Genomic DNA, 68,703 nt, shown 5'->3' on the forward strand with positions numbered 1-68,703 from the left:
CGACAAGAGAGAAGAAAAAGCACGGTGACCACTGCTTCCCCGGGAGCCGCAGGAGGCAGACCAGAGGCATGACAGGTCCCCAAGCTCAGCCCAGGCACTCTCTGGACTGGCCAAGTGAAGGCCAGGCCTTGGCTCTTTTCCCACAGAGGACAAAAGCCAAGGGAGTGCGTCAGCTGCCTGTGCCTGCCTCCTTCCTCCAGGGTCCATCCAGGCCTGCTCTGCCACGCCCAGGGAGAGCTCCGCCAACACCTTCAGCCGTGACCCTCTCAGGCCGTCAGCGGCAGCCCCCTGGGCACCCACGTCCAGCAAGCCCAAGGCCCTCTGAGATGGCTGTCCTCCTCAGCACCTCCAGACGGGCACCCCATCTGCAGGGCCATCCGGGGGGCTCAGGGCACAGAGCCCCACTTGTCAACTCCTCATGACTGGAAAGACTCAAAGTAGGCATCGGGAAGCTGGGCGGGCCCCGCAGAGTGGACCTGCAGCAGAGGGTTCACCCAGGAGACTCATGCAGCCTTGTCCTGGGGCCTTCTCAGGAAATTTGGAGGGACCAGCTGCTCTGCAGGGTGGACGTGGGACTGCAAATAAAAGCTCCGCCTCCAAAGCTCCCCGGGGGTGGGGGGGGCAGTACTCCTAGACCAGAAGTCCACATGCTCCCTCCTGTAACAGGGGCTCCATGTGCTCAGGTCTCCCACTGCCCACACCACCGTCTCTCTCCCAGAGTCCCTTGCTGACAATGGCCATAGCCCCTTTGTCACTCCTCTTGGTCCCCCAGCCTCACATGGGTCAGAATTCAGCCAGTTTCCTGTTCACAAGCCAAGGGCACAGGGTTTTGTGTGTGCACCGTGTGGGGAGAGGTCTCCCGGGAGCCGAGCTGGCTGGTCCCTCTCACCCCACCCTGTCTGTGCTAGACACCCGGGTGCCTTGAGGCAGGCCAGGCACTATCAGCCCAGGAAGACTGCCCTGTCCCCAGCAGTACCACTGACTTGGAGGGACAAAGCCACGGGTACCGCCTACTTGGAGAGAGAGCTCTTAGCCTTTTTTGAGTCCAGACCTGCTGGGGCTCTCTGGGTCTTGGTCACACACTAGCCAAATGAGCGTCCTGTGAGTGAATGCCGTAGGCTTACCAGGGATGCCCAGTTCCTGCTCGGGGCCCCAGGGAACCCCCAGGACAGCTATGCTGAATGCCATCGAGCTCCCACTCCCAGAAGGATGCCACTGACCACTGTCAGCCCGGGCCGTGAGTCTGCAGCCGAGGTGCACGTTGGCCTTCAGCGCCCACCATTGACCTCACTCAGTGGCACTGATGCAAACTATCCAAGCCCCGGGTGCTGCTGGCAGCAAGCTCAGAGGATTCCCCTGTGCGCCCGAGTGGTCCTGCCACGTGGGTAACAGGGCATCCTGGCAGCTTCCATAGTGGCTCAGGGAGGAGTGGGGCTCCTGTTTTCCCTCCCTTCTCCTCTGCAGGGCTATCTGTTGAGGAGGGATAACAAGATGGGTAAGCAAGCCGTGTTTTCTCAGCCTCCCCTGGACCGCGGAGCTACCGCGGGCCCTAGGGCTGCTGCAGTCAGTTACACACCTGGGCTCCCGCCCTTGCCACACAGCCAGAGGGGACGCCTCCACCCTGAGAGTGACCCAGATTAACCTCTTTGTAGCTCCCAACCAGCCTTGGCCCAGGGACAATGATGTTCCTTCCCTGTGCAGACCCCTCCCCCAGCACAGGTCACATGCAAGGAGGGCTTGGAGCTCCATTCACTGCGGGGCAGACTTGAAGGTGGGGAACCAGGCAGCACAGTGCCCAGCTCGCGTCCTCCTGGGAAAGGCGTGCGAGCCTGGCATGCCTGGGCAGAGAAGTGGCAGAGAAGCTGCACCCTGGTCTCTATGGGCTTAGCGGGGAGTTCAGAGATGCAGAGAAGGCCCAGCTCGTCACAGAGAAGTTTCGGGCACAGAGACGGTTCCAGGAAAGGAGAGGGATGTTGGAGCTTGGACTTTGGCCCCTCAGGACGTGTGGCCTTCCCTGCTGAGCCAGCTTGTTCCCAGGCTGTGTGCCTGCCGGGCAGGTGGCCCTGAGGTCCTGCTGCAGACAAAGGTTCTCTCCTCTGTGATGTAAGTCGCGAGAATGCGTGTCCGGTGCTGAGTGACGCTGGCCTCAGGAAGCGTGCTTGCTCCTTGGCAGCTCACACCCAGGCTGGGAGCCCCGACCTGTCTCCTGCTTTCTTCTCCTTAGTGTCACCTGGGATCAAGGACCCTGGTGGCATCAGGCCCGGTAGGTCCCCAGGGCACACAGGGCACCAGTTCCTGACTCCACTCCAAGAGGTTCAAGGTTAGAGGGTGCCAGCTGGGCTCTCCCTCAGTGCCACCCACAGCAACGCTGACAGAACCAAGCCAGGGTGGCAGTCTTGGGGACACACTAGCAGAAAGAGACAGGGCAGTCGGGCCTGCTGTAGGACTTTCCCCAGGCTAGTTCCTCAGAAAACACAGGATGGCACTTGGACGGTGGGGGAGAATCCCACCCTATGAAGGAGAAGGGCCCTCGAACACAACCATCACCTCCACGTGGGAATCGCCTCAGGTGCAGGACTCACCTCACACACAAGGCTCAGACAAGGGGTGACCCCAGACGTGGAACGTCAGTGCAGAGGTGGAGGCACCTCAGGCGCACAGGGTCCCTGAAGGCCAGGAGACACCTTCAGAATGGGCATCGCTCTGAACCTAGGGTGAGCGTTGTCGGCTCAGAAAGAGGAAAAGTTCACTTTGGCTCAGTTTTAGCGGTCTCGGTCCATAATTGGCGGCCCTTTTAAAAGGTGTTGGGTCTGAGTTGAGGCAGAATTGACGGTGCAGTGGGTCTGCCAACGGGGTCGGCTTCACAGCAGACGCGAGGGAGAGCACGAGCCGGGCGCCCCAATCCCCCTCAGGGGCTCCCCACCCAGGGACCCCAAACCCACCGGCCCCACTTCTTGAAGGTTCCACCTTCTCTGAAGAGCACCACGCTGGGGCCAGCCTTCAACAAGTGGGCATTCAGAGGACATTCCAGATCCAAACGCAGCGGGTGTGACCTTGGACGTGGGGTTGGACATGGAGGTCACCCCAGACACAGGGTCACCTCGGAGTCGGAGCTCATCTAGGATACGGAGCCTTGTTGGCAAGCCCCCCAGAGCAGCCAGAGGAATGGGTGGTTCAGAGACATGGGAAGGGGCTCAAGCTGCCAGAGAGGAGGAAACCCGGGCAGCCAGCCCACAGGTTCTGAGGGAAAGGGTTGGCCTGCAGCTCGCACCAGGCAGGCCAGACACTGTGCCCCATGGCTCCCTCGTCCCCGGCCAAGAGCACAGCTGTCCCTTCAGCCCTTGGCGCCCTGTCTTTCTTTTCTAGGCCTTTTTTATTTATTTTTATGTGGTGCTGAGGAGGACGGACCGCACTCGTGCGAGGCGAGCACTCTACCACTGAGCCACAACCCAGACCCTTTCCCATGGTCTTATGACCAACAAGTTTGAAGTTTTCTCAAGTGACACGGTTAGAGGGTGCCAGCTGGGCTTGAGGAAGGCCAGGCACTGCCAGCCCAGGAAGACTGCTCTGTCCCCAGCTGTACCACTGACCTGGAGGGACAAAGCCACAGGTAGAGTTGTGGTGGGTTTTTGCTTCTATTAAAACCATGCTTTTAATTTGCAAAATTGACAGTAAGAGAGGTTGGTTGGGTACACATTTAATCCTATAGCAATACAAAGCAGATGTACAACATAAAAAAGGCGGAAGCTTGGGGCACTTATGCATTTGTTTATATTTTTGTTTTGATGTACTACAGTGAAGTAAACAAGTCTATCCAGAGTATTGTGTTGCAGAGACAAAGCTATGGGAAGCTGACCACGGTGGCACACGCCTGTAATCCTAGCAGCTAGGGAAGCTGAGGCAGGAGGACCACGAGTTCAAAGCCAGCTTCAGCCAAAGCGAGGCACTAAGCAACTCTGTGAGACCCTGTCTCTAAACAAATACAAAATAGGGCTGGGGATGTGGCTCAGGGGCCCCTGAGTTCAATCCCCAGTACCCCCGCAAAAATAATAAAAATAAAAACTCAGTAGGCAGCCAGCATGATCAAGATACATTCTTTAACTGGGTGTGATGGTGCACACCCAGTTATCCCATGATGTGGGAGGCTGAGGCAGGATGATCATGAGTTCAAGGCCAGCCTCAGTAACTTAGCAAGACCTTAAGCAACTTAGTGAGAACCTATTTCAAAATAAGAAATAAAAGGGACTGGGGTGTAGCTCAGTAGCTAAATGCCCTGAGTTCAATCCCCGGTATATATATAAAAAAATCATACTGGTTCTCAGTCTACCTCATGTCTAGAAAGAAGCATTGCCCCCAAGCCACCTGCCTGGCTCAGGACCTTCCTGACCACTAGGGACAGGTAGACCTTGTCTCACCCTGAACACAGCTGCCCATCCTCTGAGAGCTGGCTAAGGGTCTCCTTGCCAGGAGCTGCTACCATGCCAACCTGGGGTCTGCTGCAGGAAACTGGAGAGCGAGGGTCAGGCATTCCCATCTCCACTGTCCCTAGGACCATGAAGAGGGCTCTGGACTGGAGGACCAGAAAGATCGACAGGTCCCCTCCACCTCAGAGGGGCTTTACTGGCAACCCCCACCTGCATTTGTTGAGATGATCCTTTCCCAGTCTCCTGTGTCCCCAGTTTGTGCCCCAGCTAGTCACCCCTCAAACCACACAATCCCTAAGGAGAAGAGGCAGCAGAGGCACAGAAGCTGGTGTGAGGTAGGCTGGCTGACCAAGCAGGGGAGCCGGAGAGCTGCAGAGGCCCAAGCGCAGAGGCCCTCCAGGCAGGGCACAAGCCTGCATGGGGACGGCTGAGTTGGCAGGAATGGGCCTCTGTGTGGGAAGTGGATGGGTGAAGGCTGAGACCAGAGGCCAGCTTCCTCCACTGACCACGTTCCCCAGCAGCCTGGGACCCCAGCTCATGAACCCTGCCACTTCCACCTGAAGGGCTGCCTTTTCTCCTGGCCAGCCTGCCTCCCCCAGTGCCAATGGCCATTTGGCCATCCATGAGTTCTACACTGGATGGAGGTGACGGGTGATCTGCAAGGACTGGCGGGGAAAGGATTCACTACCCCTGTTCAGTCTAACTGCCCAACACACTCTCACCATTCCCCAATTTCCATCTTGAGTCAGAGAGAAAGGCATCCAGGGACAAGGCCTGGCCCTAAGGGTCTGCACAGGGTGTTCCCCTCTGTTGGAGGATTAGCAGGAACCAAAGTCCCACGGCTCAGCTCCACTATAATTTGAGAAAAAAGGGTTGGTGAAGAAGGTGAGTTTATTGAAAGCTGACCTGAGGAAGACAGAGGGAACCTTTTTTGGTCTCAGATCTCCATGTTCTGAGGGGCTCAGGGATGTGAACAGGTTTTTTTTTCCTTTCTTTTGTTGGTTTTGAGGATTGAACCTGGGGGGGGCACTTTACCATTAAGCTACATCCCCAGCCCACTTTATTAGTTTGAGACAGGGTTTCACTGAATGACCAAGTCTGGCCTTGAACTTGCCATCCACCTGCCTTGCCTCTTGAGTAGTTGGAATTATAAACATGTACCCCTGCACACCTATTTTATAAGAAGACTGGGGGTGCAGTGGGTCACAAAGCAGGAAACATATGTGTGCGGATTTTGCTAGGCTGCAATAGTCAGAAACTGGTCACAGTCTGGTTTGGTGGTGCCCACTGGGGCCAAGGGGCTGCACCTTAGCTTCCATTCTCAGTGAGAGCGAACTCCAGGCAGAGCAGAAAAGCTGTCGTCAGAGAGTTGCTTTTAACTTTAATGGGCTCTGTTTCAAGAACTGGGGTGTTTTCTGCCTGGGATTTATAGCCCATCTTGGACTAACTTGTGTCTGGACCCACCCTGCCCATTGATCCTACCTCACAAACTCCTCACAAGCAGGGTTTCAGTCAGATGTGTTTTTACATGAGCCCAATCCTCAAGTGTCAACAAATATTGTGTGGATGAATGAAAGTTTCCAATAACAAGAAAGGATAAACCATCTGCCAGACACTGAAAACTGAGACCAGAGAGTTCTAGAAACCCATGGCATTTGAGAATTTATAAAAGAATTGATGTCTATGTCTTTCTACCAAATTTATTGGTGGAAATAGAATGCGTTAAATTTAAGAGGGAAGTGTGACATTAGGTTATGGGCTGAATACAGAGTAAGACCAAGGAAAAGCCAAGGAAGAAGGCAGAACCGGAGGTGTGGATGAGTCGTCTGCTCAGTGTTGTTTTCAGACAATGGAGCCACCATTGACGTCAATGTCAGGGAAGAAACAAAAGGGCCTTTGGGTGTGTGCAGGGAGCAGCCGGGGCTGGATTTGCTTGGCATTTGTGTGCCTGTGTCGGGGGAGGGGCAGGAGCATGACAAGAGAAGGGCCAACCTGACACTGCAGAGTCCAAGAAGGGCTTTCCAGGGCTTGGTGGGAAGGATTGCCCAGAGGGACTTGGCATTCGCCTCCTTTCACAACTGAGAAGCTGCATGCACACCTTGCCAGGTAGAGGGAAAGAAGGGACTCACACACAGGAATTCCTAAATGTGGATTAGCTGGCGTCAGCCACTAGCAGCTTAGTTCACCTATAGGTTACAGGTCCATAACTCTTTCTTTCCTGCCCTCCCTGGTCCCCAGGGGAGCACAAAAAAGATGAGGAAGAGTGGAGGGAGATGCCACAGGGCCTAGGTTCTTGGACTGCATCTAGCGCCCCTTGGGCCCTTCCAAGCCAGGCCAGCCTCCCCTCCCCATCATATTGTGCATTTTCAGGGTCTAGGGGCTGTTCACTGCTTGCAGGAAAGTCTCAGGCTCCTAAGCAATCCAATCAGAGGGGAAGTTCTGCTCTCCTTCCTGACACTCTGGACACGAGATTGGGGTTTAACATGCCTCACGCTTACAGGCGCTGTCCCCCACATCCCCCGCCCACGGGCTGGTGTGTCTCTGTGACTTGCACCTTGGGAAAGCTTTCCTCTTCCAGACGCCTCTTTCCTTGTACCCACTCCTGAAGTTCTTCCTCCTCCATGGGGCCTCTGAGAAGGGCTCTGGCCCTGGTTAATCTGTAATCCACCTCACCCAATTTAGTACTTGATTAAGTTCTCTTTTTAGAAAGCAGTCTTTTCTCTTTAACGATGTGCTTGGGAACAAGGACATTATTTATGTCTTTTGTACCTCCTTACAGTAACACTGACCCTATTTCCAAAACCAAAAATTGCGACACATGATTTAAAAAATAAGAAAGGTCTTGGAAACTGACTGTCCTGTCGATAAGAGGCCTGGGTGGACGTGCACCAGGAGCTGGAGCTCCTGCGGCCGACCAGTCTACGTCCCCGGGGCAGCTCCAGCGCCTAGCGATGAATGAACGAGAGAGTGAGTTGATGAATGAATGGAAATGCGTGAAGAAAGGATGTCCGCAAGGAGGTTCCCGCGGCCCGGGAGCGCGCCTCCTGCTGGTCGCCACAAATGACAAGCCCCCCACGGGTCTGGGCTTCCGCGGGGCGCGAGATGCGCAGGAGCCACTCAGGATTCACGCCAGCTCCCCCGCGCCGCAGTGGTACGCGCCACTCCGAGCTCTGCGAGCCGCCGGCTGCGGGACGCCTTGAATGGAAGGTGCCGAGGCCGGAAGTGGAAAGGACCACTCGGGCGGACCAGGGGGTGGCACAAGCGTGACGCGTCTTCATTGAGGAACCGAAGCGATGAACATGGAGTTCCATGTGCGTCTTATGTAAAGTGAGCGACGGGCGCCGCCACCAGTGGGCGTGCGGCGCTCGCAGGCCCGGCCTCCCAGATATGCAGATGAGGCGGCGCCACGGCCAATGGCGGGCGCGAGGGGCGGGCACGGCGCGCGCGGTCACGTTTTCCACTATGTGACAGCAGCGGTCGGCGCGGCGGCGGCGGCGGCGGCGGCGGCGGCGGCGGCGGCGGCGGCGGCGGCGGCGGCGCGGCGGGTACTGGCTGCTCCGGGCGGCGGCGGGCGCGGGCCGGGCAGACGGAACGACGGGCCGACCAGGGGACGACAGATGGCGGACGCGGCGGGGCGGTGAGTGGCGCGGCTGGCCAGGCGGGTGTACGGTCGCGGCAGCGGCTCCTCGATTACGTAACCGCCGCGGCCGGGCGGGGGTCCGGCGGCGCCGGCTCCCAAGGCTTTGGGGGCCGCTTGACGCCCTGGGCCGAGAACGGCCTTGGGAAGGGGTGTGCAGGACATCTTCGGCCTTACTCAAAATGCAGACGGTGACATTAACACGCACCAAAACTCTGCGAGGTAGGTACGAGCATTCCCGTTTTGCAGATTAAGAAACTGAGGTCCAGAGAGGCAACTTGCAACTTGCCTAAAGACCCAACTACTGAGTGACTGCTACACCAGACTGTGGTTCTTTAAATGGTTTCCTTTAGGAACCAACTCTGCCCCCACCCTTGACCCCATAGGGGAGGAAGAAGGAACCCAGAGTCAGTTCAACTGGCCCTGGAGACGACCACCTGGGAAGCTGGCTTCCTGCGCCCAGGCCATGGGTGAGCAGTGGTCCAGGAGTGGTGAGCAGAGACAAGAAAGCCAGGCCTGGGAATCCTGAGGGAGACCCCCTGACCTTTACCCAGTTTGCCTTGCCCTGGGCTACTGTGTATTTATTCCTTCTCCCCAGAATGGATGGGCCCACTTTGAGGTGAAGGAGTCACATCATCCTTGTGGGGAGTGCCTGGGCTGCCAAGTACCGGCATGGAGGGGCGGGCGGTGGCCTGCTCCCTCTCCAGGAAGGCCAGGGTAAAGGATGACAGCTTGGTTGCCAGGGTTTCTGTAACCCACACAGAAGGAACCAGTTTGGAAAGCTGATTCATACTCAGAGAACAAGGGAGGCAGAAGGCTCCCTGGAAATCAGCCAGGGCAACCCCTAGGCTTGACAGAAGAAGAAACTGAGGCACACACGCAAGCCAGGTGCACACCACGGCAGGCCCAGGCCCCTTGGGGTCTTCCTATCACCCTAGGTCAGCGTGCCCTCCAGGGGGGCAAGAGGCCTGAGATTGGGTCCTGGGTCCTGAGAGGGCTGGTGCTTGGGAGGAGAGCTTCAGCTCCCCAAATGTTTAGAGCCCCCAAGAGTCACCATGGCAGGAGCCTCCTGGCACAGCTAGTTCACTGATCTCCCTTATTTGAAGGGGAGTCCCCACCCTAGCCCACCTGGGCTTCCTGGTCCCAGGCTGAGTGTGGCTAAGAAGGACACAGGACTGTCTGAAGGCTGTGACTGGAAGCGGTTTTTAAGCATAGAGCTAATCACTTTTTGTGAGTCTTGGATTATAATGGAACATGGGACTTCTTTTTTTTCCTAAGTGGTAGCTTGTGTCGTGCTGGGTAGGGATGGTGCTGTGGGTGTTCACAGATGTCTGACACTGTCACCTTGATGTGGTTCATTGATACAGAACTAGTGCAGCCCCAGCTTTCTGTCGATACTGGAGCGCGGGCAGAGACCTGTGCCAGCCCTGGCTGCTGCTGGGTGACTGAGTTCTGCCCTTGGCCTAGGTTTCCTCATCTGCTTGGGGAGCCTTGGATCAGGCAGTCTCCAAGGCCCACTTTGACTCCAGGGTCTTGGGTTCTTGTCACCCTAGGGATGATTTTCCCAAGAGAGTTTCTGGCCCACGCCTGCTTTGGGGTCATGGGATGCCCCCGTGAGGCTATCTGCTGTGCTCAGAAGGTGGCAGGAGAGCCTCCTCTCATCTGTGCCGCTTCTCTTGCACTCCGAACTTTCTGGGAGGCAGGCCTGTTGGCAGTGATGGTGCAACTTCAGCAGGCCGCACAGACCGCAGGACTGCAGCTCAGGAAGGTCACTGGGTGGCTGGCAGGGCCTCTTAGCGTGTAGTCAAAGAAAGAGCAGCGTGCCAGACTTTGCTCTTTCTTTGGAAAATCACCATATTCCATGAAGTCAACTGGAAACGCAGCCCCACTGTGTGCAGAAACCTCTGTGCCCTGCCCTTGTGGGAAGCGGCCCACCTGAAGACCCCGGGGAGAACCAGCAGTGCAGACTGGGTTCTGCTGGTCCCCCCTGGGCCCAGGGCGTCCCTCCGGGGACCTGGCCCTCCTTTAAGTTTTTATGCTCATTGTATGCGCGTTCATGACAAAGGAGTCCCTGTGTTCCCAAGCCTAGAGCAGACAGGGAGCAGCAAAGGAGCAGCAGTGCTGGGGACAGGCCAAGACCACAGGGTGACCCAAGCAGCCGGCAGTGCTCTGGCTCCCCTGCATCCTTGAAGGGCTCCACATGCTCTCCCTAGGGGTGACGGAAGAAATCAGGACCTGTTTGCATCAACGCTGGGTAGAATAAGAACAGCTGAGTTACATGAGAAACAAATGCCTAGTCTCCCTAGAACCCACCAACTTGCAGTCCCTGAACACAGAGGCCTGGGGGCCGCTACTTTGCATTATTATGGTTTTAAAAGCGTGCAGGAGAGCCCCAGGGAGGCTCTGTGCCTTCTTCCCCTCCATATTTGGATAGCCCTGGTCACAGTTACTCAGCCATCTCCATGAGAACGCAGCTGTTTATTTATCAGGACAAACATTTTCTCCAGATTACAGCAGTCTGGCCTCAGGGAGTTGGCTTCTACCAGGAAGTAGAAAACATGTTCTAATATTTGGGGTTGTAAATGCCGCAGGGCTTGCAAACGCACAGCACAAGCTGTCTGAGCCTGTTATGTAATGCTGGAAAGCAGGCAGAGTGGGCGGGCTCTGAGAAGCCAGAAGGCTAGTGGGCTTCTGGGATTGGGCTGGGGGCAGGGATGGAGGCGGAGGCTGGTCACAAGGGTGTGTTCAGTTCAGGGACATGCATCCTGTTCTGACCTTACAATGTACATATCTGCACTTCCATCTCAAAGAAGTGATCACATAAGTTGCTGAACTGTTGGCTGAGCTCTGACTTCTGAGTTCCTATCAGGCAGGGACTGACAGGAGAATCCCCCGAGCCACGGGAGGCTGGAGCTGGCCCTGCTTCGGTTCTTTTTGTTTAACTATTTATCCTGGTGGTGGCTGGGAGGAAGAGGTGGCTGCAGGCCTGAGGTCAGGTATGGATGGCTGTGAGAGCTAAAGGGCAGTGCACTGAGCCCAGGAACCCAGCAGCCAGCATCAGCAGCTGCTTCCCCAGGGTCCCCCCTTCCCCTCCCCACCAGATCCTGATCTCATCCCTGACTCTACTTTCTTAATTGCCTCTGTCTGGTCACGGATGTGGCTAGATGACCTGGTAGGGTGCAAGCCCAGCTTCTTAGTCTGACCATTCTTTGGGGGTAGAACCAGTGAGGGTGTGTGTGTAAAGAGGGCATCAAGAACCTCTTGGGCCAGCAGCTAGCCAGCCCATTCTCAGCCAGGCTGGCCTCTACCCCATTGCACCTCCTTAGAGAGCACCCCCACCCGGGTTTGGCAGTGTGGCCTCACTGCCACACATTTGTAAGTCTGCTTGGACCAGCAGGTCGGTTCTGCCAGCTTGGCAAAATGAGGTGGGTCCATTTGAGAGCGAGAATAACAGGCTTCAGCCCCATGGCCTGGTCTGTTGTTCCCACTTTGGCCAGGCTTGCCCGGCCCTCTCTGCAAAAAGATGCATCCTTCCCCTCAGGTGATCTCGTGGCACCAATGAACCCTATTCAGACAGGTTCCCAGGGACTGGAACCTGGGGGCAGCCTGGAGCCCCAGGAGCTCATGCAGAGCCCCGCACAGTGCAGGGTGCTACAGGCAGCTCCGTTGCCTGGGGGGTGGGGTATCCCTGAACTCTTAGTCCTTTAAACCAAGCCAGAGACAGCTCCCTGCCAGTGAACTCTCTCTCTCTCTGTCCTTTAAATCACCTGTGTGGTCCAGCTGTTTCTCTAGTTACTCAGGTACTTTCTTAGGTTTTTTTTTTTTTCCCCCCCTTAATCCCAATCACCTATAAGAGACAGGAACTTTGTTTTAGAACTTTTTTTTTTTTTGGTTCTGGGCATTGAACCCAGACCTCTCTACTACTGAGAACATCCCCAAGCCCTTCTTATTTTGTATTTTGAGACAGGGTCTCCCTAAATTGCTGAGGCTAGCCTTGAACTTGGGATCCTCCTGTCTCAGCCTCCTGAATCTTGGGATTAAAGGTATGGCCACTGTGCCTGACAGGCATGACAACTATCCCCATTTTAGAGATGAGGAAATAAGGCACAGAAAGGGTACACACCCAGGAAGCAGTGAAACCCAGCTGAACCCTGGCCCTCCAGGGCCACTCACTCACCTGCCCTTCCTTCCTCTGCCGCCTTCCTGACCCTCCTTCCCGTCTGGAGGGGGCTGTGGGGACGAGGTGGGGGTCCAGGGTGTTCGGGGGTCGGGAGTGCACAAAGCCCGCAGCACCCCTGGACAGCCCCTTAGCAGCTCCAGGAACCTCAGTGAGGGCCCGAGGAAGACCTCTGCTGGCCCCTCATGCCACCCTGCAGTCCCCCTGAGTGTCAGGCAGACCTGGTGCTTGGGACCCTCCAACAGGGCCCATCTCACTCAGAGTAAAGCCCCCGCAGGTTGCTGCATCACCTGCCCCAGCCTTGTCCACCCTTCCCAAAGGCTGGGCACTGGCTTGCCATCCTCTGCCTAGAGCGTCCCCTCTCCAGCTGCCCACGCTCTGGTCTGTCAGGTGAGTCCCCTTGACACGACCCTGGATGAACCTTAAATGTCCGAACTTTACTGGGAGGTACAATCACAGGGTGGCCAGAGGGAAGTAACAGAAATAAGGGGGAAGCCCTCGCTGGTGGCACACAGGTGACACCCTCCTGAGATGATGCCTCGCCTCATAAAATACCCAGTTGGCCACTCAGCACCTTGGAGCCTCATCAGAAGGCTGTCCCAAAAAAAAAAAAAAAAAAAAAGGCAAAGCGAAGGGATGGGGGGGTGCTGCCCCCAGCCCTGGCTCCCCGCAGTCCAGGTGCTCTCAGAGCGAGCTCCTTCCCTGCACTTCCTCATGGAGCCTTTGGTGGCAGCTGGGGAGCAAGGCCACCTCAGGGTGTGGGGCTCCACCCTAGTCCTTGTGTGGTGGAAGGAGCCAGGGACTCTGGCACTGCAGGTGTGAGGCCAGGAGGCCCCTGGGTATCCCCGGGTTGGGAGGAGCAGTGGCTGCAGACTCAGGTACAAGGTCCTGCCAAGTAGCTGCACTCACCACACTCCCCGCCCTGCCCCCTCCAGTGTCCTGGCTGCTGCCTGCTTTGCTGGTTTCCCCTTTGCACCCAGAAATAACCTGTGTGCTCCAGCTCCTCTTGCCTTTCTGTGACCCACTAGAAGGTCAGCCCAGGGGCAGGAGTGTGCCCACTGTGCCTGCACAGCTGGCCTCAGCGCCGCAGGCAGGCGCAGGAGGCAGTGCCTGGGGCATGCCCTGGCCTTTCTAGTGTCCTTTTGGTGGTTCACATCTTGTCCTCCCACTTCCTCTGAAAGCCACTCACTGTCCTCTGTGCCAGTGCACCACAGTCTGTGGCATCTTGGGCTTTACGCCTTCAGCGGCATCTGCCAGTTCCATGGTCCAGCAAGGAGCACCCAGTGCTCCTGCCCTTGTGCAGCTTGTGCTCTGCGAAGGGGACAAACAGAGCAGGGACGAGAAGGAGCCATGGTGATGTGGCGATGGGGGTGTCTGCAGGAGAATGCCATGGGCATGAGGGAGCAGCACATGCAGAGCCCCAAGGTCAAGGTCAAGGGCTGGAGGAGTATGCGAGACCAGAGGAGGGCAGACCTCAGAGCCAGGCTCTGAGCACCTGCCTGGTGGTCGTGAGCTAGTGCTCCTTCCACCAGAATCGCTCCTCCTGGAGCCGAGCAGGTGGAGGCAGGAGCCCAGCTGGGGAGTTGAGGCTGGGCCCAGGGCCAGGGCAGTCGTATGGCTGGTGGCCTGATGGCTGCAGGCAGCTCCTACAGCGGCACTTCCAGGCCTTGCACCCCACACGGTGCTCTCATAGCTTGTGCACAGGGACAGGAATTTCTGTGTGCTGGACAAGTGGGGCAGGTGCCCACAAGTCCCCCCGGAGAGGCTCTGGGACACACTCTGAGCACCGAGGCTGGCGTCCTTCCTCACTAGCACACCTCTGACCTGCTGGTAAACAGTCTCTTCCTCTGCACTCTTTAATGCTGTTGGGCTGTGCACCTCCCACAAGTTCACATGTTTTAGGGGCTCCCCTGTGGCAGGGGCTTACAGAATCTGGACTTTGTCCTCCTCTTCTCAAGAGTTAGCAGCCTTCACTCTTTTGTTGAAGTAGTAGAACTTCCACCAAGTGCTAGACGAGGCCAGAAAACTGGCCTGCCTTAACTGAACGATGCTGGACTTTTGGACATAATGACTCCAGATTCTGAGCTCCAGCTGTGTGCGCCCAACACACAGGGTCCCTGGCTGAGCCTCCTCCTTCTCCATCTGTGTCCTCTCAAAGCTACACGTGGACGTTCACTTCTGGGCACCGCACATCAGAAGAGATGTGCAGGAGCGCCGCGCTCTGCCTCCCTCCAAGGCCACCTCTTGTTCCTGTTTGATGCTGGTGGCTTTTTCTTCTCTTCCTGAAAATATGAGTCACATCAGGGTGGTGGCCTCTGTCATTTTGCCTGGTGCTCATGGTGTCATCAGCTCAGGACAGTTTCTTCACGGGCATCCTTCATAGTGGTTTCTTGTCTCCGTGTCCTGTGTCCGTGTCTTTCGGAAAGGACTGTTGCCTGTAGTGTCCTGGTTGCTTGGCTGTTTCCTTCATTCCCGTCCCTGGGCCTCGGCCATGGGGGTGGCGTTTTCGCCTCAGCCTGTGGCCCTTCTCCTCCTTCCTTGCTTATGTCATTGAGCCCGTCTTGTCGTGAGCTCCTGTCCAGGAGGGGCGCAGCGCTGTCCTCGACGTGCCATCTCTTCCTCCTGGCTGTGCGTCTTCTCAAGCACCCTGTGTGGCTCTTGCCTGTGCCTGTGAACTAGACAGGCCTCCTCAGCCCGCTGGGTTCTCCCCACGCCTGGGCAATTCCGCAGGAGGTGCTGGCGAGGGAAGGCGCTGAGGCTCAGTGGTGCAGCCTCCTGGGCCCTTGTGGGGACCTGTCTCTACGTGTGGCCCAGGTTGGTTTGCACCCTCTCTCTGCGAGGTCCTGTTGGAGACCTCAGGCTGTTTAGCGTCCAGGAGACTCTCCTTTCCTGTCAGTGGCAGTGGGGTCTGCAGCGCTTGCTTCCTGAGGGCGGAGAGCGGAGGCTCAGGGTGGCTGTCCTCGGCTCTGCTTCCGTCTGACCTTCAACTATCTGGGAGCGCCTTTGTTTCGTGGCAAGTTGTTGAAATCCCATGAGATTCCTGGGCTGCTGAAAGCCCACGGCTCTATGATCCTTGCTCATTTTGTGTTCTGGAGGGAAGGGGTGGAAGAGGAATCCAAAAACCATTCCCTCCTTTTGTTCTGCCCTGGGAAGGCCTGAGCGCAGGACACAGTGCCACACCGGGCCAGAGTCAGGCACTGGGAAAACCTCTGAGCCTGGGCCACGGCAGGAGGCCCTGCCCTAGTGACCCTGGTGGGATGGAGGAGTCACCGTCAGAGTCGGGCCAATCTGTTGCCCTGGCAAGTTCCTTACCCGGAGCTCCTTGCACACAGGGTACAGGGTGCTCACAGGGGGACTAAGACGCGGTGTGGACTCCTGCTGGCTTGTTTCCCTGAGCACAAGGAAGCAGGGGACATTCTGCCTTCAGGGCACCTCCCCTTGGTGCTGCCACCCACCAAGCCAGAGCCCGCAGGCCCCTTCCTCCTGGGCTTCTTAGGCTTGGTGGCCTGGAGGCAGAGGAGGGAAGCTGGGTGCTTGTCCTGGAGGCCGCAGCGGGGCTGGGTTCTCCTGCCCCTGCTCTTGTCCCGCTGAGGTGAGGACAGCTTCTCCGCGCCCTCACCACTTCACAGTTTGGTGGTTTCCTCAGCCTGGCCTACCCTGCGGGCTGTGCCTCCTCAGACCCCCCTTGAGTGCCCAGCTTGAGTGGGTGTCTGCTCCCTCCTGGGCCATGCCTCTGTTGCCCAGGGACATCTAACCATCTCCCACCCTTGGGCTCATGGCCTCCTGCCTCTAACCAGTCCCCCTCCCACACATTCCCTGACCGCTCACCCCTCAGTCAGTCACCAGGATTACTGTGGAAGCCTCGGTGCTGATCTTACCCTAATACCACCCCCTCCACACATCTGCCCCCAAAGCACCTAAGGTGAAGCTTCTGTCGTGTAGCTGTGGGGACATCTCCGCATGCAAGCCAAGTCCCGTGGCTCTGGTGCTCAGGGTGCTTGCATGCCTCCTAACAACTCAGGTGGGTGTAAGGACTGCTCCCCACTCGCAGAGGTCTCTGTCCCAAACCGGAGCTCTCTGCGGTGCTGGGAACCCTGGCTGCTGGGGGGGGCAGCGTACCTGCTGGGCCTGGGCCTCCTGGTACCCTCTCCACCCCACCAGCCTCACCTCTCCCATGGGCCCCACCCTCAGCTGGTCTGCAACTTGCCATGTGGGATAGCCAAGATTGTCGAACCCAGCTGCTCCATGTCACCTGTGGAGATTATAAAATGCAGCTCCTGGGCCGTGCGTCCCATTTGACATGACTGTGTGCTTCCCAGAGCCTCTCCCCTGCTGGCTGGTGGCTACTGGTGTTCTTGTCTGCCTCCCATAGGCCCTGGGTGCCTCGGTGTTGGGCTGAGGGTCCAGTGCAGCTGGCCCCAGGTGGGTGCTCAGGACACAGGAGGAGGTGGAGGAGTGGGCATGGTCCAGCTCCACTGCTGCTGTTCCATGCAGATGTGCAGGAAGGTGCCGGGGGCTGCATCCCTCGCTGGCCCCCTGCGGTCACCCTGCGTGCTCTTTTTAATGCTTGGGAACGTGCCTGTCTTTGCCAGCTTCGTTTTGGAGCCCAACATGAATGGATTTGCGGAATTTCCCCCCAGCACCAGTGACCCCGCCAAGGAGCTCATGGACCCCCAGCCAAGCCAGGCCCTGCTCCAGGAAGATGTGGACATGAGCAGTGGCTCAAGTGGGAATGAAAACTGCTCCACGGGGCGGGACTCACAGGGCAGCGACTGCGAGGACAACGGGAAGGAGCTGGGGATGCTGGTGGAGCCCGCCAACACCCGGGAGAGGTCAGTCAGCCGCAGGCCACGCACACGGGCTGTCTCTGTGTCTCATCGCCCTGTGATTGGGTCAATTTCGCACCTTTCAGTCATGGTGTGTGAGTTTTTCAAGGTTTCTGAAAATCCTGTTAACGCAGAGTTATTAAAATGAACTGGGTCCATTCCTCCTCACAGTGACAGCCGCTGTCATCAATATATTTCTCATGTTTGATGACAGCAGACACCAGGGACAGGAGCTCTGAGAGGGGCAGCCAGCGGCCAGCCCCCTACGTGGGAGGCGCACAGACCCTCTGCCCTGGTTCCCTCCTCTCAGCCGGCTCCCTGGTGTCTGCAGGTGCCGTGCTGTCATCTCGCCTGTCCTTCCTTCTGCCCTCCTCCTTTTCTCCTGGGGATAGAACCCAGGGCCTTGGTGTGCCAGGCATGCGCTCTGCGACTGAGCCACCCCACCTCATGATGTAACCCTCTCTTGCCACGGTGTCACGGGCCTGTTTCCTCCGGTTGGCAGGGAGGAAGCGAGGAAGCACACGGCTGCTGAGTTTGGTTTACCTCCGGCTTCTGCAGCCCTGGTGCCTTTGGCCTTGCAGTAACAGAGCCCCAGGGCAGTGCCCCACCCTCCCCTGCCCAGTGGCCAAAGGTGAGACCCGCCAGAACCCCCAAAGGACACTTGTTAGAGGAGTCTAAAGACTTGACACTGGAGGTCAGGCCTGGGGGTGACAGGGCACCTCCAGGCTCTGCATGACCAGGCCCTGTGCACTGGGTGCTCCCTGGCCACTCAGGCACCCGCTGTCCCTGTGGCTTCTCTGTGTGGGCTACACCCGGAGCCCCTCCCAGCTCTACTCTGAGCCAACCTTGCCTGCGTGCTGGGCAGCGCATCAGGAACGTTCTTCCCTCTTTGGGGATATTTGGAACAAATTATCCTCCTCATGCGCACACGCATTTCTAAATCACCTCTGGGACAAATCCTGCTCTTAATCCTGAGCATGGGGGCCCACCGTGGCTCAGGGCCTGGTTTCCTTCATTCTCTCTGCCCTCTGCCCCATCGGCCTTGTCCAGGTGTCCAGTCTGCCTCTCACCTCTTCATCTTGCATGAAGACCCTTCTCACAAATTCCCTTCCTCTTCTCTGAGCTCATGGTTCACCTTCACGTCCAGGAAGCCACTCCCTGTCCTCTGTCATCCCCGCCATGTAGTTCGGCGCAGCCCACTGACAAGGTCTGCTCTCAGACTGGGGCTGGCCAGCAGCCCTTCCTGTGAGGCCCTGTGGCAGCTGAGGGGCTCCGGCACTCGCGGGGTCAGGGCAGCACTCCCGCAGACCACTTGGCACTCCTGCAAGCACTCGTGGTCGTCACGACTAGCAGGTGTGGTGGCCATGGGGGTAGGCCAGGGACCACTGAGTCCCTGCAGGGCCTCCAGGCGCTCCCCAGGCCGTGGCTCCTAGTGAAGGACTGTGGGAAGCTCACACGGACCTCTGTTTCCTGGCTCCACAGCAGCGAGCAGTCTGCCAAAGCAGACACACACCGAGAGCTGGTAAGAACGCTGAGAGAGCTGAAGGTCCACCTCCCCGCAGACAAGCAGGCGAAGGGCAAGGCCAGCACCTTGGCGACCCTGAAATACGCCCTGAGGAGCGTGAAGCAGGTGAAAGGTAGGCCTGCTTTACACCTCCACTCTCCACTGGGAAACGAGGTTGGAACCAGGTGGGAACCCAGGTGTCGGTACCTTAGGTGTGTCACCTTTCTGACACTCCCTCCTGAAGTGGCAGAAGGAAATCATAAAATCGTGGGGAAGCTCAACGGAATCCTCGTTCCTGGAAGTTTCCTGTGCTGGTGGGCTTTCAGAGGGGAGAAGCAGGTAGGACAGGAGACATCTGTGTGCCACAGCCAGCAGTGCTGACCTGGGCTGCGTCAGGCCCGTGCAGGAGAGTCCAGCGTCTTCCAGACTCTGACGGGAGGTGGTGTTGGGATCCTGGCTTGAGTCCAGGAAGATTGTCACCTGCAGTTTGTGAGCCGCCATGGGCCAGAATACAGTCAGAGCAAAGCACCTCTCAGCCTTTTGCTGAGGACCTGCCACCTGCAGTACAGGATGTGAAGGGCATCACCAGGTCTCAGAGCTGCTCAGTGCACAGACTCAGGTGGCACACTCCCTGTTTACTTAAAAATGTGTAAGTGTCTGCCCTTGTGGTCATTTCAGCCAGGAAGGAGGGAGGCGGGGCAGAGGGCCACCATCATAAGCACATGGTCATGGGGGCCTCCAAAATGTAGATCCTGTTCCCATTTATACACGTTTGACTTTATATCAGAAAATAGAATATGAGGGCTGGGGTTGTGGCTAGTGGTAGAGCACTAGTCTGGCACACGTGAGGCACTGGGTTCAATCCTCAGACCACATAAAAATAAATGAATCAAATAAAGGCATTGTGTCCATCTACAACTAAAAATATTTTTTAAAAAAAGTAAAGAAATTAAATATGAAAGAGCTTTTAAAACTGGCCAGTGATGAATAAAACTAAGACTCTGGTGTGAGAACATTGCAGAGCTCCTCGGAGGTGCAGTGCAGGGGTCCCCGACACCTGCTGCAGGTCCCATAGACATGCCACCAAGTCCAGATGCTCCCAGCCCCAGCCCTCAGTCAGCCTTGCTCCTCTGGCTCTTCCCACGCTGGGCCTTCCATCAGGCAGGGTCCTCATCTCTGGGTCTCAAGTAGCTGCAGGTGCCTCTGTCTCTAGGACAGTCAGGAAATGCTGTGCAAGCGCTGGGCACCAGCTGTTGGACCTCAGGCCTGATAGCCAGCAGCTCAGCCCAAGGCCCCTGGACTGGGTCATCCAAGGATGGCTCCGCTGTAGCTGCTGGTCAGAGAGGCCCAGAAGCCACAGTTCCCCTGCTGGGGACAGTGCTGTGAGTTTCCAGCATCTAGTTTTCTCCATTGTTAGGAGAGCACTGCAAGAGTCCTGGAGGAAGTGCCCACGTGAGCATCCCAAGCTCACAGGCTGGGCTCCCGCTTTGTGTCACAGTGAAACTGCCTGCTCCTGACCGCTGAGGAACCCTTAGCTGTGGGGGTCCATCGTAACCAGCAGGCACAGAGTAGCATCTTGCTGGGGCCGGAAGGGAGGCCAGGTGGTGCTGGGAGAAGGTCACTCTGTTCCACCTTTGCTCACTGTCACCTCTTGTGCTGACAGCCAGGGGACCCTACATGTTCACACACACATCAGACAGAGCGAGCAGCTGAGGCCCAGTGGGGCAGTAGCTCTCTCCTGGTGCTGTCCTGGGCCCGGCACACAGTGAGCAGGGCTTGTTGCCAGCAGCTGGGGGGTGGGGGCTTCACGCTTGGACAGCTTCTGCTGGCAGTTGGCAGGTGGCTGGTGCCTCTGGCCCTGTACTGATAGGAGGCCCCTCTGCCCTCCCACTTGGGCTCCGCTTCCAGGTGTGCCCCTCTGTCCTGCGTCTTTCCCTCCCTGAGCCCGCGGTCTCTTTGTGACAGTTAATGTAGTGTCTACGGAGTGAGATTGCTGCTAGTCAGTGCTGGGGAGGCCTGAGACAGCGTGAGGGCACCTGCTGCCCCTGGGCCTGGGCAGCGTGGAAGTTGGGGCCCTGGGGCTGCCTGCCTGGGGAAGGGCTCCTGTTCCCGAGGGAGCAGCTGGAGGTGGAGCATCTGCCCAGCCACTCTGCTCTCAGCTAACGTGTGGGCTGGGTACCTTCCTTCTTGGCATCTGCAGGAACTTAGGAGCTTGGGAGCTCTGCCAAATCGAGAAGTTTCCTTCCTTTGCAGCAGTTCATATCTTGGTTTGAGAGCACACTCAGAAGGTGGAGAAGTGAAAGGCAGATAACGTGGCCCTGGGTCCAAAGGTTGCATCCCACTGCAGGAAGCCCTGGTCCGTTCCCTGGTCAGACTCCAGAACGCAGCCCTCAGCTTTTGCCTGGAGGGGGAGCCGCTGCAGCCTGTGGGCAGTGATGCCCAGGGACAGGCCCTGCCCACTGGGAGAGCCAGTGAGGTGGGCTCAGGTTGAGGCGCTCCCGGCCGAGATCCCATTTGCAATCCTTACAGTCGGGCATTGCTACTGTGCCTGCTTTTTTTTTTTTTTAACCCAGGGGTACTGCGCCATTAAGCTACATCCCCAGCCCCCTTTTCACCTAGGTAGAGCATCTGATGGGCCACGCCAGGGGTCCGATGCAGGGGCTGCCACCACTGTCCCACGTAGAAAAATCAATGTTGCTTCATGATTTCAGGCCCTTCTGGAGAAAGAACTCTGTGCCCTTATTATTTTAAATAGCGTATTTCAGAGTGTCTGTCTGGAGATCGCTCCCATTCTCTTGAATGTAGGTATCTACTTTCCTAAAATAAACCCCAGTCTCACCTCTGAAAATAAGACCGGGTATCAGTCGCTTTGTAGAGCTCTGTAAGCGAAGGCCTGACGGAGCTCAGGGGCGCACCCAGCACGGCTTGTCAGGGTGTGCAGCTTGGGGCTCCGTGTCCAGTCACCATGTCTGCGTCCATCCCACTTGTCACTCAAGGAAAGGACCGTCCCACTGCGAGGGTGTGCCTTCACTGGGCTTCGCCCGCTGAGTGCGACCTTGTTTCTCCTGCAGCGAATGAGGAGTATTTCCAGCTGCTCATGTCCAGCGACAGCCAGCCCTGCTGCACAGGCATACCCTCCTACACGGTGGCGCAGGTGGAGGGTGTCACCTCGGAGTACATCCTGAAGAACGCGGTGAGTCCTGCATGGGGCACACAGCAGGGACGTCCATGCCTCTAGAGAGGAGGGTGACGCCGCGGCTCCAAGACGGTGGTGCCTCTTCCCTAAGCTCTGTCCTCATCCCTGGCAGACTCCATCCCGTAGTTCTCCAGTGTCAGAAGCCCAGCTGCTCCCACGCTGGGGGTCTGGGTTTTCATATCCTCAACAGGAGGAGACAGACTTGGTGACTGTCCACTTGCCCAGGCTTAGTGGTCCATGTTTTTTTAAGTATTTTTTTAGTTGTAGATGGACACAAAGCCTTTATTTTATTGGATTACTTAAATCTCGGCCGAGAGTCGAGCCCAGTGCCTTACACATGCTGCGCCCCAGCCCTGGTCCGTGGTTTTCTGAACCCTGTGGAGGTGGGCCTGAATGTTGGGGGAGGCAGGTTCTGTGGGACCGGACGGAAGGACCAACGGAGACCCAGCGTGAGCTGGAATCGGGTGAAGCTGGCCTCGACAGGGATCCCTCATCCTTCCATCCCCTTCCTCCAGCCTGACCACCAGGGGCCTGTCACGGAGCCCTGAGGGCCAGGTGGCTCCTGTGCAGAGCCCCGAGCCCCAGCAGACAGGCCGTGAGCAGAGGGGAGGCTGCCTCTCCACCTTCCAGGTCACCCCACGAAGGCTCCAAGAGCTCCATGTCCTAGCCAGCAGAATGCCTGGCACCGCCAGGGTGCCGGCCACCTGGGTTGCTTCTCTGGGGCATTGCTGTGTTGTTTCAGATATTATGGTGACCCCAACAGGGGCACAGGGAAGCAGAGCTGGGCTGGCCAGGGCCAAGGCCCAGAGACCCACCTGGCTGCCCCAGCCAGCTCACTCTAGTCTGACGGTCCCCCCAGTCTGACCAACTGTCCGGTCCTGTCTGGCTGTGGTCACTGGGGTCATATTTTTCCTTTTCAGGATATGTTTGCTGTGGCCGTGTCCCTGGTCACCGGGAAGATCCTGTACATCTCTGACCAAGTCATGTCCATCTTCCGCTGTAAGAGAGATGCCTTTGGGGATGCTAAGTTTGTGGAGTTCCTGGCGCCCCAGGACGTCAGCGTGTTCCACAGCTGCACCACCCCTTGCAAGCTCCCGCCCTGGAGCGTGTGCGGCGGAGTAGGTGAGACCTGGGCACTGCTGTATCCCCGGGGTGGGGGCTGGCTCCTCCTCACCTCTGCCGGGAGAACACCCACGGAGCCCTCCTGGGGCTGCCAGCCGCCCACTCTGCCATAGGAGAAAGGTGAAGAGCTCCGTCTCTTCAGAGTAAATTTGGAGAAACAAACAAACAAAAAAAACCTTTTTGTAAATTCTAGAGAGATTTCCAAAAATGGCAGCATGTTAGAAATAACATGGAGCTGGAAGCTGGCTGTGAGGCAGGGGGCGGGGAGACGCGGTGTGTCTGTGAAGCAGCCGTGCGGCAGCCTGAGAATCCGGCTGGGGCCCTCTGCGCGCAGACCTCTGGCTCTCTAGGTGTGGCGCCCAGACAGCCTGCCCAGGGCTGCCCATGGCTGCCAGGCTCCCTGCCCCGTCAGCGCCCCACCTGTCTTCCCTGGAGCCAGCGTTGGTCTGGCTGCCCGTGGGCCTCTCCTGCCTGCTCCCCTCCAGCCCTCTGAAACTACGTTGAGGTTTGTCACTGTGGTAGTGTGAGGTGGGACCTTCAAGAGGTGATGGGTCATTGGGAGGAACTGACGCCTTTCCAGGGAGCGAGTTGTTGCTCCCTCCTGCTGTCTCTGCCTGGCCTCTTCTTGCCTTTGCGCTTGCTGCCACCATCTGAAGCAGCACTTATGAACTCACTAGCAGCCAAGCAGATGCTGGCTCCATGCTCTTGGAATTCCCTGACTCCAGAACCGTGAGCTAAAATAAACCTCTCTCCTTCATAAATCACTCAGTCTCAAGTATTTTGTTACAGCAACAGAAAATGGTACCAAGAAGCAAGGCATTATGATATAACAATTCTTGAACATAGGAGAACAGCTTTGGAAGTGGGTAGCAGGCAGTGGCTGGAGCAGTTTTGCAGTGAAAGCTGGGAAAGCCTGAGCATCGAGGGCAATGCTGGTGTGCGCTCAGAAGACAAGGCTGGGGGACGGGAGGGCTTGGCGATCCTCCGTGGGCCTGAGCAGAAGCAGATGAAATGCGTGGTGAGGGCTGTTGGACGAGATCTGGATGGAGTAAGGACTACCTTACAGGATGGCGAGCCGCCAGAGAAGCAAAGAACTTGGTGGGAGTCTCTTCACACCGCAGCTGGTGGAAAGCCAGAGCCACGGGTGATGAATGGGTGTCTGCAGAGGAAACCAAGCAACAGGCCCTCAGGCGGCCCCGGCCCCGTCCAGCCACCCTGTGGGACAAGCAGGGTCAGGATTACCCACAGAAGGGTTCTATGGAAAGGGGAGCGGAGCAGAAAGTTCTCCACCTTACCACATGCAAAGTGGAAAGTCCTGCATGGGAACGCTGAAGAGATCAGAGGGTTGGAGGGACCCAGGGGACATTCACCAGCACAAGGGGAGGAAGTCCCCAAAGATTCTGGACATCTTCCAGAGACCTTGGAGGCTGCCCTTGCAGCAGTACTGGCAGGAGGCCCCTGCCCAGGGCCACCCGGGCCTTTCCTCCTGCTCCCATCAGCCCAGGTGCAGCTCCTGCCAAGTCAGGAGAGCGTGAGCGCTAGGCTTTGAAGGTGTCCCCGAGGTGCCAGTTCTGCAGGTGGCAGGAGGGCTAGCAGAGGCTGGACTTCCATAGTGTCCAAGGGTGCCGTGGAAAGCCTTCAGGCCCAGGCAGACACCTGCCCAGAGTCTCCACCAAGCCTGCCCAGTGGAGCGTCCAGGCGGAGCCTCCGCCGTGCAGCACCACCTGGGACAGCCTGGGCACCGGTGTGCAACCCCAGCCCATGAGAGGTGGAGGTGGCCTGTGCCCAGGAGAGCCCTGGGCATGAGGGAAAGGTGATCCTCCAGCTCCATGACCGTCCTGCCATTGGCTCTTGGACTTGCGGGGGCCTGTATCTCCCTTTGGAATGGCCCACGCACAGCTTCCTTTGGCTTCATGGCTCACAGCTGTGCTTCGGACTTTTGACTCTGCTGGAGCAGGCTATGCTGTGGAACTGTGGGTGGGATGGTGATTGGTGGCATCTGAGAGGGACTTGAGTTTGGGTGATTTGATGGGTGGTTTGAACATGGGCTGTCCCTCTGAACTGATGCTGAAATTGGACCAGGGTGGTAGTGGTGGTGGTGGAAGGTGGGTCCTTGGAGGGTGGCCAGGTCATGAAGAGGGGTCAGTGCTGTTTCTGCAGGCGTGAGTCTCTCTTTGGACTGGATTAGTTTCCACAAGAGCCAGGCTGCCTGGCATGTTCTGTCTCTTCATGCCAGGCCCACTTGCCCTTCCATGTTGCCACCATGAGATGATGTAGCACAAGACCCTCGCCAAGTGCTGGCTATGCACCCTTGGACTTCCCAGCCTGAGAACTGAGAGCCAGTTCTTAAGAACAAGTCTCTGTTCTCTATAATGCACCCGTCATCAGGTGTTCTGCGAGCAATGGAAAACAGACTGAGGTGCCACCTAAGCTGGGACAGCACTGCAGAGGTGAGGCCAGGTCTCTGTCCCCACTGACCCCACCACCACAGTGCCAGCCCGCTCTCCTGCCCTCTCGCCACGGGCTCACTCGTGCAGTGAAACCTTCTGCATCTGACCGACTGAATTGGGAAGACTGGGTCTGGAAGGGCTTTGGTGCTCTCGTGTCACCCCTACAGCCACTGGGCACAGAGGAAGTGTGTAAGAGAGAGGCAAGGCCCAGCCACCTCAGCCTTCCCTGCCACCTGTCACAAGTTTACTGACCAGGGCAGCTAGCCAAGGTCCCTTTGAAGCATGCGTTCCTCAGCATCCGACTGCCTGTACCTGATGATGGCTTAGCCCCTCACGGGCTCTGACTGCCCAGAGCTGGAGTTGAACTGAAGACCAGGAACTCCTGAGGAGCCAGGAGAGGCTCAGAAGAAGTGGACAGGCTGGGAGATGCCTATCATAGTCCACTGAGCTTCGGCTCTGTCCCTGCACCAGGGCCATCTGCCATTCGTCTGCGGCTTTGGATCATCCATCTCAGCTCACTCGAGGACCCTCGGCCCTCGCCCTCACCACCCTGGGGCTAGGACTGATGGGCTCTCTCAGGCTTCAGGATTTCCACCTCCTCCCTATTTCCATTCCACCAGCCAGAGGGCCAGAGAGGCATGTCACCATTATGTCCCCCCCAGCTTGGCGGCTGGCAGCCTTGGACAGATGTGCTGTTTGCTTAGGGATGGCTTCAAACTTTTGGTTTCAGAGATAGTGCTTTCTCTCCGCCTTCCAGGCCGACAGCTGTCCCATCATGCACTAAAGTTTGCAGTTCAAGTTAGGAGGCAGGTCGGGGCGGGGAAGGCACAGAGGAAGATCGCCCCGCCTGTGGATTTACAGGGGTGCAGGCCTGCGCCTTCTCCTTAGGATGGTGGCAACCGAATTATGAGCTGAATTAAAGAGAAAACCAGGGGAATTCCCAGAGGCCTTTCCAGGCTGGTAATTTTATATCATTTTCCATAACCAGTAATCATCTACTTTTCTTCATTTCTTCTACATAGAGGAAACCTTATATGAAAAATAAAGGTCTACAATTTATTAAAAATTTCTTGAAGTCCTTATGGAAGTACCCAGTTCTTCATTGCTAATGAGGTTGCACAATTGATCTCATGTATTTACTAGTTTTTTTTTTTTTCTTTTTGTGATGCTGGGAATTGAACCCAGGGCCTTGTGCATGCAAGGCAAGCACTCTACCAACTGAGCTACATCCCCAGCCCTTTACTAGATATTTAAAAGTTTAAAGTAAGACAAGATTTTACAAAGTATTGATGTAAGCTTTCAAATTTCCTGAGTTGTTTCTGTTAGAACAGAATATCCCCAAAACATGTAGCTTTGCGGTGCTTAAGGTCATTTGTGTGTGTGTGTGTGTGTAAATAAATGTTGTGTGCCAGGTGTGGTGGTGCACACCTGTAATCACAGTGACATGAGATGCTGAGGCAGGAGGATTGCAAGTTCAAAGCCAGCCTCAGCAACTTAGTGAGATCCTAAGCAACTTGTCGAGATCCTGTCTCAAAATAAAATATGAAAAGGGCTGAGATGCAACTCAGTGCTTAAGTGCCCCTGGGTTCAATCCCTGGTACCAAACCAAACAAAAATGTCGTCACACAGTCAGTCTGTCTTCCAGAGCTAAATTGGCGGTGTGCCCGTTGGCAGCGTTATGTAGAGATCTCTGGCTTAGAGGTCTCACTCTGTGCGTGGGCAGATGTGCATCTTATTCCCCAGCTCCGTTCTGCTGCTTCTCCTTAGTGGTACTTCTTATGAGAAATTAAGTACTTCTTATGAGGAACAAATGCCCGTCTGGATTGAGTGTTAAGGAGCACTGACTGGAGGCTTTTCTTCCCCCAGATTCTTTCACTCAAGAATGCATGGAAGAGAAGTCTTTCTTTTGCCGTGTGGGGTAAGCCTGGTTCCCAACTTTCCTAACTTGAACGTGGCGTGAGCATTCCAGCTTCAGCACCTGCTGAAGGGTTAAGAGGCGTCCGTGGGCTCCCCAGTGCTCCTGCTTCTGTGGAGGTGGAGGCCCTGGTGAGCAGGCCCAGCAGGTGCATTGCTGAGAGGTCTACATGAAGCCCTTGAATCAGCTGCGTTTTAAATATGTGCCAGACTCTGGGAGCCCGGCCAGCAGGGGGCGAGTCCTCCTGCTGCTCAGAGCCAGCAGCACCCAGACAGATCTGCACCTGCCAGATGTTGCCCAGAAAGCCCACCCCAGGGCCCTGGGAATCCAGGGCCTGCACAGCCTTTGGTCTGCCTGGGCATCTTTCTGATCAGTCTGTAGAGTTCTTAGTAGGCTCCGGTTCCAAAATAGGGTGACCAAAGGAGTGTGCAGGAAGGTGTCAGGAGCAACCTGGCCAGACCCTGGTGCCTTTGGGAGGGAACTGGGTCTCAGGACCCCATTGGTCTGATTTAAATGCAAATTGCTCAAGAGAAGGGCAGGAACACTCTCACCTGTTGGAGCATGGACTCTGACCTGCAGTGGAACAGTCACAAGGGAGAAGCCAAGAGCAGGAGCAGGCCAGCCCCTGCTGCCCCCAGTGGGTCCAGGGCTCCACAAGAGGAGCTGGTGTCCCAGCTGGCAGCTTGGCTCGAGTGGCTGGGCATCTAGTACAGAAAATGACAGAATCGCTGGGACCTGTTCCGGGGCGGGGTGGGGCTCCCCAGCAGGCGGCACTGCTCCTCTGCCAGGGTTCTCAGGCGTGCTGCTGCTCTTCTCCACAGTGTCGGGGAGAACCACGAGAACGAGATCCACTACCAGCCGTTTCGCATGACGCCTTACCTGGCCCAGGTGCAGGAGCGGCCGGGCACCGAGAGCCAGCTCTGCTGCCTGCTGCTGGCAGAGAGGGTGCACTCTGGCTATGAAGGTACAGCCACAGCGAGACTAGGCGCGTGTCCAGTCGGCCAGGCCCACCGTGGTCACCGTGGCTCCCGAGGCAGAATCCCCATCCCTCCCTCAAAGCCCAGAGGACCCAGGGTGTCATTCTACCTTCTTGTGGTCCCTCTTCAGCAACTGCTTTGTGACACTGTAGTCCTCATAGGTCCTCACTGTGGAGATTTCAGACCCCTGGGAGGCAGGTGCCCTCTGTAAGGAAGCCGAAGGGATCCAGTTCTGGCCCCATGACACCATCTTCTCTTGGTGTTGAATGATGACTTTTCCTTTTTTTTTTTTTGGTTATCAGTGGTCACTCTACCACTGGGCCGCATTCCCGGCCATTTTTTATTTTTAAGGGTCTTGCTAAGTTGCTGAGGCTGGCCTCAAATTTTAACTCCTCCCTCCTCGGCCTTCCAAGTAGCTGGGATCACAGGTGTGGCCACCCAGCTGGCTAAGGATAACTTTTGCAAAACAGCTCTTAGTTGTGATAGAAGGTGTCTTAAGTGTGTGGCTTTCTGGGTGTGGCTGTAGCTCAGGGGCAGAGCGCTTATCTAGCTTGTGAGGTTCTGGGTTCAAACCTCAGCACAGCAAAAATAAAAATGAACAGTACATGACTTTCTTCAACAAGTCCCATGTATCCTTCCAAATACACAATAAGGATACAGGGCAGGTACGTGGGTTTCAACAAGTTATTCCCCAGACTATCAGTCTCCTTCAAGAACGAAAGATGTGGCAATTGAAGAAAATTTTGGCTCTATGACATCCTTTATGCAAGTCACCCTGTAGACTGGACCTCCATTAAACTGGGCCTTCTCCAGTACATAAGTACTTGCTGAGGATTTTGAATCCAAATGTGTAACTCATTTTTCTGAACTCACTTTGTTGAGATCACTGCAGGTCCATATTAAAAGCCACGACGCAGCCTCAGTAACACTTTGCTGGAAGCCTCTGTGTGGGCCCCAGAGAAGCTGGGCAGCTGCCTGTGGTCATCAGCCAGAGCCCTGCTCTGCTCTCTGTGTGGTGGGCACTGTTGTTCCACGTGCACTGAGCATTTTTCTTCAGCTGGGGATTGTTGTGGATCTGTGTGGCGTTGTCTAGTACTTGTGATATAACCACGTTGAGTCTGTGATTCTTAGAATCAGAGATTCATGCAGATTTCTGTCCTTTCAGCTCCTAGGATTCCTCCTGAGAAGAGAATCTTCACCACGACGCACACTCCAAATTGCTTGTTCCAGGACGTGGATGAAAGGTGAGGGGCGCTGGGTGGTCTCCTCTGCCTGCACACCCCTGCTGTGGCTCTGTCTGGTTCAGTAGCACATGCCTCTTACCAGCCAGGGTCTCATCATCCTGTTGGTGATCACTTAATAACAACAGCTGCATCAATGTCGACGAGCGCTCATGTGCTTAACATGAAAGCTATTTATCTAAATCCCAGGTGGCACGTTTGTTGTACTTATGTAATAATCAACAAAAAAGCTTAACCATATATAGCCATGTGCCACATAGTGATGTTTTGGTCAGTGACATACTACAGTGGGACAATAGGATTATAATGGGGCTGAAAAATTCCTATTGCCCAGTGATATCATAGCCTAATGTCACAGTGCAACCCTTGCCCACAGTTGAGGGGATGCTGGTGTAAGCAGACCTACTATGTGCTGCCTGTCCTACAAAAGTATAGCACAGCCAAGTGCAGAGGTGCACACCTGTAAACCCAGGGACAGGTGGCTGAGGCAGGAGGATCACAGGTTTGAGGCTACCCTCAGAAACTTAGTGAAGCCCTAAGAAACTCAGCTAGACCTTTTCTCAAAATAAATAGGGCCCTTGGTTCCATCCCCTGTGCAAAGAAAAAAAAAAAAATGTCTGGCACACAGATGCCCCATGTGGTCCTTGGCCGTGGTGGACAGCCATTCCTAGTTCATGTTTCTGTAGTACTAGACTTTTAATTGTTAGAGTCTACTCCTACTTTCCATCAACAAAGTTCAGTATGAACCCTCCCCACGCCCCTCCGGCTCACTGTGTCTCTTGGTTGAGACAAGCAGCCACGTCTGGGGACTCACCTGTACTCTCTAGGTTTGTGAAGTACACCTTGTTCCATGTGTACATGACAGAATCGCCCGATGACACATTTCTCAGACCAGGTCCCTGTTATTAAGTGATGCATGGCTACATAGGCAATGAAGTAGTTTTGAAATTATACCAAAAACTCTGTGAGGTGTGGGTGCCATGAGGGGCTTCCTGGAGAGCTGCTTGTGGTTCTGACTGAGCCTGTCTAGACTCAGGTGAGTGCGTGGTGTACAGCAGGGACAGGGTGCTGGGCCAGCGTTGGGTTGGAGCAGGAGGTGCCACAGGCAGGATCTGAACAGAGGCCTCTGTCCTGTCTGAGGCAGCCATGGGGGGACATGGTCCCCTCCATCCTACTTGGGCCTGCCACACAGGTGCTGTAGCTGTGCCAAGGATCCTGGTTGGGTTCAGGAGCACTGGGCTCCAAGTGGGTTCTGCGCTGGCCCCTGGGCCTTCTCTCAGCTCCTTAAGAAAAAAAAATTATGGTGGCAGTGCTTGGGGAGCAGTTGGTCCTCAGGAGCCACCACAGGAGGCGGAGGGAGGCCCCCAAACACCTGGCCTCCAGGAACAGACCGGTCACCACCCAGGTGCCAAGTAGGACCAGGCTCTCCTCGCTGTCTCTACCTGGACTGCACACCAGGACCCTGCTCCTCCCGGAAGTCCTGCCCGGGGCATCCAGGGGGCCCTTCCAGCCCAGGTTACTCAGGTGTGTCCTGCAGGCCACCTGTGACAGCATCACCCAGGGAGGCCTCACCCTGCAGCTTCCTGGTCTGGGTTGTGACTTGTTGGTAGAGCACTCGTGAGGCCCTGAGATCAATCCACACCATCACGAATAAAGAAAAAGAAAGAAAGATGGAAAAAACTATGTGGATTCCTGGGCACCACTCTGCCTTGCCAAACCAGGATCTCAGAGGGCGAGGCCTGGACCAGCAGGTGTGAAACAGCCCCAGGAGATCTATTCCTCCAACGGCGTAAGAACTGTCCCCACCCCTGAGCAGGCAGACGTGCTTGGCATTTGGGGCAGGCTCTGCAGAGTTCCTGGTCAGGTCAGAGGGCCAGTGTCCTTCCTGCTGTCCCACCTCTCCCTCTCCTCTTCCTGTCTCTGCTCCTCTGGCCAGGTCTTGACCTGGGAGGGCGCCAGGAGCATTTCGAACATTCTGCCCAGAAAAACGCTAGGCCTGGGGACTGTGTCCAGATGAGGAGGAGAGTCGCAGGGTGACGCCAGGCCACACAAGCCCAGCACGAGGCTTTGCTCTCGAGACCCAAAGGCAGGCTGCCCTTCCCCGTGGGCAAGGAGAGCTGCCGGGAGGCGGGAGGGGGCCGTGGCAGCCCAGATTGCAGGCAGCTGCTGCAAGCAGAAGCACAGGTGCAGCAGTTCTGCCCCCCCCTCCAGGGACGGGACCCACTCAACGAACATGCACCCAGAGAGCAGAGCGGCAGTTCCAGAGGGAGCACAGGTCCCGGCCAGTCCTTGCAGCTGCCAGGGGAGCCACTGTCAGTGACTAGACCCAGCAGCTGGAGAAGCCAGAGGGGAGCCCTGGGCTGGGAAGGGTGGCTCAGGAAGGGGTTCCTGGGCAAACTCGTTAGCAGACATCCACACAGGACACCTCTGTCCAAACTAATGAATCACGTAACAAAAGAAAAGATCTGAGGAAAATAAAAACAAAAGCAGCATAATTTATTTTTTTCAGGAGACAGATCACAAACCTGAGGCACGGGAATCCTCTCTTGCTACTGAATTGAAAGACTAGCTGGTGCCATTGGCTCAGCTCCCAAATTTCAGTCTTTGGAGAGTTCAGTCTGCCCCCTTCCCCATGCAGGGAACAGCTGCTGAGGTGGCCAGCCACTGCCCGTGGCAGTACTCCAGGACAGCCCCACTGACCCCCGTGTCTGTTTGCCTTGCAGGGCGGTCCCCCTCCTGGGCTACCTGCCTCAGGACCTGATGGAGACACCGGTGCTCCTGCAGCTCCACCCCAGCGACAGGCCCCTGATGCTTGCCATCCACAAGAAGAGTAGGTCCTGTCGTACTGTACGTCACTCGGGCTGTGGCAAAAGCTGTGGCAAGAGCTAGTGCACGTTGGGCCTTGGCCCTGAGACCACAGCAGCTCGGACAGGTCAGAGCTGATGAGGCGGAGCTGGTGGCAGGTGCGCTGCCTTCCCGCCCAGGCCTGGCATCCGCCTGGGCAGAATCAGGGCAGGCGTCCTGCGGGGTCAGCCGTCCCTTGCCTGTGGCCTGAGTCTCTGGTGTCTCATTTTACTGTTGGCTTCACTATCTGAGGGGAGTTGGGGGAGACCAGTTCAGGGGAGTGTCCCCATCACCCCCACCCCACAGACCAGTGACACTCTTAGCAGAGATGAACGACTCTGCAGGTCGAGACCCTCTGCTGTAATTCAGAGCAACTGCAGTGGCTTGAGATGTCTGCCCCCTGCCAGTGTGCCTGGAGCCCAGGCCAGCACACCTGCGGGCGGGCGGCTGGTCTCTGCGGTGCTCACCATTGCTCCTCCCTGCCATAGTCCTGCAGTCCGGTGGGCAGCCTTTCGACTATTCTCCCATGCGCTTCCGCGCCCGGAACGGGGAGTACGTCACACTGGACACCAGCTGGTCAAGCTTCATCAACCCCTGGAGCAGGAAGATCTCCTTCATCATTGGGAGGCACAGAGTCAGGGTGTGAGTGCTCCCGGGGCTTCACACTGGGTCTGGGGCACTTCCCACCTCAGATGGTATAGGCAGGACCAAGCCACCTCTTGCCACTAACCCAGGCCAGGGAAGGGGAGACTTGGCCCAGGTGCGAGGGACCTCATGCAGGTAGAGCGGGGAACAGCCTGGGGGACCTGGGGGTTCAGGGGAGGAGGCTGAGCATGGACCTTGTGTACTGACGGTCTGGGAGGCCTTTGAGGGGGCCCCTCTGAGAGATGATGGAAACCACACAGGGGCCCTCTGAATGAGGACGTGTTTGCTGCGCCCCCGTGTGCCGAGGAGAAGGCCCTCCAGCCCAGCGTTCAGGAGCTTGCGGAGCAGATCCACCGGCTGCTGCTGCAGGTGGGTGCAGCCCTCCCCACTCAGGTCTGAGAGGCGCCCTGGCCTGGAGTCCACCCCTCCAGCATGCACCCATGCTGCCCTGCCCTGGTCCCAGCACTTCTGCTCAAGTGGCTCTATCTGTCACCTTCTGAATGTCCCCAAGGAGCCAGTTTGGACATTGTCTTTGTCCCCCCAAATCCATGGCTTGTCCTGGCCTTGCATTTGGTACCATATGCAAGCCAGGAGCCCGAGTGAGCCACTGAAAGACACCGTGTGCAGACTCCTCAGTCCTCCCAGGGCCACATAGTCCACTCATGACCTCCCACAGTGCGGGCTTGTTTCAACCCAGAGTGCTGGACAGTAGCACTGAGGGACCTGGGGACATCACCCTCCAGAAAAATCAGTGAAACTACAGTCCACCCAATCACTGAGTACGTTTCTGATCCTCAGTTACAGGTCACAGAGCCGAACTATTATTTCATTAATTTTTACTTTTGAAACCTTGTGATAGGCTGGGCATGGTGGCCCATGCTGTAGTCCCAGCTTCTGGGCGGGGCTGAGGCTGCAAGATCCTAAGTTTAAGGCCAGCCTGGTCAACTTAGCAAATTAGCAAGACTCTGTCTCAAAATAAAAAATCAAAGGAGCTGGGGATGTGGCTCAGTCTGAGTTCGATCCCCCTACTAGTGGTTGGGAGAACCTTTGGTAGGACTGTCGGTGGCCATAGCTGCCTGTCAGTGAACAGTTTGAACACATCCTTCTCAGTGGTGTCTCCTTGGTGACAGAACATCTGGTGATGGATGCTGCGGGTGGAGGCTGGGAGACCTCTGAAGCCTGACCTCAGGGTCAGGCCGTAGCACTTCCTTCTCCTCCCCAGGGGCCTTGGTCAGGTGCCCTCTCTGTGAAACAGCCTGTGGGGGGACCAGTGCACACTGCGTGAGTCCACCCACCCCAGCTTTGCTGCATCCCTTCACTGTGTCCAAAGTGCTATTTGCTGTCCCCCCAGCCGGTCCCCCACAGCGGCTCCAGTGGCTACGGGAGCCTGGGCAGCAACGGGTCCCACGAACATCTCATGAGCCAGACCTCCTCCAGCGACAGCAACGGCCACGAGGAATCTCGCCAGAGGAGAGCTGTACGTCCCTCTCTGTCCTTCTCCCTGAGCAGATACACATGTAGGAGGTTGGCGCATGGGAGACGGCCCTGGTGGCCAGTGGGGCCTTCACGGCCCCCGCCGCTCCTCCACTGCTCTGTCTGCCCTGGGGGTCAGCTGACAGTCTCCTTGGAGTAGAAGCAGCCAGGGCCCATGGCCAGTCTTCCCAGCGCACTTCATAGGGCAGCAGGATCGCGGGGAAGGCCTCCCTGGAGGCTGGGAGGACCTCACGGGCCAGGGCACTTTCTCCTTGAGGGCTGACTCATAAGCCCCCTCAGGCTCTGCCTCTCCGACCTCCTTCAGAACTTACCCAGCCCACCCTGGGTCGTGGGACTGTTAGAGCTGCCCCTGGCCCCACTGTGGGGACAGAGTGCAAGAGGTCTCCTAGAATGAATAACATGTCTGTTTTGTTTTTCTCAAGGAAATTTGTAAAAATGGTAACAACAAGACCAAAACCAAAACTCATTTTTCTCATGAATCTGGAGAACAAAAGAAAAAATCTGTTACAGGTAAAAGCAAAGAGGACAACTCTCTCTTTCTTTAGTAGCACTGAGCTATGGCAGAGCAAAGGGCTCTTGCTGCATCTTGGTGTGTGCTGTAGCCCTGCAGTGAGAGCCAGGCCCCTGTGGCCACCTCCATCCCCCAGGACAGACACTGGTGTCCCAGCAGTACTAGCGGCCTGCAGGCCTGTCGGGTGGGACGCGGGGCGTGTTTCTGCTGCCCAGGCCCTGCTGGGGGCTGTGCCTGTCCATGGTGGCATGGCTTGCCTCCCTGCCTGCTGCGTGGTCCTACAGCCACATGCTCACACTCAGCCCTCACCCCACACACCACGCCCTGGAGAATCTGCCCAGCTGCCACAATTCTCAGAACCACACCTGTCCGCAGAGGAACCCATGCTAGGATGTTGGCACGAGGCTCCCAGGGAGCAGATGTCATGTCTGTGCTGAGAACCAAACAGAACCACAGTATGAGAGGCAAGAGGCCATTATGGTCACTCGAAAACACTGTCCTGCTCAGGAGAGGCTAAAGGCACCTGGGGTCTCACTGGTCCCCAAAGTCAGCAGTCCAAGTAAGAACTGCCTGTCCTGCTGCTGGGCCGCAGGGACAGCCAGGGCCCAGTGCCTGAATCCGCTCAAGGCTGGCCCTCATGCAGGCGATGGTGCCTCTGAGCCCCTCTGCAGCGCTCTGTGCGCCTACTGACTGCTGGGCGTCAAGCCATCACGGGTCTCCACGTCTGTGAGACATGGGGTCGTTGGCCTGTCTTTGGGTAGAATTAAAATGCTTTATAAGCATAAAGTATCTTTGGGGGGAAAGTGTAAGATGAAAGAAGAATTTTGTCAATTTTTCAGAAACGCAGAGCAGTCCTGCAGCTCAGGTGAAAGCTGTTCCTGCCACAGAAGAGGACAGCCTGGGAGCCAGCATGCCCAGGGCTAGTGGCCCCGAGGAGCTGGCTTGCAAGGAACAGCCCACCTGCTCCTACCAGCAGATCAGCTGCCTGGACAGCGTCATCAGGTACACAGGCCCTCCTGACGTCCACCCTGGCCTCCTGGTGGCCGTGCTGCCCGCCCACATGGACCCTCTGGCCATCCACCCAGGTACCTGGAGAGCTGCAGCGAGGCTGCCACCCTGAAGAGGAAGTGTGCGTCCCCAGCCAACATCCCGTCACCAAAGGCCACAGCCAGCCCTGGGCTGCACGCAGGAGGTACCCCGTCTGTTCAGAGCTGTGTGTTGTGGGAGCACCTGAGCCCTCCGTGCTGAACCCCATGCACCTGAAGCCCTGCAGCGCCCGTCTTTCCCCCTCACTTACTGGGAGTGGTTTCATGGATATGGTGTGAAGCCAGGGGCTGTCTTCAAAATTATCAAAGTGGCTAGAAAGTCAGCAACCTTTGTGCAAAAGCTAAAGTTCAAGGTGACCCAGGTCTTGGGATGCTGGGCTTTGAGAACAGGACCCATCAGTGCTGTCAGAGGCCCGGAGACAGCCCAGGAGCCCTGTGCAGAGGGCTGTGTCGCTCCTGGTTTGTCACCCTGAATGGACTCCTTTCCGGGGGGTATCAGTGTTGCCCTTGCCCGAGAGTGTTAGAGCACCCCATGAGTCAGGTGAAAGCCAGACTGCTGGGTGCCGTGGTGCTGCTGATGGTCACCAACAGGGTCCCCCGGGGTGTCCCATTGTTCACGACACACAGGGTGGGGACTGCTTGCCACTGCTGCTCAGATTCAGGAGCCCCTCCCCACAGACCCCCGGAGAGCCACGGGTGCAGCCTGCGCCTCTGACCCAGGCCCCACAGCCACCTAGCAGCAGTACACCTGCAGAGGACTGGGGTTAACGCATGAAGCCATCCTGCTGTGGAACTCCCTCTTGTCACCTTTCTCCTGTGAAGGGCACTGAGCACAGGCACCAGGGCCAGCCATCTGTGGCATGCACGTGTGTGGCTGACACGCAGTCCACAAAGTCCCACGTAGCCTGAGCCTATTCCTTCCATTGTCTGCAGGGGCAGCGTCACCCGCCAAGGTGAGCAGCCGCAGGGAAGTCAGTGCCCGCCTGAGCTCGCTGGCACTGCCTGGCAAGGCTGAGAGCGTGGTGTCCCTCACCAGTCAGTGCAGCTACAGCAGCACCATCGTCCACGTTGGGGACAAAAAGCCGCAGCCTGAGTCAGGTGCGTCTGTGGGTTCTTTGAGGACATGCCAAGCAGTCTGATCTTAAAAATAGGGACGCACTTGATGTCCACCTCACGTCTAGCTCAGCTTATCAGAAGACCCTGCCTCAGCCCAGTAAGGGTTCCAGGAAATCCTGTTGTGCACAGTGCACAAGTGGGGTGTGCCCCCAGGTCTAGCCCACAGCCACTCCGACCCTGCCGCGTTGGCCCGTGGTGGCAGCCATCTGCTCTGGTTGGCTGTGGACAGGGAGAGGAGTACCCCTCCTGGGTGCTGAGGCAGCACTGGAACAAGCCCGCCTTCTCACCCCCTGGACGCCCGCCTCTGCCGTGCCCTCCTCGCCCTCCCCACTTCAGGGCAGGACCCATGATGTAGCAAAAGTGAGAGGGACGATGAGAATCTGAGAGATTCTGTCCCTAAGTGTCCCTTTCAGGGCAGTCGGTGCCGCCTGCCCGTCCTCCCTGCCCCTGCGTGGAAGGCGCAGCACCTCGGCCGCCTCCTGTGTCTAAAGGCTGAGGACCGGGGCTGGGGCTGGGCTCAGAGGCAGGGCGCCCGCCTGACACGTGTGAGCCTCTGGTTTGACCTCAGCCCCACGTTTGATCATGAATAAATAAAGGTACATCCACGACTACAAAAATATCTATTTTTAAAACAATAAAAATCAGTAATAAAGGCTAGGGACAGCTGTCGAGCGTCCTCAACACAAGACGAGGCCTGAGGTTCCCCAGGGTCCGTGGGAAGAGGCTCTGATTCCTGAGCCACCTGGCGCGGGCGCCCCTGGCGCTGCTCTGTGCTCTTCACGGTGGCCTTCCCGGCGGGCTAAAGGAAGACACTGGGAACGCCATCTCGTGCCACGGGCGTCGGGAAGTAGCCACTCGCCAATGACCTGCGCGTCGCTGGGTGATGTGGGACGGAGTGGCGGGGCTCGTGCAGACCAGAGGCCTGTCCTATTTCAGAGATGGTGGAGGATGCAGCGAGTGGACCTGAGTCCCTGGACTCCCTGCCCCACAGTCTCGGCCAGGAGAAGGGGCCCCTGCAGAACCTGGGCCTCACCAAGGAAGTGCTGGCCGCGCACACGCAGAGAGAGGAGCAGAGCTTCCTGCAGAAGTTCCGCGGAGCCAGGAGACTCGGGGTGCTCCCGTCTCACTGCCATTACTACTCACGAGAAAGATCTGGGGGGCCCTCGAGTGAGAGCAGTAAGTGCGGGCGCCCCGTTAGACGTGGGCTTGTGGCCTTGACTCTTGGTGGTGGAGCTCAGTGCTGGCTTCGGAACGCAGTGTGTCCCAGGAATGTCGTGGGGGGGGCAGCTGCGGGGGCTTCACAGCCTGCAGGTCAAATCTCAAGGACTGGCCATGTTCCCAAGGAAACAGCGCTGTGAGCAGCAGCGCAGTGTGGGCCAGCCCCTGTGGAATGGAGCCGGCTGCTGCTGCTGCGCCGTGCCCAGGCCTTCCTTGCCCGGGTAACTTAGCACGTACTCCACCATGAGCCACTCCTCAACCAGGGATGCGTTTTTTCACTCTTCCTTCTCACCTTCATCACCACACTCAGGATTACTGCCAGCCCATGCGGATTGCCCTCCCTGATCCTGAACAGATCTACCCTATGAGCCCAGCTTATCCAGAATTCCAGCTCCCACTTGTCCCCTTTCCCTAGCAGTTTGTGCAGTGCACAACTTACACAGCTGCCTGGAGCGTTTTGCACAGGCCTGCATGTCCTATCCGAGGAGCCCAATGCTTTAGCCACTCTTCCCCCCAGGGGAACAGACTCCAATAGACCACATGGAGGCTGAATCGCAAAAGCAATTTGCTTGGGCTGGCTTGAAACAAAGGTGTGGAACTCCTGGGCCCAGCTGACAGGAGGTGTCCCCACACACTGTCTGCCGGAGCCCCACGTTGCTCGCATGAAGTGGGAGGGAAACAGATTCCTGGGACAACTCCCCCACGGCCAGGAGGGCACTGGAGCCCACTGAGCCCTCATCCTCTTGAAGAGGGCCTTGTGCCAGCAGCCCTGCCATGGCAGAGGAGGAGCGTGGTTCCCAGGGCACATGTGACTGCCATCCAGCTTTCTGTCACTGTGACAGTTACCTGAGGGTTCAGGGGGTCCAGTCCATGATCGCTTGTCCCTGTGCTGTGGGCCTGCAGTGGCCCAGCATATCATGGCCAGAGGGCTTAGGGGAAGCCAAGAGGAAGAGGAGCGGCTGAGGTCCCAGGCCAAGGGCAGGGACCTCAGGCACAGGGCACAGGCCAGTGGCCTCACGTCCTCCTCATTCCTACAAGTTCTCCCACCTCCCAGTTGTTGGCCTTTGGGGACTCCCAGGAGCCAAACCATAGCCACCTCCCTCTGATCTTCTGGCTTCGGCGCAGGTGTTGACAGCTGAAGCAGGAGACCTCTCCTTTTTAGGAATAACAGGGAAAAGCTCATAAAGTTAGAGATACGGTAGATGAGGTCAGTGGTTCTGCCTTCCACTTTCACAAACCAGTGTATTTTTTTCCCCCAAATACTGGGAACAGCAGAGGCTTGCCAACTTTTTATTTATTTATTTTGAGAAATAGAAGTTTTTCATACCACTTTTCATAGAAAGGGCCTGGTAATATCAGAAGAGAAGGAGGGTGGTCGTGCAACTCAGGGTGGTCCTTCAAATGACTTTAGTCGTATGAAAAATCTAACATTTTGCCTTGGTTTTCTCTTTACCAAGGGCCAGGGATACCCTATGGTGGACCCAGGGCTGGCATTTGGGAGCACAGGGCTGGGACGCAGATGTCTGAACCCTCAGGTGTCAGGGTTGATCCACAGGAGCCACACACTTCTAATACTTAACTCTGGTTGCTTTTGTTGTTTTAGCTGCTCCTGGACTAAGAAGTGCTTCTGGGATAGACTCATCTTGGAAAAAAACAGGAAAGAACAGAAAACTCAAGTCCAGAAGGGCCAGGCCTCGGGGACCCTCCCAGAGCGCAGGGCCTGGAGGGCTGGAGACCCACCGCCGCCCACTGGCCAGCCTGAGCGCCACGGCCTGGTCACCCTCAGACACGTCCCAGTCCAGCTGCCCTGCTCTGGCCTTCCCCCCTGCAGTGCCCACGTATCCCCTGCCCATGTTCCCAGCGCCGGGCACCATGGTGTCACCGCCTGCAGCTCCCCACACCAGCTTTGCGGTGCCCGCCCTGCCTGTGGATCCCCAGCACGAGTTGGCAGTCCAGCCCCTGCCCTTCAGCGCCCCTGTGGCCCCGGTCATGGCCCTCATGCTCCCCACCTATCCCTTCCCACCAGTGGCCCCAAACCTGCCCCAGGCCTTCTTCCCCGGCCACCCCAGGCTCCCCTCTGGAGTGACTCCTGGCTCCCAGCCCGAGGTCCCCCAGCAGACCCCACTCCCCAGGCGGCCCTGCACTCGCCCAGCCACGCCCCCGTCAGCCACAGTGGCCGCAGGCAGGGCCTCCCCGCCGCTCTTCCAGTCCCGAGGCAGCTCGCCCTTGCAGCTCAACCTGCTGCAGATGGAGGAGCCACCCGAGGGCAGCAGCGCTGGGGCCACAGCGACCTTGGGCAACCCTGGAACAGCAGCTGCCAGGCCCGACTGCACACCTGGCGCTCCTCGGGACCAGCAGGCAAAGGCGCCCCCCACAGTAAGGCCTCCCCGATGCCCTTCTCCAAGCAGGCTGCAGACAGCACAGCAAGGCAGGCCAGTGCCACCGGGGCTCAGCTTTGGTGGCTGTGAGCGCGGGAGGGTCCCACGAAGTTGGAGGCAGCACTTCCCAGGGGCTCCGTCCTGTCGAGTAGTCGACTCGGAGCTTTTCAGTGTCTTGGAATCTGAGGGAAGGGTGACAGACTGTCTGTGGTGAATACAGAGTCCAAATAGCCGCATGTGACTCGTGAAGAGTGTCTGTGGGCCTCAGATTTCTCAGCCGAGTTTCCTAAGATGACGCGCAGTCAGTTTAAACACGACACCTCTGCCACCCCCTGAGGGACAGTGGTGGAGGAGGACGGGGACTCATGCCTTCCCACCCTGAAGCCAGTGCCACGGGTTTCCACCTCCAGGATTGTAGAAATGACCGTCACAGTTCAGTTTGCTGTGCTCAGAGGAGGGACCTCTCTTGGGGTCCCCTGCTTTTTCGGGGCACAGGGCTCCTCTACAGAGCAGTGGGTCCTTCAGGAAGTTTTCTGCCTCCTGACGTGCTGCGGGGTGCTGGCCTGCCTTCCGGGTTTCAAGGCCCCAGGGCGGGTGCTCCCCCAGACAGTGCTCTCAGGTGTAGAGCCCCACCACGCGGGTGGTGGGCCTGGGGGTACCCTCGCTCCACGTCTGCCGCCTGTGGTCTTGTGTGACTCCTGAAGTCATGGAGCACAGCCCGGTTCTCCCGTAGCCCAGCAGAAGCACCATCTGCCCATGTGGCCGGTGGAGGCTGGCTCTTGTCCGAGCCCCTGCAGTGCCCCTCCAGCCCAGCCCACTCCCCCAGCCTCACTGTGCTCTGTGTGTGGCCGAGCCCCATGAACAATGCTGTCTTCTCCTGTCCCTAAAGCGAGAAGAGCCCTCAGATGCACAGGAGAGTGACGCCCTGTCTGTGTCCAGCGACCTGCTCAACCTGCTGCTGAGTGAGGACCTCTGCTCTGCCACGGGGTCAGCCCTGTCTGGGGGTGGGGCCTCTGCCACCTCGGGTTCTCTGGGCTCCAGCTCGCCAGGCTGCAGCGCGTCCCAAAGTGGGGCTGGTATGCTTCCCCTGGGGGCGTGGGCGCGTGTGGACAGGTGGGCGCGTGTGGACACGTGGGCGTGTGTGGACAGGTGTGTGTGTGTGGACAGGTGGGCGTGTGTGGACAGGTGTGTGTGTGTGGACAGGTGTGTGTGTGGACAGGTGTGTGTGTGTGGACACGTGGGCGTGTGTGGACAGGTGTGTGTGGACAGGTGGGTGTGTGTGGACAGGTGGGCGTGTGTGGACAGGTGTGTGTGTGGACAGGTGGGCATGTGTGGACAGGTGTGTGTGTGTGGACAGGTGTGTGTGTGTGGACAGGTGTGTGTGGACAGGTGTGTGTGTGTGGACACGTGGGTGTGTGTGGACAGGTGTGTGTGTGTGGACACGTGGGTGTGTGTGGACAGGTGTGTGTGTGTGGACACGTGGGCGTGTGTGGACAGGTGTGTGTGGACAGGTGGGTGTGTGTGGACAGGTGGGTGTGTGTGGACACGTGGGCGTGTGTGGACAGGTGTGTGTGTGTGGACAGGTGGGCGTGTGTGGACAGGTGTGTGTGTGTGGACAGGTGTGTGTGTGTGGACAGGTGGGTGTGTGTGGACACGTGGGTGTGTGTGGACACGTGGGTGTGTGTGGACAGGTGGGCGTGTGTGGACAGGTGTGTGTGTGTGGACAGGTGGGCGTGTGTGGACACGTGGGTGTGTGTGGACAGGTGGGCGTGTGTGGACAGGTGGGTGTGTGTGGACACGTGGGTGTGTGTGGACACGTGGGTGTGTGTGGACAGGTGTGCGTGTGTGGACAGGTGTGTGTGTGGACACGTGGGTGTGTGTGGACAGGTGTGCGTGTGTGGACAGGTGTGCGTGTGTGGACAGGTGTGTGTGGACAGGTGTGTGTGTGTGGACAGGTGTGTGTGTGTGGACACGTGGGCGTGTGTGGACACGTGGGCGTGTGTGGACACGTGGGCGTGTGTGGACAGGTGTGTGTGTGTGGACAGGTGTGTGTGTGTGGACACGTGGGCGTGTGTGGACAGGTGTGTGTGTGGACACGTGGGCGCGTGTGGACACGTGGGCGCGTGTGGACACGTGGGCGTGTGTGGACGTGTGTGTGTGTGGACAGGTGGGCGTGTGTGGACAGGTGTGTGTGTGTGGACAGGTGTGTGTGTGTGGACACGTGGGCGTGTGGACACATGGGCGTGTGTGGACAGGTGTGTGTGTGTGGACAGGTGGGTGTGTATGGACAGGTGGGTGCGTGTGGACAGGTGTGTGTGTGGACAGGTGTGTGTGTGTGGACAGGTGTGTGTGTGGACAGGTGTGTGTGTGTGGACAGGTGGGCGTGTGTGGACAGGTGTGTGTGTGTGGACAGGTGTGTGTGTGTGGACACGTGGGCGTGTGGACACATGGGCGTGTGTGGACAGGTGTGTGTGTGTGGACAGGTGGGTGTGTATGGACAGGTGGGTGCATGTGGACAGGTGGGCGCATGTGAACAGGTGTGTGTGTGTGGACAAGTGGGTGTGTGTGGACAGGTGGGTGTGTGTGGACAGGTGGGTGTGTGTGGATGCATGTGGGCAGGTGGGTGTGTGTGGACAGATGGGTGTGTGTGGACACGTGGGTATGTGTGGACAGGTGGGTGTGTGTAGACACATTGGTATGTGTGGACAGGTGGGTATGTGTGGATGCGTGGGTATGTGTGGATGCATGTGGACAGGTGGGTGTGTGTGGATGTGTGGGTGTGTGTGGACAGATGGGTGTGTGTGTACACAGTGTGTGTGGACAGGTGAGTGTGTGTGGATGCGTGTGGACAGGTGGGTGTGTGTGGATGCGTGGGTGTGTGTGGACACGTGGGTGTGTGTGGACACGTGGGTGTGTGTGGACAGGTGTGCGTGTGTGGACAGGTGTGCGTGTGTGGACAGGTGTGTGTGGACACGTGGGTGTGTGTGGACAGGTGTGTGTGTGTGGACAGGTGTGTGTGTGTGTACACGTGGGCGTGTGTGGACACGTGGGCGTGTGTGGACAGGTGGGCGTGTGTGGACAGGTGGGCGTGTGTGGACAGGTGTGTGTGTGTGGACAGGTGTGTGTGTGTGGACACGTGGGCGTGTGTGGACAGGTGTGTGTGTGTGGACACGTGGGCGCGTGTGGACACGTGGGCGCGTGTGGACACGTGGGCGTGTGTGGACAGGTGTGTGTGTGGACAGGTGTGTGTGTGTGGACAGGTGGGCGTGTGTGGACAGGTGTGTGTGTGTGGACAGGTGTGTGTGTGTGGACACGTGGGCGTGTGGACACGTGGGCGTGTGTGGACAGGTGTGTGTGTGGACAGGTGGGTGTGTATGGACAGGTGGGTGCATGTGGACAGGTGGGCGCATGTGAACAGGTGTGTGTGTGTGGACAAGTGGGTGTGTGTGGACAGGTGGGTGTGTGTGGACAGGTGGGTGTGTGTGGATGCATGTGGACAGGTGGGTGTGTGTGGACAGATGGGTGTGTGTGGACACGTGGGTACGTGTGGACAGGTGGGTGTGTGTAGACACATTGGTATGTGTGGACACGGTGTGTGTGGACAGGTGGGTATGTGTGGATGCGTGGGTATGTGTGGATGCATGTGGACAGGTGGGTGTGTGTGGATGTGTGGGTGTGTGTGGACAGGTGGGTGTGTGTGCACACAGTGTGTGTGGACAGGTGAGTGTGTGTGGATGCGTGTGGACAGGTGGGTGTGTGTGGATGCGTGGGTGTGTGTGGACATGTTGGTGTGTGGCACACCTGGAGGACTCACACAGGAGAGCCTCTACCAGAATCATAGGCTCAGGGCCAGAATCACCCTGCCTGCCCCCAGTGGCCCACAGACCCCCAGGGGTCCACTAGTGTAGACGTGTGCACTGCCTGCTCACCACCCTCTCCCAGCCTGATGACGTGGCAGGCCCGGGCCAGTCGGAATGCCATAGCTTGCTTCCATTCCCTCTGTAGGCCTCACCCCACCAGGTCCCTGCTGGGCACCTCTGTCTCCCTTGGTAGCAGTTTATTCTTCTCAGCTACAAACCTGTACAGAGCAGGATGGTTCAAATGACTGGACCATGATGACTTGGTGGCCCACACTGTCCCCAGGACCGGAGCCCCCCTCTCCCTGAGTGAGCGTTCCTGGGCCCTTGGCTTGTAGAGAGGTGCACTGTCACCTCTGCCCACGTGCGCTGGCTGAGGGCACTGTGGGCCAGCTCCCCCCCAGGACACCGCCTGTCTCCGGATGTCCATGGTTAACAGAGCCTCCCCAGGCAAGCGGCCCTCCATGGGGCTAGCAGGGCCCTCATTCCATCGTCCAGGTCAGTCAAGACCTGGACAGCCGCGCGCCCCACCAGCCCAGCCCCTGCTCCGCCAGCCCGGCTCTCCAGCACTGGCATGGCCCGTGCTTCAAGGTTTCCACTCCCCATATCATGTTTTTTAAAAGGCAGTAGTGACACCAGTCGTACCAGCAAATATTTTGGAAGCATTGACTCTTCAGAGAATCATCACAAAGCAGAAATGGACAGGAGCAAAGGGCAGAGTGAGCACTTCATCAAGTACGTCCTGCAGGACCCCATCTGGCTGTTGATGGCGGACACAGACGACAGCATCATGATGACCTACCAGCTGCCTTCCCGGTAAACACTCAGAGCCTCCTGTGCTGGGAGGGCTGGCCCGCTACTCACAGAAACAGCAGGCCATGCCTACAGGTGACCGGCTGCCACCCGTCAGCAGGCCCTGTCCTGGACCCAGCCAGGGCAGAAGAGAGAAGCAGGGCTCCCCTCCAGGTGCCTGCTGGGGAAGGGTAGCCTCCCCTGGTGCTCAACTTTTATGACACATTTGTGCCCTGTTACCTAGTCAGCCTGTGGGGTAGGTGTGTCTTGTCTGAGAGTTGAAACCAAGGGTCAAGTTGAAACCAAGGCCATCTGCTACTCTGTGGTAGACCTGGGTCTGTGCTTAGGCACCGAGTCCACGTCAGGCTGCTCTTGGACCTGGATATGGTCCCTGCCTTGGAGAGCGACGCTGAGTAGGAGAGGCTGGGGTAAGGGACGGTGGGAAGGAAAGGTCAATTCCACAGTGAGGAGGGCTGAGCCTCTGGTGGGCCAGGGGTCGGTTCCATCTCTGAGAGCTGTAGTCCAGGGCAGCACTGGCCAGGTGCAGGGGAAGGTTATGCTGCCTGTGGCCCAGGGGCAAGACTCTCCCGGGTAGCCACGCCCCTGCAGCGCCCAGCCCAGAGGACCAGGCTGCCCCTGCACATACTGGCTCCTCTCAGTCTGACCCAGATCACCATTTTAATAGAACGACTACAGATTATCTGCTAATGAGATTGTTACTATAAATGAAGGAATTCATCTTCAAAAGGAAATTTGCACTAAACAAAATGATTTAAAACTGTCATGAACACTGGAAGAGAGGGTAGAAACGAGCATGTTCTTTGAAACAAACCCGACCAGTCGTTCTGAAGCGTTCTTATTTCTGATCCTCCCGAAGGGATCTGCAGTCAGTCCTGAAGGAAGACAGAGAAAAGCTGAAGCTGCTGCAGAGGTCGCAGCCCTGGTTCACCGAGGGCCAGAGGCAGGAGCTGCGTGAGGTCCACCCATGGGTCCAGACAGGGGGCCTGCCCGCAGCCATCAATGTGGCGGTAAGCTCACAAACCCACTCTTCATCAGGTCCCAAAAGTTCACCAGAGGACACTCACTGTGCTATCTCTGCAACTTTTCTGTAAATTAAAAAATCTGAAAATAAGTTTATTTTTTGAAAAAGGAAAAGCTTCTCCAACTCTGCCGAGCCTGCCTGGAGGGCTCCCTGCCGCTGGCTCTTCAGCATGGCCTCCTGAGGTCTGGTGCCGGCTCTCAGCCTTGTGCTGACCTGGGAGCGCTTCCCCTTCAGTTCTGTCTGTACTTAACAAGCAAAGCGCCTCTCCTGCACCCTCTCCTGCACCCTCAATTCCACCCCCGCGCATCCTGGTCCCAGGGTTTTAAAGCCACGCGTGCACTCCAGTCCCTCTCCCCAGCCTCACCCCTGCCACACTGGCCTCTGGCCTTGGCGCTGCCTCCCCTGGCCCCCCTTCTGGGTGAGGCTCCTTCCTCTAGGTTGGCCTCCCTGCACCAGCTGGGGACAGTGGGTCCCTAGGCAGTCTAGTCTTCTGGAGCTTGACATGTCCAAAATCAAGCTCCTGATCACCCTCAGAAAGAGCCGTTCTGCCCTCTCCCTCCATCTCACTCCTCGGGCACATGCTGGGCTCCAGTCACTCCCACCAGCCACCAGAAGATCCTGTCCCTGGCTTTGCAGTGGGTAGAAGCCAGATGCTCCTCGCCCCTCCACTGCCCCCCACACAGTGGCACTGCACCTGCATGTTGAGGTGGCTTCCCAGTTGTGGTCAGTGTACCTCCTTGTTCCCCAGAGTCAGGTCACCAGGTCAGAGCTCCAGTCCCTCCCGTCTCTTGGTCACATGGCCATCCAGACCTGCCACCATCTCGTCTCCTCTCCAGTTTCCCTCCCCTCCAGCTGCTCTGGCCTCTTGGCTGTTCCCAGGGTCCCCAGCAGGTACTGCCGCAGGATCCTCGCCCCCTCCCTCGGCCAGGAACCCTCTCCTTGGGTGGCCCGCCTGGCGCTGGCTCTGGCTGCCTTTGAGCCTTGTATCCCTTGTTGCGTTGCACATGACCCCAGGACCCCGAGACTTCCCGGGGCTGGTGCAGCCCCTTGGGCAGCCTCCTGGGGTCAGGAACTGAGAGCAGCTTCGCTGGCGGTTCTGGCCCAGGGTCTCACGAGGGTGAAGGAAGGTTCCGCTGAGGCTCCTGTCACTTGACCCTGCCTTGAAGGCCGCAGGCCAGCTGGTGCTAGCTGTCGGCAGGGGCCTCGTTCCTCACAGGGGAGCCAGGTGATATGAGGGCGCACTTCCTGAAGAGCCCCACGCTCTTCCTGAGTGCAGCCCAGGCTTGAGGGGGGTGAGGCACCACCTCTGGAGAGAAAGGTGGGAGGAACGTGAAGACGCATTTAGCCCCTGCAGCCCTTTCCTGTGGCTCTCGTGGACGTCTGTCCAACGCCGCAGCATGCGGCACCGTCCCCACGCCCGCCCACTGCTTGCTGTGGCCCACCCTCCAGACCAGAGTCCAGCTCCAGGCGCAGGCAGACGCCCACACCTGGTCACCTGCATCCCACTCAGTTGGAGCCTCTGCAGCCAAGGCCCAGCCCCAAGCTTCTCACCTGTCACCTTTCTTCCTTTAAGGAATGTGTTTACTGTGAAAGTGAAGAGAAGGGCAGCATCTGTGTGCCATATGAGGGGGACATTCCTTCCCTGGGACTCAGCGATGCATCCGACACCAAAGAAGAGGAAAGTGGGCAAGCCCTGAGGCCCAGGGAGGAGGAGCAGACGTAACCCCGGCCAGCGGCAGGAACCTGCAGGGACCTGCGTAGATGGTGCCTGGAAGAGACGGAAGGTCTTCACGTTTGCTTCTAATGAAATGGACATAGATGCTTACATTGCTTTTTGTCTTAGGAAAAAAAAACAGTTTTCTGAAGAGGTGATTTAAAACTGGAGAGTAGGAAGGGTTTAGGAAGAAATATGTTTTCATATTTAAAATATAAACATGGAGTTTGGGGGTGGAGCAGAGATTTTGGTTGTTGCTGAACTCGAAGAAGATGGAGACCCATCCGTGGATGTTTCAGGGAAGTTGCTGCAGTGCCCTTGGAAGTTCTTCAACCACAGTGAGACCTCTGGTCCAGTGCACCAGCATCCACTGGTCCCTGTGGGTTGACCCAAGACATCATGGCAGGCTGTGACAAATGGCCAGGAAGCCATGAGTGGCTCTGAGCTGAGGACTCCAGTGTTCTGGAGCTTTCCCAGGGTGTCTTTAGATTGGATCAACTTCTGTCCTCAGGGGCTTATCCCCAGTGGTCATTAGTCCAGCCAGGTGTTGGTTCATATACTGCAGAGGTAACAGCCTCTCCTCGTGTTCTTCAAAGGCTTCACATGAGGTGGTGTGCACCTAACTCGCTGCTTGGCTTCCAGGACCGCAGTGGTGGACGTTTTGGTCTGACATGCTCCTGTTTGTAGAGAACAAAGTTGAAATGCTCACTTCAGCTTTGAACAGAGCCCAGTGGTTTGTGTGACCAGCTTCATCAGACTGATGCCCACCCAGATCCTGGGAGTATTTCCACATCGTCCTCATACCCCTTCAGACCAGATGGTCAACAGCAGAGGGAAATACATGACCAGTCATGTCATCATATCTTCATGGTGACCTCCCTCTGCAAACCAAGCCTTGACCACTTTGCAGGGGACCCAGTCATGTCTGGGTTTGGTCGGAGCCTCTCAGACATCAGCTCTGATCCAGCAAAGCCGATGCCAGCTCCTGGCAGAGAACAGCCTTGGCGACTGGGAGCTGGTGGCCCACCGCTGCTGACTCCATCGCGTGTTCCAGGACGGTGGGCTCCCCTACACCTGGGGCTGCCTGGCCCTATTTCATGTGCCTGTCCTCTTGGTACAGCTTCAGGTCTCTGCTGTGACATCTGCCAGCACTGCCAGCACTGCCAGATTATCTGAACTCTTGGGGAAGAAGACCAATCTGTCTGTCCGACTTTAGAACACCTCACGTGGCACCAGATATCCCAAAGGCTGTTGGGAAAGTGTAATGTTCATCCCTGATGTGAATAAGAAGTTGCAGCTGGTGAATCTGTTCCCTTAAAATTGGAATGAGACCGTGATGCTTGATAGGAAGCAGGTTTCCCTGTTCTTTGGAAAAGAAAGAGCTACAAGAAAGGTGGCATCTCCTCATAAAACCATTTTATGCCTGAATGTTAATACTATTTTTTATTAATACAAGAACATTTTTTTTTAATTTACAAAGCAACAGCACCTGCAGTTGCCCAAGCTATGGTGATAGTCTGTGTGTTCGCGAGCATGGTGGCTGGCTGGCTGCCTCCGCCTCAGATCCTAAGGGACAGATGGTAGACTAAGGTTACACTTAGGGTTCCAAACACAAAACTGCCCAAATGCTCTCTCTCCTGCTGTGAATGTTTTCCATCAGCATTATTGTATTTACTACATGCTCACTGGTTGTTAACTGCTCAGAAGTTGACTTCATAGGGTGATTTTGTGAATTTGTTTACATGATGCCAAGCATCAAGTCCTGTCTCTCTAGTGTGTGTGCTTACACGGGTGTCAGGAAACCTTTTCTCTGTTTTAAACTGAGCCTTCTTTTTAATATATTCATGAGAAGATGTGTAAATAAGCCATCCGAGTTTACGTGATGATTTGTTGAGCCTTGCCGGACAAGTGGTTTGTTCATGCACAAACCAAACTCTCCTCACCCAGTGCAATATATCTGTGTGACTGCTTGTGTCTTTTTATGATGTTTTTCCTTTTAGAAAATTGGTAAATAAAGCAAATATATTTTTATTTTAAGTTGCATGTTTGTTTTGTTTTGTGGTAAAAGATGATCAAGAGGTGTTTGGGTATTTTTGTTTGTTTTTTTTATGTAACACTCCAGCAATTCTGAATCAGGGAATCTTGGACCCCAGGGGTCACGTCGTTGCTTCCCTCCTGTGGCCCCCTTCCAGTCTGCTCTGCCTCTCTCCAGCACTCTCACCTCTTACCCACTTCACAACAGGCCATGGAGTGAACTCCTGATGCACATGGACTCACGCAGTCCTTTTCACTCGCCCGTCCCAGGGTGTGTTGCCTGGCTCAGCGCCAGAGCCCCCCTCCACTCCGCTAGACCCCAGGCCCCGCTTGGTCAGTCCCCACCCCTGTCGTCAGTTCCAGCTGGACTGATTGCTCTGCCATGGAGCTGAAGGCCAGGAAGTCAGAAGGATGCTGTCCCCTTGGGAACAAGACAGGCAGGGCACTCCTGACACACCTCCTGCCTCACCACCTGCTGGGGGGAAGTCTTGTGGAACCTGTCCATGGAAGGGAGGTGTGAGGAGGCCTGCTCCCCTCTTCCTCCCACTTCTTAAACAGAGGGGTAAATGGTTCCTGGGCCCAATGCTCAGCCTTCCTGGAGCTCCCTGGGCAGGAGGTGGGCTGAACTCTGGCTCCTGGCCTGGCTGTCTAACTACCAGTGCTGATGAAGGGACCTAAGGCAGAGTCCTAGTAACACCAAAGTGGCTGCAAACCTTTGAACTGCCAGATAGCTGCTTTACTGAATCCTGAGCACCTCTGGAAGATCTGTGATTGCATTTTTCTTAACCATAAAAACCCTCTCTATTTCTAAACCCAAAGGAGATTCTCTGAGTCTCCTGGGCAGACTGCTCACAAGGGCCTGGACATCTGCAGGCTGGTCACTGCCTTTGTTCCCCTGGGAATTTATGGCCTGTCACTCCTGCTGCTAACTGGTCAGCCGGTGGCCACCATGGCACTGCTCAGCCTCTGCTGAGCTCTGTTCCTGGCTCTAGGGGGATCAAAGGGCCCAAATGCTCAGGAAGTCTGTGCTCAGGCAAACTTTGAAGGCAGAATCTGTCCAAAGGACAAATGGCAGGAAGTGGGTTGGCTAGGGGAGGCCTGAAGAAGGAAGGAGACAAGGCTTGGTGGCCCCAAGATGAGGTAGCCAGGTTTCTGGGACAAAGTCCAAGCCACCCGACAATAGACCCACTAAAGGAAATTGAAATTGACTCTGCAGGAGGGCCTCAAGCGACTTCGTCCACACAGAAGGACTCTGCCAACTCCAGCACTGGCCAGTCCTAACCTTTTCCTTCTCAGGGGTACTTGGTCACACGGAGGCATGTCTCAGTCTTCTTTCCCTCAATTCTAGGCAGTATTCTTCAGGACTCTTCAGCACCCAGGTCCCCAGCCCTCACTTCTGTTAGTATGCTTTTAAAGTCAAAGTGAAGACATCATGACCTATAACCAAAACAGAGTTCCTGAATTTCCTCACATTGAGAATAAAAACTACATCTGGGCCTGCACAGATGCCAAGGAGCTCAAACTGATATGTCATTGGGCAGTTAAGTCTACATATGTATATCACCACCTGGTATTTGGTTCTAGAAATTATCCTTTCTTCTGTAAGACTGGCAGAGACTCAATCATCTACCTCTTCTCCCTAGTTTGATCAAGCTGCTGAAAATCCCCTTTTCCTTTTTCCATTGTTGATTGATTTCTTATTTGGGCTGGCAGCTGAATCTGGCCAGTCTGGAACCAGGCAGTTTCCCTTGGATTGGCTGTCAGTAACAACTATAAATAAGCCTTCTTTGCCTTCTCTGTAGATGGATTTTAAATCTTGAAACCCTATAAACAGCATTACATTGCTGTGACTATAAGAGAATTGTTGCTCCATAAGCCCAAATTGTACTAAGAGACCATTTCTTTTCTCGACCATTTCTTTTTCCTGGAGTTCCTTATCGCCTTCATTTTTACTTGTACCATTGGGCTTTATCATGTCCTTTTCTGCCCCTCATACCTAATTCTCCAGTCAATCTCAGTGTCTTCCTAGAAGCTCCCCCAGTTCCCAGATCATTCTATCACAGGGGGAACACTTTCATGGAGAGCATCCTAAAACATTTTTGGCCTGGTTCACTTAAATAATGGGAGAAATACAAGTTTGCAAACATGGGAGTGCAAAAATCATTACTGAGTTTATTTTTTCCTGTTTCTTAAACTAGTTGAAACTTAATTGTACTCATGTGGGAGTCTCCTTCCCTGAGAGGTGATGTCTAAGTGGTAAAGGACTTTAAGGTCACAGGCCATCTACAGGCTCCATTAGGATCCACCATTCAGCACCACCCCCCATCAGTCTCATTATCAGGAGTTGGGGGAAGACTGACTGGGTGTCTGAGCAGCCTCCCTGGAAGGTACATGGAATAGAGCCAGGCTTTGGAACTTGTGTGTGTGTGTGTGTGTGTGTGTGTGTGTGTGTGTGTGTGCACATGCTGGATAAGTGATAGGCCAGGGGAAATCTCAGGGGCCTGCACATACAGGAGTGACCCAGAGGCAGAGTAGGAATAGATAAGAGTGGGCAAGAGGGGCCACCAGGTGATGAGAGGTCAATGAGGTGACTTTGGGGACTTTCAAATCTTTTGACCCAAATCATATGTGTAGCCTGTGATGGTTCTTCTGTTGGGGAGCTACAGGTTTGCCGGACCTGCCTTCCGGAGAATGGAGGGTGAGGATCTTCTTGCCCAGCTGTGGTGTCCTGGGGCTCTCCTCTTCCAACAGCCTTCCAGCCAGGCTACCAACGCTGGCCCTACCCTACTCAGTTCATGGGGTCAGGTTCTGTGCTGGAGTGCTGGGAGGTGGAGAGGAGTCCTAGCCAGAACTGGGCCCTTGAGCAGGGTTGTTCACAGCCTGGAGGAGCTGAGAGCAGACCCTGACAATCCCAGCAAGGGAAAGTAGTGCAGGACTAGTGCAGGACTAGGTTAGGTGCTGCTGCGGGGATGGGGTTGGACTAGACCCAGCTGGACGGGGCAGGCATCTCCTAAGGACATGGAGAGGAAACTGAGACCTGAACAGTGAGGAGGCCCTGGCTGAAGGTGGGTTCAGAGCCTGTTCAGGAAGAAGGCTGGTTGAGTGCAGAGGCCGAGTGCCAAGAAGCCATCTGGGTGCACAGGCTCTGACAGGCTGCGAGGGGCATGAGAGGACCAGGTCAGGGTCCCCAGGGCGCTGCCCGGGGGCGCGGTCCCGCGGCCCATGCACCCCACGGCGAGGCCGGGCGGCCAGATGGGCGGCGAGCTGTGGGGGTCGCGGGCGTCTGGCCAACACAAGCGTGTCAGCTGAGGCCCGCGGGACAAAGCGGGCGAGACAAAGGCGCGGCCAACACCTGTCGCTCTTGGCGCTGCCGCCGCTTTTCTCCGCTGAAGCGGCTGCAGCTGCCAACTGTCACGGGCATCAAGTTACGGCGGCCAGACGGCAGTGCTGGCGGGCCGGGCGGGAGGATGCGGGGGGCCAAGGGTGAGGCGGGACTTCGGGGGACAGCACGAAAGGGATTTGGAGCAAAGAAGGAGGGGCGATGGAAGCGGTGGGGGCCAGGGAAGGGTGGGCTCCTGGGGTGCGGGAGAGAACAAGGAAGGGCTGTGCGGGGTGAGGGCGAGAGGAAGGAGGTGTGTGTATGGGGGGGGTGAGATCGAAGGGAACAGTGGGGGAAATGAGGGGAGCTCTGGGGGAAAGAGGGATGTGACCAGGGAACGACGGACCTCCGGTGGGGGAGCCAGGGAAGGACTGGCAGTGTGCGGGGGGGGGGGGGGTCTGCGGGGGAGGGTGGGTAGGTGACCAAGAGAAAAGAACCTAAAGGAAGATCGGTTGGGGAAGGAGCTCCCGCGGACCTCCCCATACTAGGATTCCGGTGCAAAGTGGCAAGCTTGGGTGTCCACAGAGTCCGCAGTAAACGTGAGGGGATCGCAGGGCAACCCTACACTTGCTTCACTACTGACCCCCACTTCCCTGGGGCTTCGCACCCACCCCAGCCTGGACGCAAAGTCCCCTCCAGAACCCGGCCACTGGCGACTGGGTGGAGCGCCACTCTTGGGAGGCACGTTTAGGGAACCAAGGGAGGAGCTAATGCAAGGATGGAGGGACGGATAGATGGATGGATGGTGGGAGGGAAGAAAGGAGGAAGGACGGCATGAATGGGTCAGCCCCCTCTCGCAGGCACAGCAGACCCGGAGGTCCTGTAGCAGCCGAAAGCAGGAAACAAGCTTGCTCAAGGCCGCAGCCCCCGGGTCACCGCCCCCCGGGTGCCGCCCCCGCCGAGGTCGTTGGAGGCCGGGCTGGGGGCCCCGCCCCGCCAGCTGCCCACCGGCTGGGGCGGCCGCGCCGGACAAAGCACGCCGCTTCCATTGGCCGAAGCGCGCCTCGAGGCTGCCTGCTAGGAGTCCGCACTGCCAATTGGCGCATTGAGATGCAAATCAGTGGCTATAAAAGGGGCGGGGCCGCTGCGAGCCGGAAGACGCGAGGAACTGAGCGGGACAGCGGGACTACCCCGGTGCTGCGAGGGGCGCGGGGGCTCGCAGCCCTAGCCGCGCTCCTGGCGGCGAGGGCATGGCTCCGCCCCTGGTTCCCGGCAGGGACTGTGCGGGCCGCGAGGACGAGGACTGCTGGGAGGCCCGCGGGGACCGCAAGGTGCGGGTGGGGCCCGCGGGCGGAAGGGCGAGTGGGAGGCTTGGCGGGGCTGGGGTTCAGTGACCCGCTTCCCGCAGGCCCGGAAGCCTCTGGTGGAGAAGAAGCGGCGTGCGCGGATCAACGAGAGCCTGCAGGAGTTGCGGCTGTTGCTGGCTGGCGCCGAGGTGCGGCGGCCCGGCGGGCGCTGGTGGCTGCGGGGAGGGCGGGGTGGGTCCCGGAGCGCGCGGCCAGGCTCACCGCTCTTCCTGCCCGCGCAGGTGCAAGCTAAGCTGGAGAACGCCGAGGTGCTGGAGCTGACAGTGCGGCGCGTGCAGGGCGCGCTACGGGGCCGAGCGCGTGGTGAGTGGCAACGGGGCGCATGGACCCGGCGCGGGTGCCTTCTCCCAGGATGCCATTCCCCTGAAATACCTCTCTTCCAGCGACGTCCCTGCCCTGTCGGTAGCTAGGGCTCCCAAAAGCAGGGTTCACGCCCCCTCCCTCTCCTGGGTGAACTTAGTACCCATGGCCAGGGTGGGCCTGGCCACTGGCGTCGCAGCTCATGGCGTTGGGCACTGCTCTCTTCCTCCCACTCACAGAGCGTGAACAGCTGCAAGCGGAAGCGAGTGAGCGTTTTGCCGCTGGCTACATCCAGTGCATGCACGAGGTGCACACATTCGTGTCCACATGCCAGGCCATCGACGCCACGGTAGCAGCGGAGCTCCTGAACCACCTGCTTGAGTCCATGCCCCTGCGCGAGGGGAGCAGCTTCCGGGATCTGCTGGGGGACACCTTGGCAGGGCCACCTGGAGCCCCTTGGGGAAGTGGCTGCCCCCCCGGAGGGGTCCCTGGGTCCCCACTGCCCAGCCCTCCAGGCCCCGGGGATGACCTGTGCTCTGACCTAGAAGAGGTTCCAGAGGCTGAACTGAGTCGGGTGCCTGCTGAGGGAAGGGACTTCATGCCTGCAGCCCTAGGTAGCCTGACTGTGGCCCGATTACCCCAGAGCGTCTGGAGACCTTGGTGACAAATGGCAGCCAGGGACCTGCAGGCACTGGCTAGGCCTGCCTGAACTCTACTCCCTCATCCTTGGGGTTCAGATGTGGAGTAAGTTTGCAAGACATCTCCTAGGTCTGCCCTTCCCCTTCCTCCAGTGGATGGCTTGCAGGCAGCCCCTGATGACCAGCCCAGTCAGGCCCTAGTCCTGTTTCTTGAGGGAGTTACTTTCCCGGAACCTACAGCTCTGGGATGGGTAGAGGGAGGGAGCTACAGGCAGGAGGAAGAATTTGGTAGGCTACCAGGGCTCTCAAATATTCACCTGCGCTAGCCCTTTCTGGCAGTCTAGTGACGGGGGTAGAAGTGACAGAGTGATGCTGAGCCTCCCCAGGGCTGGACACTCAGGGCACGGCCCCCTGAAAAGAAGCTTGAATTTGCCACTTCTGCCAAGAGCCTAGGGAGAGGCTAGTAGTTCTGCAGTGTTGCTCTGAGCTCCTCTCTGTACAACTTGTTGGTAGCACACCTGAGTTTGTGTATGTGGTTGCCATCAAGGGTTCCAGTTAATAAAGAATTTTGGAGTTAGCAACCCTTGAAGTATTACTGATGTGTCATTAATGTGTCAGAGATGTGGATACTAAAGTAAGCACATTTTTTTTTCTCCGACACTAGTGAATGTCTTAAAATTTCTCACCGTTTGTTAGCAAAGTAAGTTGATGTGATGGAGGTGGAGACACCTCCACTGCCTGGCAGGTCCTGAGGCCTGGCCTCCTCTTCCTGAGGAAGGAGCTCATAGGCATGGGGTTTGTCTCCAGGGTAGCTCAGCCATAGGGAAATGGCCCTTCTTTGTATCCTTCTATTGTTTATGAGCTTCCAGGAATAAACATTAATGCTAATTGCTGGCCATCTGGCTTGAAATGTCAAAGACCTGGCTTAGGATCCAAGAGCACAATGCAGATGTCAAGCTACTTGCATTATCACTTTTTGATAAGAAGCTTTCCCCGGGTGCCATTGATTTTGGGGGACAAGGAGACCCACCTAGTTTATGGCTTGCAGTGCCATGGCTGCAAGCACCTTGAACTTGAGGTCAAAGTGGACCCAGGGAGTTAGAACCCCTAGGGATGGGCAGCTGTGATGTAGAAACCTGCCCTTTCAAGCTGGGGAAGGCCTGCAGACAGCACAGGGTCAGTCGACAGCAATCACTGCCACAGCCAAGCCCCCTCCTGCTCCAAGACCCCAGAGCAGCTTGTTCTCACTGAGGGTTGGGTAAGGTTGAGGTGTAAGGATTTAGGATTGACATATGGGTCTCCTCTTGGGCCATTTGTCTTTAAGAGCATCTTTCCCAACAACCCCTTTACCAAAGTCTCTCAGCAGGTCCTGGCCACCAGGGGTTCACCCTAGTTTCCCTATAATTCAATCCTAGACCTCTGGCCCTGGGCTATAACCAGATGCAGCTTCATTTTAGTAACTGGGGCTTAGCTGTCGAGAGGGTTGGAGAGGGTTGGGCCCACCAGGAGGGCTGGAGGAGTGGAAATGTTACTCCTGGGGTTATTTTCATAGCCCCAGACAGTGATGCACAGGGACACAAATAGGTAACACGCCTTCCTGTTAGCCCTACCTTGTAAGGCTCCCAACAACATCCCCTGTGATGAGCTCTGGTGCTGGAATTGCTTGGAACAACTCTACTCTGACATCACTCTCACCCCATCTTCCCAGGGGCCTTGGAAGGTTGGTCAATGAGGATGCAAGGTGCAAGAGGCTGATCTGGGGTAAAAGTGCCAGGACCTGCCCAAGGTCAAAAGCTGCTGACCCAGAAGTCAGGCCCTGTGCTTCTCCAGTCCAGAGTCAGCCTCTCTAATCTTTAGAAGCAACTTTTGCTTTCTCTGAAATAGGAATGACTCCCACAGCCATGACCACCAAGTTTTCCTAGGGTGAGAGCTGCTTTTGCCCATGGCACAGCCTAGAACCTGGGACTAGAGGCTTTACACTCCGCCAGACAACTATCTCTTGTGGCCTCCTCACTCCACGGCCCCTGGGTTCCCTCACAGGCCTCCTGCTAAGCAGTCGATGGCCTGGCTTCCTCCTTCTCTGAGAATTACCTCCTTGTCTCAAATCCCTGGCCCTGTGTATTAGTCATCTACAGCTGTCACAACCAATGACCATGAACTTGATTTAAAACACCACATGGTAGCTGGGTATGGTGTCTCGGAATAAAAAAATAAAGGGCTGGGGATGTAGCTCAGTGGTAAATTACTCCTGGGTTAAATCCCCAGTACTCTCTCCCAAAACATGTTTATTATCCAGAAGTTCTATAGGTTATGGGTCCCCCACAGGATTGGTTGGGCTCAGATCAGGTGTTGGCAGGCTGGTGTGCATTCCTGTCTAGAAGCTGGAGGACGATCCATTTCCTCCACCCACAATTCTGGGTCCAGGGCCCCCTTCTCCATCTTCAAAGTCAGCAGTGTGTTGCACCCTGTCTGACCCTCCATAGTCATGGGTCTTCTGATCCTCCTCTTCTGCCCCCTTTCCTAGTACTTTTAAGGACTCCTGTGCCTTCCTTGGAGCCCATCTGGAGAGCCCAGGATAATCTCCCTAATATCCAGGACTTTTATCTTCAATCACATTTGCAGTTTCTTCTACCATATAAACTGACACATTCAAAAATTCTAGGGATTAGGATGTGGCCATGGCAGGGGCGTTATTCTGTCCCCCATATCCACCTGTGCCTTGAACCAGGCACTCTGCTTTCCATCACTAGGCACCGGGGGCCAATTTCCCACATGGACACTGGGTCCTTCCCTTTTACCTGTTCAGTGCCTCTGCTCTCCACTGCATCATCCATTTTGACTCCCTACTGGATTGTTCTTTTCAACCTTTAACAATTTGTAGTACTTACATCTGGAGGAAAGAGAAACAGGTTCTCCTATCTGATGTGCGCTATTGTCCTCTGCCTCCTTTCCCTGCTCAGGCATGGCGCACATTAATGACCCCCACTTCAGCACCTCATTCCTCACTCCTTTCCGATCAGGTACTGCCCACCCTCTTGCTGCAAGCCGGGTGGAGACCTCCCTGGTGTGCATGTTTTCCAGTCCAGCCTCTCCCCAGGTCCTCCCTCCCTCCATCCGCAAATTTCTTCCAACCTCCAGAACATGACACTTCCCACAATCTTCTGCCTCACTGGCCATCATGGTCTCCTTGTGGATGCTGCTCTCTGCTGATCTCTGAATGTGGGCATGTCAGGCCCAGGGCTCTGTCCTCCGTCGAGGTCATCCCCCATATCAGTCTACCTGGCCTGTGCCCTCTCCAGCTCGCTGGCTCCCGGATGCTCCTGTCCACCCCAAGTTTCTCCGCTCTGATGTCTGATAGCATTACAAACTTGCCACCACTTCTCTGCAGGCATCCTAGGCACTTCTCGGCACCCCACTGAGGAGGCAAAAAAGTTGAGTTTCCCTCGATTTCTTTCCTATCGTTCCACTGCCAATCAACCCAGCCCTTGAGCGTGACTTCTAAATCCTGTCTGCACCTGGCCTTCCTCGCCGCTCTCCAGCCGTCGCCACAGCAGGCCACTGACTACTCTGCCTAGTCCCCCAGGCTGCTGGCCGCGGCCTTCAAGGCTCCCCTGCGCTCGACTCTGCACTCAGACCTCTGCACTCAGCCCTTCGGGGTCGCCCGGGCTCTGGGGGAACCTGGAGCTCAGAGCCCGGGGTCGAGCTCCGCAGGTCACGGGGATCGCGGACCTGGCGGCAGCTAGCGCTGGGAGGGGTCCAGAAGGAGCCGCTCCGAGGCGACGAGGAGTCGAGGCCTGGACCCCGGCTCCCGCCGAGGCCAGCCGCGAGGCCAGCCGCGGAGGCTCCTGGGAGGTGCCATTCCCGTGCCCTTCTGTGGCCCGCGCGCGCCCCGCGTGCCAACCCTGCGGGCGAAGCCAACGTCCCAGCTCACCGGTAGCGCCAGGGTACGGCAGGCAGGCTGCTGCGGCCGCCGCCCTCCCTGGGATCCCGAGGGACGCGTGCGGCGACGCGAGCTCCCCCGACGGGACCGGCTGCCCCGACGTCGGCCCCTGGGAGCGCCTGCGCCGCGGAGCTGGCGTGCACGGTGACATTGCAGCGCCGGGCGGTGGCCCTTCCAGCCCGCGGGGAGGCCTTGCCTTCACTGGAGACGCGTGCTCTGGCTGCCCCCGCCTGCCCGCTGCGGTGCCACCACTCCCTGCAGGCAGTGTCCGGTGATTGTCCATTCTCCCTCCTTAGGCGACTGAGTGACCCCATATCCCACACCTGTCCCTTTACGCCTGCATCTTAGCTCAGGTTCTCCCCCTCACCTGGAGAAGGGTCCGCAAGAAAATCCCTGCTTCAGACGTGAGCTCCTGGCTGGGTCCCTTCCAAAGGCCAACCCTGTGGGTCCGCGAGCACCCAAGGCCCGTTCTCCGCGGGTGGTCTCAGGACCTCTTCGCTTTGCTTCTGGCCCCCTTCCCACCATCTGTGTCCTCCGCTCCTGTTGATTTACCAACCGGCTGTTCTTTCTCCCAGTGGCCTTCGAGTCCGGCTCAGAGAGCACCTTCTGTGGGAAGTCCTTTCTGGTCACCCTGTCGTTTCCAAGGTTGCTTTGGTTTCCCTGATGGCATGTTTCAAATGTTCATTCATCCCACAACTGTCTGTCGGACGCCCACTGCACGTCAGGCAGTGTTCTAGTTGCTGGAGACAAAACAATGTTTCTTCTCAAGCTTACACTGTAGTGAGAGGGGACCGGCAAGAAACAGGCCACGCGGCAGGCTGTCTTTACCTGCGGGGAGGAATATCAGTACCGTCAAGGGCACAGGCAAGGTGGGGTGGACACAGCGTGCGTTTCCCACGAGACTGATGGGAGACGACCTTGCTGCCAGATTTTACTTGGGCAGAGTGTAATTAAATGAGGGAATGAGCCCAGCAGCTGTCCTGGGAAAGAAAGCTCTAGGTAAAATAAACCTAGGTTCAGAGGATGAGACAGGAGCTGGATCCCCATAGTCTTTAAAAAATTCTCTCTCTCTCTCTCTTTCTCTCTCTCTCTCTCTCTCTCTCTCTCTCTCTCTCTATATATATATATATATATATATATATAATATACATATAAAATTTATATATACATATACATATGTATTTTATATACATATATATTTGTATACATATAAAATATGTATATATATGTTCTATATACACATATACACATATATATGGATATATATACACATATACATATATATGGATTATATATATACACACACACACACATATATATATATATGCAATAACATGTTTACTGTGTACTTAGTATGTGCCAGGGAACTGTGCATGAAGTGCCTATCTACAGCATTTTATCTGTTTTCCAAATGCTATAATAACCCTCAATTATTACTATTCTTGATATCACTGATAGGGAAACTGAGGCTCTAGTGGATTAAGTAGCCTTAAACTAGGTTTTATCAGAAAAGCAACACACAATCCCAGAAGCTGTCAGGCCTCCCAGAAGCACGCAGTAAGGAGGGTAACCCTCCTCCTCCTGCACCAGGTCTCCTCCCTCTTAGTACTCTCCACCATTAACAATTTCTTCAGTGTCTTTTTGGTGTTTGCATTTACAAGGATATTTATATAGGATCAAGGTCTTTTACCTTTTTATATAAATGAGACCATTCTTCAACATATTTCATTGATTTAACAACATAGACCAAGCGCCTTTGTACCACGCAAGCCTTGGGTGCTGGGACACAGTCATGAGGAGACAAAGCCCCTTGATTGAGGGACTTACCTGACATTGCTCTACCAGACACAGATCCTTCTCACTCACTTTAACCCTAGGGAGTGTCCCACTGTATGAGCATCCCCCTGGATGATACAGAAAGGGATTTTCAAATTCTGCTGAGATCAGTACTCAGTGAACACCCTGTACTTTGCAACCAAGAGGCACTGTATATATGCCACCAGAATATGAGGCAGCTTCAACATCCTCATGAGCAGCCTGCATTCTTGCTTTGCTGATTACCATTATTAAATGTTTTTTAAAACATAGGGAAGGATTCTGAGTTTGGGGGGTACCTCCCAACATATTTTGAGATAATTACATATTTTCATAAGTTCGTCCTTCAGCCTATCAATATGGGGTGTTTTGTGACTAGATTCACAATGTTGAGCCTTGCTTGTATTTTTGTTATGAACCCCTGTGCAGATGGTGGGATCAAGGTCCTACTGAATCTGTATCTGATTTTCTGTAGGATTTTTAAAAAGCAGACTTCTTTGCAACAGTCTCAGGTTCACAGGGAAATTGAGCAGAAGGTGCAGAGACTTCCATTTTTCCTGGCCCACCCCTGACCTCCTGCATGGACACACCCTTACCTTACCGCCCATAGTTACCTTAGGGTGCACTCTTAGTGCTGGGTCCGTACAGTATCAAAAGAAGCTGTTTCACTATCACTCTCTGTGCTTTGCCTGTCTCCCCAGCAAACTCTGATCTTGTTGCCATCTCCATAGTCCTGCCTTTTCCAGAGTATTCTGTGGGATCTTCACATCAGTGTTTCTAAGGGATGTTATTCCGCAGTTTTATTTGTGCTGTCTTTGTCTGGCTGGATGCCAGTGTCTTGCTGCCTTTGTGAAAAGCCTGGGAGCCTGGCGGTTCCTCTGTGCTGAGTTCTGTAAGTTCTGGACAAGTCCACCTAGAAGTCATCTGGCCAGCGCTGGTGCTGGCTCCATGTCCTCTCTCCTTCTTCACCATCGGTGTCAGTCTTTCCCTTTCCTTACTTCTCCATCTCTGTCCCCCTCCCTTTCCCCTTCCTCCGCCTTCTTCCTTCTCTTACGCCTTTCTGTCTCTCATCCATCCCCACCTTTACCTTTCCCAGCCTGTCCCTCACCTCTGGACTTTCTTCTTCGTCGCAGCCTCCCTCCCAGGGAGAGCAGGCCTGCTCCCTTGGCTACCTCCTGCCCCTCTGGCAGTGATGTGGAGGGGGTGTTAGGCTAGCACCCACAGAACCAGTGACTTCCTACCCTTGTTACCCCAGTGCAGGGTTTCAGCTCTTGCTTATCAGGGCGGTACCTTGGCCACCATATTCACCACGCTGAAAGAGGCTTGCGGACTGGGTCCCAGGAATGTGTCTGCTCACCAAGTGAGTGCTTTGGGGCAGCAAGCTGCAGCTGGGGAAGAACCTGGTAACGGGGGGCTGGGGATATGGCTCAAGTGGTAGCGCACTCTCCTGACATGCGTGTGGCCCGGGTTCGATCCTCAGCACCACAAACAACAAAGATGTTGTGTCCGCTGAAAACTAAAAAATAAATATTAAAAAAAAAGAACCTGGTAATGGGAGCTGACCTTCCTGTTCTTCCCCACCCCCAGTGCTTGCAGACAGGTCCTCTGATCCTGCCTCTGGTAGTTGAAAAGGGACCACTCAGTTCACATAACTGAGAGCCAGTGGTGGACAGGGCTCTTGAATCAGCCTGGAGACTTCCTTAAAGGACCATGGGTATGTTTGGGGATGCCAGGACAAAGCCAGGAGGGAGCAGTACCTTGCCCAGTTGAACTGACTCGTGGGATGGAATGGAATAGCTCTGGGGCTGGCCTTCTTCTATCTAAGGATCTGGTGAGGACACCCAAACCTGGAGAATTCCACAGGAGCCAGCTGATGCTCTCCTCATCCAGAGTCCCCTTGGCTGTACCTTGGCCTCAGACACTACCACACAGATGCCCTGAGACCTGGGACTTTTAGGGCTCAGCTGTCAGTGTACTCTGTAAGAACAGAATAGGTGGGGCCTTATTAGACCTTGCATAGCCTCTGCAGCCTTGGGAGGGGGAAGGCCAGGAAAGGAGGCACACCCTACTTAGGGACACTGAGAACAGATCCCTGCATCTTCTGTAACCAGGAGGAGTTTCAATAGGAAACACTTGGTGGAACAGAGCCTCTTTCTTTTTTTTTTTGGTACTGTGGATTGAACTTAGGGACATTTGACCACTGAGCCACATCCCCAGCCCTATTTTGTATTTTATTTAGAGAGAGGGTCTCACTGAGTTGTTTAGAGCAGCACTGTTGCTCACGATCCTTCTGCCTCAGCCTCCAAAGCCACTGGGAGGTGCACACATTTGTGTGCACCACTGCACCCAGCAGGGCCTCTCCTTTGAAAATTTAATTCCAGTTCACTCTCCAGTGCTTCAAAAACAAAATAATAGAAAATGTAAATTTGGAGAGTCCAACAGTTGCCCATCATTAGTGTTTAGGGCATAAGGCTAAGACAGAAGAATGGTCAAAAGGTCAGGGAGGCTGGAAAAACCGATGAGACTGAGACCCACAGGCCCTGAGGAAGGCTTCCTGGGGAAGCTGGCATGTGAGTCCTGTAGGACAGATGGAGCTGAGAAGGCAGGAGGGGACGTGCCTTTCAAACTCCAGAGGTTACCATGCTCCCAACTTTGACTTGGGAATTTCCTGTAGGAATCTCTGACTAAGTAAAGTACCCCAATACATAAGAACTGGCAGAGCAACCAGGAGGGTACAGAGGGTGTGAGTGAAGCTTAGGGTTTTCTTCCTTAGAGGGACTGGACTGTGTTTAGGGGTGGCCCTGGAGGGGAGGGGTGCTGCCCTGTGGCTCCACCTCTTTCCCTTCTCCCTCCTTCTTCCTACTGGGGGCAGAGCCTGCTCACTCTGGGTCTAGTTCCCCACCAGATTCCTGGGCAGCAGCTTCCTAGCAATTGGAACTAGAAGGCTAATCAGACTCCACCACCCCATCCAGACTCTGCCCTCCCTGAGCTGGGGCAGGGGGACAGTGGGAGGGGGCAAAAGGAATGGTGCCTGCATACCCTATAAAGGTGTGGCAGACCTGACCAGCAGGGGCTAACCAGACCAGGCTCCTAAAATAGAAGAGTTAATATAGAAAATAGAGAGTTAGCTCTTGCTGACAAATAACCCCACAACCTAGCAGCTTAACACAAATGTCACTCACAGGTTCTGTGGATCAGGAATTGAGGCTGCAAGGCCCTCTGCCTCTAGGCATGGCACAGGTTCCTGAGAAACAGAGAAGCTGTCATGGTCTTCTCACCACAAGCTACAAGGTGGGGGGCAGGATTCAGATCCTCACAGGCAGATGGGCGGAATGCCTCCTGTCCCTCATTCTCTTCTGCTTTACGGTTGTGATACCGCCAGTTACCAGTGACAAGTTCTGCTGCTCCCTCACATGTTGAGGTCTGGACGTTAGAGAAGCATGCTGAGGCAAGCATATAAAGCAGGGTTTATTCCAAAAAGGGGCAACGAAGACTTCTCCTGGGAGAGAGGAGGGGGCCACAGCTGGTATCCTGGTATTCCAAGAAGTGAGGTGTTCTGCCCTTTTTACATGTCCTAGGCTTTGTTCTTATTTGTTCTGTGTTCTTCTGCCCTCTTCCCCTTATCTTTCTCCTTCCTGAATACTTGACTAGCCATTTGACTAGGCCTAGGAAACTGGTGAGATGCCAAGAGGTGGGAAACAGGTGGGCTGAAGGGGCAAGGGCAGGATGGAGCAGCCCAGGACACATGAATTAACAACCTTACAGCTCCCTGTAGGGAGGGGCAGTTCCTGGGACAGGTGACCTTGGCCACAGGTTGGAGCAGGGCAGGTTCTTGATCAGGGAGGAGAAGAGCTCTCAAGGAACTAACATTTCAATCCCCCAAGGGACAGCCTCCAACTTCCCTGATTCACTAAAAATCGGCCTCCTTCTCCAACCTGACTCGATTTACCTGTCTATACTGATGGCCTAATTTTGGCTTCATTTTCCCCAATTTTAGGAACTCCTTATTGGGCAATGATCTCTCTGGCTGCTTCAGAGCTGAGAGGGGGCAGTGTGAGGTGGGGCAAGCAGCTTTGGAGCCCCCTTTTTATCAGTCAGGTGGGAAGTATGGCTTGGGGAAAACAGGTTGTAAAGTCATCGGAGGATGGATGGCTCTAAGACAGAGAAACAAAAACATGAGTACTGAATAAATACTGGAGCCTCTGGGTCATGTCCACGTATACCATGAAGGTGAGAGCAGTCAATGACCTCTCACCAGGAGATGTGAGGGCTGAGAAGGTGTCCCCATAATAAGGCCAGAGTGAACAAGGCCTTTATTTGGGAATGTAAATCTTTAACATCCCCAGAGTTATCAGGAATGTAAACACAACATTTAACATGTCATAGATGTCCATAAGATGTAGTTAAGCTACTTAATGTCATCTAATCTTGTAAGACCTTTCTATTTGGTATGACCTCTGTGTCTAGTAGAGAACCCTTTATTTCTGTTACTTGGGGCTAGAAAATCATGTTAGCAATATTAATTCTACCTGAACAGGAGGTTAGAAAGTTCTGTAGGCCTTCACTGACGGAAAACTTCTGATTTCGCAGTTTCACCTGAAGTTATTAGGCATTCCTTCCTAAGAGTCTCTCTTTTGTAGCCTCCTGTCTCACTTATTTTGGGGGGCTAACACAAATGTACCCTAAGTTACATTAACTATTATTATTATTTCTAAATGCTCATGAATGGCTATGTTTTGTTTTAACTATTTTTACTAGGTGTTTAAGATGAAGCAGGTCAAACTGACTTTGTTTCTATCTAATGTTAGGAGTAAGTGGAGTTTCCCTGGGAGTCACTCTTGGGGGAACTTGAGAGCAGCTTCTTAGTTCTGTTACTGCCATTTGCGCTACGATGGGTCCAGATCTTGCTTGACCATGTGGTGTCCCTTGGAAGCATCAGAGATATCTCCCTTCTCCAGTGACCCTCCTCTTCATAGCAAGTGCAGTGATTGGATTTCTGTTCTCCAGGGGTCTCTTTAACCTCCCTGATTGGGAAGTTATGTGGCTCAGAGTTGCAAAGCTCTTTAGAGAAGTTTTCTGTTCCCTAGATTCAGACTAATTCAGAGGGCAAGAGCCAAATATTGGTTTTCTTGGCCCTTTTAATAAAACTTTAATTTTTAAGTCTTGATCTAAACATCTACAAATCAGTCGCACCAGTCTTGAATTAAGGAATATTGGGCTTTAACTTTTTTTAATATTTATTTTTTAGTTGTAGTTGGACACAACATTTTAATTTTATTTATCTATTTTATGTGGTGCTGAGGATTGAACCCAGGGCCTTGCATGTGCTAGGCGAGCGCTCTACTGTTGAGCCACAATCCCAGCCCCATGGGATTTAACTTTAGTGTCTATAACCTTATACTCATTTACCCTTTTATTAATTGGGGTTTGTATTATCCTATCTGTCCTGAAGGTGATGGCTTATTATTTTAAATTAACCAGGTTGTGTGTTCTTGAAGCAATATCTCTGCAAAACATTAACAGGCAACATTTAGACAGTTTATAAGGAAAATACAAAATAAAATTAACAAGAGTAAAAACATATTTAGTTTATATAATAACTAGCTTGAATTTTTATATTATATTATAATATAATTATATTATATTATATTATATATTATATCCCCTGTTTGAGATCCTAGTGATCTTAACAACAAAAATCAATCTTTTGAACATAACATTTAATAAACTGCAGTCTGGCCTACTTTGGAGTCATTCTGACTTGTAGAAAGGTGGCAGATAGAGCCTTATCTCAGGTAAGGTGGGGCTCTTTATAAATCTTAGGTAAAGTATTCTAGTTCTGAAGCTGATCTTTGTTCTTAAATATCATTTTATAAAATTTACATGTATTGTTGCTTGAGGTCATATGAATATTAGCTAACACAATATGATATTACATTTAAAACATGAACTAAAGAAAGGTTGAGAGCTTTCAACCTTAAGTAGCAAAATGCTTTTGTGTTTTACAATATTTAAAAAAATTTTTTGTTGTAAATGGATCTTTTATTGTATTTATGTATTTATATGTGGTGCTGAGTATTGAACCCAGGGCCTCACACATGCCAGGCAAGTGCTCTGCCACTGAGCCACAACCCCAGCCCCTGTGTTTTACAATATAAATCTTTACATAGATTAAGCTCTCTTTAACTTAAAAATGCATTTAAATTGTATCCCAGTTTAAGAAGTGACATAAAACTTTATGTATCTTATTGATAACAGGTCCAATTATAAAACATTAAATGATATAAATAAGTCTCCAATGTGTTATTCTTATAAGCCTAAAATTACCATACAACTTTAGTTTGGAGAACACCGGCTTAATATAATGCTCATTTAAAGCTTCTACCTTATATATACCTGGAAGATATGAATACATTTAATATACAGAGAAGAGTAATAGCACCACAACTACATGGATTTTTTATATTAACCAAGTTTAGCTTTTAAAGAAATAGTAGTACAATGCTCTAAAATAACAGTTGCTGTTTAACCAGTTGTTGTTTAATTTTAAGATTACTTGCTCTAAAAAAAACTCAAAAAACTTAATAAACACAATGTTATGGGTAAATTAATGTTTTAAGAAATCTTTGTCCTTTTTACACATAGATTAAACTTTGGTTTATATCAGTACCTTAACATTTGACCTTAGGGATGAAACCTTAAATAGCTTTGATTGTTTCACCTACATATATAATCAACTTACAGAGGCTTTCTTTATTACTTACTTAAACCCTCTTATTTACTTTATCACCTAAAGACTTGCTTATCCAGAAACACTTTCTTTTCCTCCTATTAAATATGGTTTCCATACCTCGAGCCTTCTAATTCCTCCTTCCCATCTCTTAACCCCCTTTTCTGTTCATAGTCTGAAACAATCCTTGTAAATTTCTGAATACAGGCAAATTATTTTATTTTAATAAAAAGAAATACTTTATGTTATTTACTCTTAATTAGAACAGTTGAGACTTTTGGGCCTTTGTGTATAGAAATCTTCTATAAACCTTTGAATATAGAACCACATCTCTTTACCATTTCATGCAAACACAATGTTTAAGTATATAGAATTATACCTGTTGGGACTTTAAATTCTTAGTAAACTTTTTCAGTGAAGGCAAAGGAACTTTA

The 68,703-nt window shown here is 55.3% G+C and overlaps 2 protein-coding genes and 1 non-coding gene across 10 annotated transcripts; 2 read left to right on the forward strand and 1 right to left on the reverse strand.

Moving 5' to 3' along the window:
* The first annotated feature begins 7,948 nt into the window (after nucleotides 1–7,948).
* On the forward strand, nucleotides 7,949–49,599 carry Per2 (period circadian regulator 2). 7 transcript variants are annotated; one of them, XM_076865807.2, is made up of 22 exons: nucleotides 7,949–8,061; nucleotides 16,831–17,070; nucleotides 18,547–18,701; nucleotides 21,640–21,761; nucleotides 22,685–22,886; nucleotides 27,203–27,254; nucleotides 28,073–28,215; nucleotides 29,394–29,472; nucleotides 32,193–32,299; nucleotides 32,802–32,955; nucleotides 33,219–33,327; nucleotides 34,310–34,435; nucleotides 34,875–34,962; nucleotides 35,803–35,965; nucleotides 36,049–36,155; nucleotides 36,943–37,107; nucleotides 38,062–38,301; nucleotides 39,947–40,719; nucleotides 41,611–41,797; nucleotides 45,202–45,394; nucleotides 46,248–46,398; nucleotides 47,986–49,599. In XM_076865807.2, exons 1-22 carry the CDS (start codon nucleotides 8,042–8,044, stop codon nucleotides 48,133–48,135), a joined length of 3,726 nt encoding a protein of 1,241 aa, XP_076721922.2. In that variant the 5' UTR covers nucleotides 7,949–8,041; the 3' UTR covers nucleotides 48,136–49,599. The 7 variants fall into 7 exon arrangements, with proteins under 7 accessions (XP_076721922.2, XP_076721926.2, XP_076721923.2 ...); XM_076865811.2 differs by having other exon boundaries at nucleotides 41,611–41,683; XM_076865808.2 differs by having other exon boundaries at nucleotides 18,550–18,701.
* On the reverse strand, nucleotides 26,497–26,570 carry Trnaa-ugc (transfer RNA alanine (anticodon UGC)). Its single transcript has one exon. It is a non-coding gene; the product is annotated as a tRNA-Ala (tRNA).
* A 5,045-nt stretch (nucleotides 49,600–54,644) lies between the features above and the next one.
* On the forward strand, nucleotides 54,645–56,405 carry Hes6 (hes family bHLH transcription factor 6). Of its 2 annotated transcripts, none has more exons than XM_076866210.1 (4): nucleotides 54,645–54,810; nucleotides 54,888–54,974; nucleotides 55,068–55,149; nucleotides 55,386–56,405. In XM_076866210.1, the coding sequence occupies exons 1-4, from the start codon at nucleotides 54,730–54,732 to the stop codon at nucleotides 55,808–55,810; spliced, it is 675 nt and encodes a 224-aa protein (XP_076722325.1). In that variant the 5' UTR covers nucleotides 54,645–54,729; the 3' UTR covers nucleotides 55,811–56,405. The 2 variants fall into 2 exon arrangements, with proteins under 2 accessions (XP_076722325.1, XP_076722328.1); XM_076866213.1 differs by having other exon boundaries at nucleotides 55,068–55,109; nucleotides 55,386–55,594.
* Nucleotides 56,406–68,703: the final 12,298 nt, after the last annotated feature.

Source organism: Callospermophilus lateralis, chromosome 9, assembly GCF_048772815.1.
Source record: "Callospermophilus lateralis isolate mCalLat2 chromosome 9, mCalLat2.hap1, whole genome shotgun sequence".
Lineage (NCBI taxonomy): Eukaryota > Metazoa > Chordata > Mammalia > Rodentia > Sciuridae > Callospermophilus > Callospermophilus lateralis.

Bases quoted from the DNA above. Each gene is read 5' to 3' on its own strand.
- Per2 (XM_076865807.2), top strand. From the start codon at position 8,042: ATGGCGGACGCGGCGGGGCG. The intron at 41,798-45,201 runs GTATGCTTCCCC...GTTTTTTAAAAG, and splicing joins CGCGTCCCAAAGTGGGGCTG to GCAGTAGTGACACCAGTCGT. The intron at 45,395-46,247 runs GTAAACACTCAG...ATCCTCCCGAAG, and splicing joins ACCTACCAGCTGCCTTCCCG to GGATCTGCAGTCAGTCCTGA.
- Hes6 (XM_076866210.1), top strand. From the start codon at position 54,730: ATGGCTCCGCCCCTGGTTCCCGGCAGGGACTGTGCGGGCCGCGAGGAC. The intron at 54,811-54,887 runs GTGCGGGTGGGG...CGCTTCCCGCAG, and splicing joins AGGCCCGCGGGGACCGCAAG to GCCCGGAAGCCTCTGGTGGA. The intron at 54,975-55,067 runs GTGCGGCGGCCC...CTGCCCGCGCAG, and splicing joins TGTTGCTGGCTGGCGCCGAG to GTGCAAGCTAAGCTGGAGAA.